The 72,089-nt window shown below is 36.2% G+C and overlaps 6 protein-coding genes across 9 annotated transcripts; all 6 read left to right on the forward strand.

The window, feature by feature from the left end:
- The first annotated feature begins 7,574 nt into the window (after positions 1 to 7,574).
- Positions 7,575 to 8,267, forward strand: LOC104905161 (uncharacterized). The gene has a single exon (XM_010693611.1). The coding sequence runs from the start codon at positions 7,575 to 7,577 to the stop codon at positions 8,265 to 8,267; it is 693 nt and encodes a 230-aa protein (XP_010691913.1).
- A 1,533-nt stretch (positions 8,268 to 9,800) lies between these two features.
- LOC104905118 (uncharacterized) lies at positions 9,801 to 13,900 on the forward strand. 3 transcript variants are annotated; one of them, XR_008970339.1, is made up of 5 exons: positions 9,801 to 10,163; positions 10,235 to 10,342; positions 10,468 to 10,538; positions 11,005 to 11,151; positions 13,479 to 13,900. XR_008970339.1 is itself a non-coding variant. In XM_010693566.4 (5 exons), the coding sequence occupies exons 2-5, from the start codon at positions 10,301 to 10,303 to the stop codon at positions 13,527 to 13,529; spliced, it is 228 nt and encodes a 75-aa protein (XP_010691868.2). In that variant the 5' UTR covers positions 9,804 to 10,163; positions 10,235 to 10,300; the 3' UTR covers positions 13,530 to 13,900. The 3 variants fall into 3 exon arrangements, 2 of the variants coding, with proteins under 2 accessions (XP_010691868.2, XP_010691867.2); XM_010693566.4 differs by having other exon boundaries at positions 9,804 to 10,163; positions 11,088 to 11,151; XM_010693565.4 differs by lacking the exon at positions 11,005 to 11,151 and having other exon boundaries at positions 9,818 to 10,163.
- An 18,250-nt stretch (positions 13,901 to 32,150) lies between these two features.
- Positions 32,151 to 34,375, forward strand: LOC109133518 (uncharacterized). Of its 2 annotated transcripts, XM_010693568.4 has the most exons (4): positions 32,152 to 32,792; positions 32,932 to 32,994; positions 33,214 to 33,288; positions 33,426 to 34,375. In XM_010693568.4, exons 1-4 carry the CDS (start codon positions 32,418 to 32,420, stop codon positions 33,882 to 33,884), a joined length of 972 nt encoding a protein of 323 aa, XP_010691870.1. In that variant the 5' UTR covers positions 32,152 to 32,417; the 3' UTR covers positions 33,885 to 34,375. The 2 variants fall into 2 exon arrangements, with proteins under 2 accessions (XP_019107669.1, XP_010691870.1); XM_019252124.3 differs by lacking the exon at positions 32,932 to 32,994 and having other exon boundaries at positions 32,151 to 32,792.
- Positions 34,376 to 52,122: 17,747 nt separating this feature from the next.
- Positions 52,123 to 53,980, forward strand: LOC104905119 (hypothetical protein). The gene is made up of 4 exons (XM_010693567.4): positions 52,123 to 52,627; positions 52,765 to 52,827; positions 52,966 to 53,040; positions 53,163 to 53,980. The coding sequence occupies exons 1-4, from the start codon at positions 52,250 to 52,252 to the stop codon at positions 53,757 to 53,759; spliced, it is 1,113 nt and encodes a 370-aa protein (XP_010691869.1). The 5' UTR covers positions 52,123 to 52,249; the 3' UTR covers positions 53,760 to 53,980.
- Positions 53,981 to 66,167: 12,187 nt separating this feature from the next.
- On the forward strand, positions 66,168 to 67,968 carry LOC125494349 (protein FAR1-RELATED SEQUENCE 5-like). Its single transcript, XM_048637920.2, has 2 exons — positions 66,168 to 67,024; positions 67,692 to 67,968. The coding sequence occupies exons 1-2, from the start codon at positions 66,327 to 66,329 to the stop codon at positions 67,966 to 67,968; spliced, it is 975 nt and encodes a 324-aa protein (XP_048493877.2). The 5' UTR covers positions 66,168 to 66,326.
- A 524-nt stretch (positions 67,969 to 68,492) lies between these two features.
- LOC130589591 (protein FAR1-RELATED SEQUENCE 9-like) lies at positions 68,493 to 69,128 on the forward strand. Its single transcript, XM_057390910.1, has one exon. It carries the CDS (start codon positions 68,493 to 68,495, stop codon positions 69,126 to 69,128), a length of 636 nt encoding a protein of 211 aa, XP_057246893.1.
- Positions 69,129 to 72,089: the final 2,961 nt, after the last annotated feature.

Consider the following 72,089-nt stretch of genomic DNA (forward strand, 5'->3'; position numbering starts at 1 on the left):
AAACTCAACCAATGGCAAGTATTTTCCCAACTTCCTCTGAAAATCCAGAATACAATGTCTCACATATCTTCAGAGTCTGAATGGTCCTTTCTGTTTGACCGTCTGTGGCTGGATGGAAAGCGGTGCTAAAATCCAGTCTCGTACCAAGTGCCTTTTGTAATTCCTTCCAAAACTTTGCTTGGAATCTCGAATCACGATCTGACACAATAGAACTTGGTACTCCATGCAATCTGACAATTGTGCTCATATATAACTCAGCTAGCTTATCCAAACTCCAATTATTTCTAATGGCTAAGAAATGTGCGGATTTTGTCAGTCTATCCACAATGACCCATATAGAGTTCATTCCTCGAAATGATGGTGGCAACCCATGATAAAATCCATAGAAATTGAATCCCATTTCCATGCAGGAACATCTAATGGTTGCAACAATCCTGCAGTGTCTCTGATGTTCGATCTTTATCCTTTGACAAGTCAGACATCTTGACACAAATCTGCAACTTCTTGCTTCATATTGCTCCACCAAAGGTCTGCTTTAAATCCTTGTACAATTGTTTCCTCCAGGTGAACAGAAAAAGGACTGTTGTGAGCTTCTTCCAGAATTCTCTTTTTCAATGCCTCCTTATCTGGAACACATTTTACCCTGGAATCTCAACGTGCCATCATCTTGGATCACAAATCCCGGTGATTTTCCCTTCTTCACATCACTCTTTATCTTTTGCAACTCCAAGTCTCCATCTTGCGCCTCTTTTGTTTCTTCCAACAAAGTCGGCCTTAACTCCAATGCGTACAACTGTGCTTCTATTTTTGGTTGCATGATCTCCACTTTCATCTTCATCAAATCATCATTGATTTCTTTCGGCAAGGTTAAGGTTGTGTTTAGGTAGGATTTGCGGCTTAGAGCATCAGCTACGACATTAGCTTTGCCTGGGTGATATAGGATCTCGACATCATAATCCTTTAGGAGTTCAAGCCATCTACGTTGCCTCAAGTTCAATTCCTTTTGGGTGAAAATGTATTTAAGGCTTTTGTGGTCGGTGAAGATCTTACACGGAACACCATAGAGATAGTGTCTCCATATTTTGAGAGCAAACACAACTGCGGCTAGTTCAAGGTCATGGGTTGGGTAGTTTTGTTCATGAGGCTTGAGTTGACGGGAAGCATATGCTATAACTTTATCATTCTGCATCAACACACAACCTAATCCATGCTTAGAGGCATCGCTATACACAACAAATCCATCAGTTCCAGAAGGGAGAGTAAGAACAGGAGCAGTAGTGAGACGCTTCTTCAACTCTTGAAAAGCTGCTTCACATTCATCACTCCATACAAACTTAACCGTCTTCTTTACCAATCGAGTTATAGGCATGGCTATCTTGGAGAAATCTTGGACAAATCTTCTATAATATCCAGCTAAACCCATAAAACTCCGAACTTCAGGAACATTAGTGGGTCTAGGCCATTCCATGATAGCTCTTATCTTTTGTGGATCAACCGAGACTCCAGTATCTGAAATGATGTGCCCTAGAAAGGCAACTTCTTTCAACCAGAACTCACATTTCTTCAACTTTGCATACAACTTCCTTCCTCTGAACACTTCTAACACCTTCCTCAAATGTTCTTCATGCTCGATCAAGTTTCTTGAAAACACCAAGATATCATCGATGAATACAACCACAAACTTATCGAGGTATGATTTAAATACTCGGTTCATCAGATCCATGAAGACAGCAGGGGCATTGGTTAACCCAAATGGCATTACTGTGAATTCATAATGACCATATCGGGTCCTGAAAGCGGTTTTTGAAATATCTTCTGGCTTTATGCGGAGTTGATGATATCCATCTTAAATCAATCTTGGAGAAGATAGTTGCACCTCGAAGTTGGTCGAAAAGATCATCAATACGAGGCAATGGATATTTATTCTTGATGGTGATCTTGTTCAACTCTCGATAATCAATGCATAACCTCATGCTTCCATCTTTCTTCTTGACAAATAGAACTGGTGCACCCCATGGCGACACACTAGGTCGAATATACCCCTTCTCGAGTAATTCATCTAGTTGCTTTTTCAGTTCTTGTAACTCAGCAGGTGCCATTCGATAAGGTGCCTTGGAGATAGGAGCAGATCCAGGAACGAGGTCAATGCTGAAATCTATCTCTCTTTCTGGTGGCATGCCAGGTATCTCTTCCGGAAATACATCAGGGTACTCACAAACTATGGGAATATCGGATAACAAGGGTTCAGGTTTGGTTAGGTCTACCACACTGCATAGGTAACCATAATGACCCTTTGAAAGTAACTTAAGGCTTTCTAAGGATGAGATGATTTCAGGTTTGGGTTGGACTTTTCTTCTTCGATAAGAAACCTTACACCCATCTGGCTTCATGAGGGTTATTTCATGGTTAAGGCAATTTATGTCCGCTTTGTACTTCGACAACCAATTCATTCCCAATATCACATCAAAGTCGGTTAATTCAAATTGAATGAGGTCTACTTGAAATTCACATCCTCCTATGAGAATAGGACAATTTCTATACATGACATCACATAAGATGGATTCACCATTAGGGATGGTGACAGACACTGGCAGAAAATTCAGAGCATGGTTTTGCATTCAAGCTTCTAGAAAATGCAGTAGATATAAACGAATGGGAAGCTCCAGAATCAAAAAGGACATAAGCAGGTACAGAGTTGACAGGAAAAGTACCAGTAATAACGGTGTCATCAGCCTCAGCTTCTTCTTTCTGCATCATGAACACTCGTCCGGCTTGTGGAGGTCCACGTGGAGGGTTTTTGTTGGCATTATTACTTGCATTCCTACCATAACCATAGTTCTGAGAATTGTTCCTTTGCACTGGCCCACGATTATTAGTGTTTTCGTTCTTCCTTTCCAAAGTGGGCAATTCTTAATCATATGGCCCATCTTACCACACCATAGCACTGATCGGTTCCTGCTCGACATTCTCTGGCTAGATGGCCCCATCTGTTGCACCTGGTGCAATGAGCAACTGTCCTGCTGACCATTATGTTTCTTGAGAACCTGTGTTCTGCTTCTTGAAAACATTGCTTATTGGAACTTCTTGACCTTTACCTTTTCTTTTTCCATTCTCATAAACATCCTTTCGCAGCTTCATTTTCCTTTCAACATTGATAGCTCGATCATATAGCTCTTGATAGGACTTACTCATGTTTGCAGCAAGCCTTTCTTGAAGGTCCAGATTCAAACCTCCTTCAAATCGATTCATCCTTTGACGATCCGTAGACACCAGATCAGGAGCAAATCGAGCTAACTCATTGAATTTCACAGCATATTCCAGAACTGACATACCCCTTTGCCTCAGATGGATAAACTCAGATTCCATCTGGAGTTGCAGAGACTGAGGGTAAAACTGGTTTCTCATAGCCTCCTTTAAACCTTCCCATCCAAATCCAGGTTGATTCTGCATCTCTCTAGCAGTCTTCCACCACAGATCAGCTTGCCCTTTTAAGTAGAATACAGCAAAGTTAACTTTCCACTTGTCTGGACACTGGGTGGCATCAAAGAGTTTCTCCATGCCATTCAACCATTCCTCGAACTCGGTGGGGTCAGGTTTTCCATCATAAGTAGGCGGCTTGTGAGCAGAAAACCTTTTGAACATATTGGAGCATTCTTCCTGCTCCGTCTTGGCCCTTGGTCGGTTTCCTTGCAAGAATTCCATCATCAGCTTCATTATATCCACCTGATTTCCGTTAGCATTTTCAGTCGTTTCTTCGAAAACAGGGTCACTTCGCAAGGTATCTAGCCTTTGCCTCATTTCTTCAAGTGTGACTAGGCCCATGGGGTTCCACTTCCTCCATTAGTAGGTCCATTCCACTTGTTGCCATGTTCTAAACATCACATATTCCATGTGCATAACATGTTAAGCAGGCATGACTATCATCGTAAAAATAATAAAAATATTCCCTTCCCCGATCCTAACACTCACACTCATTTTCATTTTAAAACACTTATTAACTACACCATTTTGTTTCCATATTATTATATTATATAAACCCTATACTCATGGTGATGACTCTCATTTTACTAGATTACTTTATCATTTATTTACTAATTTAAGTAAAACCTTTGAGATTTTACTTGAGGCATCGAGAACCGTTGCTCTGATACCAACCTGTAACGCCCCGACCTCTAATCATCGTGGTTAAGTTAATTAATCGATTATTAGCAGCGGAACCTAGATAGTCGGCGCGTTACCGCCGTACTTTCCATAAGGAAAATACAAGGCGACATAAATCATAAACTTAAACATCTTATAACATTAAGCATAATATAGATCCAACATTAGTCTTGATTAATAGAATTAGTTACTAATCAGAGTTTTGACATAAACTTAAATTAAAAACCAGAGAGTCTATATAATCTAGATATTAATAAATCCTCACTGCTACGCCATCCCGTTATCACCATCGGTACCTAAAACATAAAACAAAACGTCGTGAGCCGAGCCCAGTAACATACTACCCTAACATCGTAAATTCATTTCACATCATTTTAGTTAAAAACAGGAAGGAGAGAATAAGTAAAACATTTCACAAGTATATCATAGTAGGTTACATTATCTTCTTTATCATGTTCATCATCATATATCTTTTACTTGGGTAACTTGGCAAAATCGCATATCACATATCACATATAGGGACGTCTCCCTAAACAAATGATGACACTCTCGGTGTCCAAATATTGCCAGAAAGGCAGTCACAAATGGATGACACTCTCGGTGTCCAAATATTGCCAGAAAGGCGCACAAATGGATGACACTCTCGGTGTCCAAATATTGCCAGAAAGGCGGTCACATCATAGGTGACATTTTCTATGCCCACATACTTGCCAAGAACCATCTTTCACTTTACTTTATCAATGTTTCAAATATCATAGTTACATTACATCATTATAATCATAGTCACGAAACATCATTAAACCATAGCATTATTATACTCATATTTCGTAACATCGAAGTCGTTTCATTTCATCGAAAATCATCATATTCGTAAAACCTTTCATATCCCACAATCCATAAATCAACAACATAGTACGAAATACCATAAAACATCATTCGAAAGGGGTTGTGGGTGTTAGCAGTAGACGTTACCTGGATTCCTGCTTAATAACCTTGTTAGCCGGGGGAGGCTTGTAATATCCTTTATCTTCCTTAATCTATTCAAGAATAATTTTATTAATAAACGTTTCGTTATTTAGCTTTTAAGCCTAAATATTAGTTAGCGCTTATTAAGGTCATAACGGTTATTTATAACGTTGTAAGGGTCTCCTTAAAATCATTATTTCTTAATTGTTAATAACCTTTTAATTAAGGTGACTTTTTAACAACTAATTAATGAAATGACTCATTTAGCTATATTTTTAGAAATTATCGAAACATTAAAATTATAATACTACAAATTATATAACCTTTCGAAAACGTAACATTATTCTAGTTCATAGTTAATAATTAATTAGTCGTCCAATAATTAGTTAAGTTTAAAGTTATAATAGATCCACTAATATTATTTTAATGTTATTTAGTCATTTTAAACTAACAAGTCAAGTAACTAATTATTATAAGTGAACTTAAGGATTAGTGAAGTACTCATAACTTAAACTTAATTAAAAACAACAAGCGTGATGAATTATTTTTAATTAGTTTTAAACAACCCAACTAGTTTAGAAATCATGAATTATAATCCAATAATAGATTTTAGTAAATAAGTTAGGTGGTTTAGTAAAACTAACTAAATCAGTCCACTAAAGCTCAATATATTAAAGCAACAAGATTAACGTAAATGATTTAACTAAAATCAGTCCACTAAAGCTCAATATATTAAAGCAACAAGATTAACTTAAATGATTTAACTAAGTAAATCAGATTATAAGCCCAACATTATACTTAACGTGGTTAATTAAACTAACATAGCTTAATGAAATACTAAATCAGTTTTAGTTTAACTCAATTTGGCCCATCTAATATAAGTAGTTTAGCTAAAACAATAAAAGTCAGATTTGAGCCCAAATTATGTACATGCAATACTTGATTTGAGTTGTTTTAACTGGTATAAATCAGTTTCCTTTAGGCCCAACTTAAATTATAACACTAGGTAGTAATTTGGGCTTGCATCAACTTAAACTAAAGAAATCAGAAATTTAAAAGAAGAATGTCATCACCTCTGCTACTAGGAGCAGGGAGGACGAATCGCGACTGAGGTGGACGCTGGCTTTGGTGGTCGACGGCAAGCAGCAGCGACGTCTCCGGCGATGGTCTCCGGTGGTTCAGCGCGCGCGGGTCGTCGGTGGTTCAGCCCGGTACTGCAGCGCACGAAGAAGAAGAGGGGCGAGAGGGACAGCGCGAGGAGAGAGAGAACGTGAGTGCTGGCGCGGGTCTCCGGCAAGCTGCACGGTGGTCGGCGAACGACAGCAGGGTGAAGGCGCGACTGAGCGCGGCGCAGGTGGCGCGTGCGGTGGCCGGCGGTGGTCGGTTGTGGGGGGTCGAAACAGAGGAGAAAGAGGGAAGAAATTCTTTGTGATTTCTTGTGGTTTTAAGTTTGTAATTGAAACTCATTTCTTCTGTGTATTTATGGACAGATTTTTGGAACAAAGGTTGAAGGTGGTAGGATGGTGATTGGTGGTTTTTGTTAATAGGAAGCTAGGAGAGGGGACAAGTAGGAGATAGGGGGAGATAGTAGGTGATTAATGGTGGTTCAATTAAGGGAAATTAGTGTAGGGGGAAAGAGGTGGGTGGTGGGTGTTGACCGTGGGTTTGGGGGTTTCTTTTTTTTTATTTATTTATTTATTTATTAATTTGCTTAAACTTGGTTGGTTTCCTTTGTTGTAATAAAAGTGACTAACTTAGGTGTTATTAGTAATCTTACTCTTCAATTACAATATTTTATAGAATTAGTTAGTTTGTTTAAAAGCTCAAAAATAAAATAGTTCATAATTAGACTTACTTAACTAAAACAATTATTAAGTGAACGATTTAACTTTCTTAATTATTTATTTAAATATATTTAAAGTTTTGGGATATTACACCGCTATGCATACTTATCATACTGATAATGATATTGTTGATGTTGAGATTGTTGTTGTGAAAGAATATAAGCATAACCATAAAAGCTTATTTTGATTTCTTGAAGCAAAAAGCGAAAAATAGCCTGGATTGAAGCTGAAGATGAGAACACAAAGCTTTTCCATTAGAGTATTAAAAGTAGAAATATTTATAAAAAGGTGTATTGCTTCCATGACATGAATGGGGTATGGCATGATAAACTAGCTGAGGTTTCAGGTGCTCTTGAATTCTATACATCACTATTGGGGTTTACTCACCCTTATAGAATTACGGTAATTAAGCAAATTGTGCAAGCAGGTCCAGTGGTGACTGATACTCATAGAGCTATTTTGAAAGCCCCTTATACTCAAGAAGAAATATAAGATGCCCTTTTTTTAATTTCTGGTATAAAGGCACCAAGGCATGATGGCTTTGGATCTTTTTTCTATAAAGATACATGGGATATAGTATGAAATGATGTCATTGGAGTTGTGATGGAATTTTTGCAAAATGGGAAATTATTAAAAGAGTTGAACCACACAGTTGTCACTCTTATTCCTAAGACTAAATGTCCAAAGAATGTGAGTGAGTTCAGACCTACTTCATGCTGTAATACTCTCTACAAGTGTATTACCAAGGTGATTTATGGGTGGTTGAGGCAAATTCTGCCTGATTTGATCCTAGAGAACCAGGGAGGCTTTGTTCAGGGGAGGTATAAAGTGAATAACATCATGATTGTGCAAGATATTGTGAAACACTATGGAAGAAAAAGTTTGAAGCCTAGTTGTCTTATGAAGATAGATTTGCAAAAAGCCTATGACATTGTGGATTGGATCTTTCTTAAGGAAATGCTAGAATGTCAACGCTTTCCTAGGAAATTTGTAGAGATCATTATGAGGTGTGTTACCATACCTACCTATATTTTTATTGATGCTCAATGGGACAATGCATGGCTTTTTTTTAACTCTAAGAGAGGTTTAAGACAAGGAGATCCTATGTCTCTCCCCCTGTTTGTTATCTGCATGGAGTATCTATCTAGAATACTACAGCAAGTGAGTGGGCTTCCTCAATTCCACTTCCATCCAAGATACAAAGATATCAAGCTCAATCACATTTGTTTTGCAGATGATCTTATCCTCTGCTACAAAGGTGATTATGCTTCTATCTATCTTATGCTTCAAGTTTAAGTTGTTTTCCAACTCTTCTGGCTTAGTTGCAAACAAGCAAAAGTCTTCAATATATTGCCATGGTATGCAAGAGGAGGATGTGCATAGAATAGTGATAGCTTCTGGGTTCACTAGAAGTTCTTTACCCTTCAAATACTTAGGGATCCCTATTTGTTCTAAAAGAATATCTACAGGTTAGTGTGGTGTGCTTGTTGATGAGATGGTAGCTAGATCAAAGTTTAGAGCTCTAGGACCATGTCTTATGCTGCAAGAGTTCAGCTCATCAACTCTGTCCTTCTCAGTCTGCATATGTATTGGGCTGAAATTTACATACTTCCTAAAAGTGTGTTGCGGGAGATTGTGAAGATTTGTAGGTCATTTTTATGGAGTGGTTAGGGCTATAGTTCTAAGCCTAGTAACATAGCTTGGAATAAACTTTGTTGTGAAAAGAAGGCTGGAGGGCTTGGTTTTAGGGATGTCTTTTTGTGGAATATTGCCAATATGGGGAAGTATGTGTGGGATGCAGCAACTAAGCAAGACAATGTGTGGATTAAATGGGTTAATCTGTATATATTCATGAAGAAGATTGGTGGAATACCACCCAAGGGTTGTTGATAGTTGGTATTGGAAGCAAGTTTGTGCTACAAAAGAAAAGTTGAAGCAAGTTTGTGCTACAAAAGAAAAGTTGAAGTAAGTGTATACTCAAGCTGAGTTCTATGCTATGAGCCATTATTCTATGAAGCAAGTTTATGAGAAGCTTGCTGGTGTCAGACCCCAAGTGCATTGGAGTAATTTGATGTGGAATAGACCTAACAGACCAAGACACATATTCATTTGTTGGCTAGCCATTCAACACATATTACATGTAAGATCTTACATTGGCTACAATTGGAGTCAATAATTCTGCAGATTGCTTGTTATGTGGACAAGATATTGAGGATCATGATCAGTTGTTTTTCAAATGTGATTACAGCAGAAGATGTCTCACAAAAGTGAAGAATGGTTGGGCATTTATTCCAAATCTTTCAGTTTAAAGTAACTTTTTAGAGGCATCCATCATAGAAGAAGCTCAAATTTTAGAAAGCAGATCTATAATGTTGCTTTGACAAGAACTGTTTGTCTCATTTGGAAGTGCAACAATAAAAGCTACTGGAAGAACTCCATTCCTACAATTACATGTAATATAACTAAGCTGAAACATGATGTTAAAAGCAGGATTATTGTTGTTATGCCTAAGAAAATGAGCAGTAGTGACATCAGTTGGTTTAGAACCTTGTAATTGTTAGAGCTTGGTAGAAGATGTTATTGTAATGGGTGATTCTCCTTTGAGGAAGGGTCCAACCTAGTTGGTTCGTTCCTCTTAGGTTACGCTTTGGTTGTAGTTTTGACCAAAATAGACAACACAGGCCCAACACAAAAATAAAAACAAAGCAAATGAGTCGGGCTTTGAGCAAGACAGCCAAGACCGGACAGTTTAACAACCGACCCAACTCAGTGCCATCTTTACTCTCTTTCTTTTTGTTTTTTGAGAAGTGCCATCTTGGATAATTGGATTCTTTGGCTCCATTCTCGTGGAAGAGGCAAGTTTTAAAATACTTTACCATTGAGCACATAAGTAATAAGAGAACCCCTTATTTACTCATTCAATAGCTCCCTCTAATTGTAGGTTAGAAATGCCTTCAGAAGACGCAAAACCAGTGAAGAAGGAAGAAATTGAAGACGACGACGATGATGAGAAGCCAATTTCTCAAGTACGCAACAACATAAACAAGAAAAAACCCGATTTCTCCTTCTTCTGCAACCCCAAAACAAAAATCAAAAGTGAAGAAAGAAGAATCAAGTGACGATGATTTTTCTTCAAAAAAACCCACCAAATCCACTCCTAAACCAACTAAACCCAAAAAGGAGGACAACAAGGTTTGTATTTCTTCTTCCCAAAAAAAATTTCTGGGTTGTTGTAATTTTAATTATTTTTTTTGGATTTGTAGCAAAAAATTAAGAAGATAAAAAAAGAGGAGAAGGTAAAGGTTGAAGCGAAGAAGAGAGAGAAAAAGATGTACGATTTTCCTGGCCAGAAACGCGACCCTCCTGAACAAGTATGCTATACATTCTAAATTTTAAATTCATTTTAATTTTTGCTAATTATTTAGTTTGCTTAAAGTTTAATAATACAATGTGAGTAATTTTTGACTTGTAAGTTGAGATTAATGTTGCTTTGCAGAGAGATCCTTTGAGAATTTTCTATGAAACATTGTATCAGCAAAAGCCCACCAGTGAATTGGCTGCAGTTTGGTGAGAATTTTTATTATTTTTAATTAAGAAACTTTTGTGTGTGTTTTTTCCTTTTTTTGTTGGTTAGAAGTTGAACAATATTCATGTTTATTTTGGAGTAAATGTGACATAGAAAGGAAAAAAGTACATTGGATTGAATCTCTTTCATATAGAACAAGTGTTCCCTTGCTGAATCAATTAAGATTTATGGGTGGTTTGTTTGCTTAATTACTTTGCGAGTTTGCGGAAATCGTATAAAAAATGTGGGTACATTCCATTGGTTTGTTTGTAGTAGAAGATTGTATATTTAGTTTAGGATGACTTAATGGGGTTTATGCAAGAAATCTGTATATTTAGATGCTATGATTGTTTTTCTGTTTTGTTTGTTGAAACCTCTCGTAATATGCATGCACAAAATGCTGACTTTTGATGATATTTGTATGGATTTTTTGCTAATGTATTTAGGATTAAACCAATCTCTGATCAGGTGAAGGTTAGGACATAGTATATGGCACATTGTGGTATGCTTATGCGTTTAACCTTTAATGACCATCCTTTCCTTTTTCTGAGGATGCTGCTGCTGCTTGAGGTCAAAAAGCTTGATAATGATTCCATACCTACAATGTTAATAGAGGTGTGCTACTCTGTAAATTATATAGTATGATTGAGCTTTGAGGGCTGATATTGATGTCACAATTTTATTTCTAGTGCTCGACGAAATTGTAGCTCTGAGTGTGCATTGAAACAGTAGGCTTATTTTGTGGTACACTAGCCTTTACTGAAACAGATTGTTGTTTTGTTCTTTTAAGTAATTATATGTCCTCCAAAAAAAAATTCCCCCATCTAGAGTTATATGCTTTAACTTTCCAATTTAACAATGTCCTTGACTTAAATTATTGTCCTTTACCGATTATTTAATTACATCTGGTGTTTATGCAGTTAAATCTTGTCCCATATTTGGATTTAGATGTACTGCGTTTGTTCAGTGGGTATTGTGGTTGAATATATCGAATCTGTCTTAGGCTCTTGGCTGCACAATACATAGTATGTATTTTGTTTTTCGTCTTTTGTTGTGTCAGCTTGCATGGTAGCTTCTGCTCATGTTGAGAAGTTTTCTACATAAAACCTAATCATCGTCTGATTATGTACTGGTACATGGGTAGTTCTCTTGCCTGCTGATCAGGTCTGCACCTTCTGCTCTGACATGTAGCCAAAACAATTCTTCCTATCTTATATCCCTTTCTTTAATTCCATTTCCATATACCATGGGCACATGTAGCTATAGTTTATTGTGGGAACCTTGTGATTTTTAATTGATTGAGTAATGGCCATGTTAGAGCTGCTGCTGGACTGAAGCAAAACTTGTGCTTCTTCAATATTATAAGGGATACCGAAGTAAATCATGCTTCAAGGTCGAGAGAGTTAGAATCTTCTTTTTTGTCTCTTCTTCAAGTGGAATCTTTCCTCCTCTTTAATGTTGCATTGGTTCCTCCCCTGATTCCAAACAAGAAAATCAAAAGAGAATGGAGGGAGTATATGATTTTGAGTTAACTTTTTTTGCATGAAACTATATATAATTTCAACTGTGTAAATGTGTGCCTCGGTTTGGGTAGGCCTGTCAGGGTAAGTCCGGGGATCGTCAAACCCCTTTCAGCTGTTGATGTACCAGGCTCTTTTAACTAAGCCGACTTCTTTGAAGCGGCCAGGATAGCCTAAAATTTCCCCCTACTTTTCACATATGGCTTCGTGCCAAGTCTCCAAGATCCTGCATCACTTTAGTTTTAAGACATCCATTTATTTTGGGATTCAGTGAGGCTGTATATTATTTAAGAACCGATAGATTGGCTATGGAAGATACAAATGTCTATAGTCAGAATAGAAATAAATGAAATTTGATGGGTTATGAGGTGAAAGTCTCATGTATGGCTCTAACAAATGGCAGTTATGGACTTATGGTAATATATCCATAATTTCTATTAAAACTGATCTCTATCTTTTGTGGAGTTGGCATAGCATGTTGAACTTGGATTTGAAATCAATATTTAATTACCTACTGTGGCCAATTGGCCATTGTTTACAAGAATATAATGTTGTATCGGGACATGTTCGGCAAAGTTAGCTGTTTTCATGTATACTGTTCTACTAGCTGTTGGTTTTCCTTTCTAGTAGTTGAAATCAGTGGGGGGTATTGTTGGACAAATCATGCATAAATTTTATGCTTCATGATACCTCATTGTTCAACAAATCCTGGACTCTGTTAGAGAGGAAAGGTTGTTTTAGTGCTTTGTTGATTTCTGTCCAAGACTTGGAACTTGGAAGTATCTGCTAATGATGCCAGGTGATTGCTACTGAATAAACTTGGTGCTGTCACTGATTAGTGGCCTTGGTTATTTTATAATCTGATATCTAGTCAACTTTTCCCCATTTTTGTTAGAGTCTAAACATTACTAAGATGATTCTACCTTCCGCTTCATGGATTGAGGAGCCTGGAGTTCATCATAATTAGTAATCCTTGTGTCCCCTTTTTTTTGCTCCATTGGGCTAAGTTACTTTTTTAATTTTTGCTCGGGTGAAGTTGATAGGAGACAAAGTTGGTAGGACCTTAGTGAATGTGAATGCAATGCGGACTCTCATAGTTATTTCTAGGATGGATCTATCTTTTAGGGATGTCACTGTACATGGGGCATCCAAAGAGCGATGGAGGGAGTATGTAATTAAGACTCGAGTTCAATCACCATATCCAAATGCTAGGCTTGGCCGGTTGTTTCGTGCTAAGTAGCTTTTACTGGCTTCTTTACGTGACACAACTTCTCAATTACAATAAAGTTTATCTGAATTCTGATTACTATAGTGAATACAAATGTTATGTTGATGTCTAAAAAGCTATTACTGTAAATTTGCTTTCTGATGTCTGCAAAGTCTATATGAACTTCTCACCTTAGTGTGTACATATATTTGCAGGATGATGGAATCTGGTTTGCTTCCATTAAAAGAGGCGAAGCAGGTCTATGAGAACAAAATGAAGAAGAAGAACCAGAAAATTACTTCCCCGGTAAAACATGTTAAGACAGTAAAGGAGACTAAATCCGTGACTGTTAAGAAAAAAGTAGTTGCTTCCACCCCAAAATCATCGAGTACTAAGAAAACAGAAACCTCCACTGTGAAAAAACAATCGAGGAAACGTAAAGCTGAAAGTTCTGAAGAAAATTCAAGCTCAGAGGAAGACTCTGAAGAAGATTATGCATTATCAAATAGGAAGGTTGCTAAGAAAGCCAGAGTCAATTAACTCATTAAATTAGTTTTATGAGGTTAAGAGATGAAACATTTGATACTTACCCTGATTTGTACTGATTTGTTTATGAGAAATGTTGCTTGACAATGCACTTCCCTTTCTCACATCTCTAGATCGAGTCCGGATCCTCTAGAGTTATAGTAAAACTCTACAAGGTAGAGTTCAATCTGAGCCATGCATTTAAAAATCAAGGGCTCATATTGGTGGAAGGAAAATATTTAGGGGTGGATTTTGATGAGATAAAATAGGGGGAATTTGGAAAGATAATATATGAGCCATTGATTTTTTATTCAACGGTTGATATTGCTCAAACTCTACCTTGTAGAGTTATTTTACAACTCTAGAGGATCCAAAGACCTCTAGATCAATATTAGGTCTGACCTCTATCTTGGGTGTTGTCACCTTGCCTTTTTAAACACATTAAGTTTGAAATTGCTCTAATCTGTTATTCGACACCCTTTTTCTTTCCTTCTGAAAAAGAATGGATTTTCTAACATGCGTCCATGGGAATACAAATGTATAATGACAATAACTAGATTTCATTTTTATAAAAACTTTAAAATTAATAGCAGATGAATACCTATCTATACTCTTTCCCATTATTTAGAGCAATTTCCTAGAATCGTGTTTAAAATAAAGACATTCTCATTTTGGTACTCAACAAAAGATAATTTTATGATGTATTCTTTGCATAGGTGTAGATTTTAGTTCATATAATTGATTTTCTGAAATGATGTCAAGATAAAAAGAATTTCCCATTTGTAGTGTTCACAAAGGATTATTATGTAATCTGGTTTTCGTATATTGATGAGTCGCAGTATACAATACCAATCTTTTTTAAAACAATTTCAATTTAGTAAAACTAGCAGTTGGTTAAGAAAATAACAAAAATAAATGATATTTTCTTTAGAAACCATTCTAAGGACTCGTTTGGTTACCATTGGGACTTAATTCTCATGGGAAGTCTTATTTCATGGGAAGTAAATTCCCTTGTCTATTCCTTAGGAAGTGACTCTAGGTGTTTGGTTGAGCACAAAAATTTGCAATTGACACATGAATTTCTAATCACCAAGGGGGGTTGGTGATTAATTTCCTACACTTCATAAGAATTTCCATTTCCATGAAAATTATATTTCCCAAGAATTTCTTATTTCTTGCATACCAAACAACCACCCGTTTTTGTACTTCCTAGGAATTTCAAAGTCCAGTGGAATTTGAGGTGAACCAAACGACCTCTTAGTACACCATTAAACGTGATCCTTTAAACAAATCATGGCACCAATCTTCAAATTTTGATTCCTTAACCATGATTGATAAAAAGATCATGGCATCTTAATCGTGAAATGGAAGCATGGGATGATTCATTTCACGACCAATCGTGGTATGGGGACTATAGACACTAAAAATTTATTAGTATTTTACATTAAGATAAGTTAATTATTATTGAGCTAAAATAAATATAATTAGCCCAATTTAATTAATTTAGCTTACCTAAATAAAATATTTGGGCCAGTCCATATCACTAATCCAAATAAGACTGTCAAATGGCAAAGATAAAAAAGACTTCCAAGTCATAAACAGGCCCAAACTCATAAACTACCAAGTCCATGAAGGGATCTCTATTACCTATAAATAGACATCACATCTCTCAGTTGAGGCGACCGAAAAATCATTATTCTCAAGAGCTCATAAAATTATTTTAGAATTCTCTCTACAAATAGTCAATAAGCACATCAAATCTGTGCTGACTGTTCAGATACACTCAAACGCATTCTATTGAGATTCAAGCTTTTGTTAGCCCTTATTCGAATACGGTGGGACCATCTCTACCGCTCATCTCTGTTTTGTCATCAACAACAAATCTGAGAAATAGCCTCAAGCAAGAACATCTCTCAATCTCCTGAAAACTCTGCCGACACCCTGCAAAAATCTATAACGTTAGGTGACTTTATGGAAGAGATGTGTCTTGGTTTTCACAACAAAATAATGAAGAAAGATGTTGTCACTGCTTCTGTTATGGTGACCTCAGTTAAAGCAGTTTAGGAACAATTTGCTGAAATGAACATCTTACTCCAAAGAGTGATGAAGGACGGAGAGGAAAAGGATGCTCATATCAGACTCCAATACGAGCAAATTGCTGCCCTCAATGGAAACTTAGTGGAATCCCAGGCGACGCATCATCAAGCCAAGGTGGTGATGAAATCCAAGACAAGAGTGGTGACAACCCTCACCGTCCACCAACAACTCGACAACTCGAATTGTTGATAGCTCGTGCTGTCAAGAATCAACTTGGGGAAATTTCTCAAGGAAGTCGTCACTATGTAAAGCCTTATACTATGAGAATTGATAAGCTGCAAATGCCTTTTGGCTATAAGCCCGCAAAGCTTCAACAATTCGATGGGAAAGGAAATCCTAAGCAACACATTGCTCACTTTGTGGAAACATGCAACAATGCTGGTACGACAAACTATTTCCTCGTCAAATAAATTTGTACGTTCCCTAAAGGAAATGGCCTTTAATTGGTACACAAATCTACCCTCACAATCCATCGATAGCTAGGATCAAATAATGGAGGAAGAGTTTGTAAACAGGTTCTATAGCACTCGACATATTGTCAGCATGGTTGAGTTGACTAAGACTCACCAATGGAATGATGAGCCCATGATTGACTACACTAATCGTTGGCGTGCTTTGAGCTTGCAGTGTAAAGATCATTTGTCAGAAAACTTTTACAATCGAAATGTGCATCCAAGGTATGCATTGGGATTTGACCTACATCTTGCAAGGGATCAAACCCAAAACATTTCAAGAACTAGCTAGCAAGTAAAGCGCACGACATGAGATTACAATTGCTTGTCATGAAAATGAAATAGACTCATCTAGCGTATGCGTATCAATAGATGATCTGTCGACGCCATGATCGTGAAAATTATTCTGAGTGAAAGTTCTAGGGGCCGGAGCATGCATGGAAACAAAACCTCATAGATACAAACAAAAGAAATTCTCCTAAGTAAGAGGATAGAATTAAGAAATTCAAACTCTTAAGCAAGAGTATGAACTGCATGTTGAACAAAATAAAAGAAAACTCCTAAACAAGAGTATAAACGGCACACAAAAGAAAACTATCTCCCAAGCAAGAGTCTAAACTGCAAGCAAACAAAAGAGAAACTCCCAAGCAAGAGTATAAACCACACATAAAAAAAGAACAGACTCCTAAGCAAGAGTCTAAACTGCAAGCAAACAAAAACTAAACTCGTAAGCAAGAGTCTACAGCACACCAAAAAACATGCTAACTCTTAAGCAAGAGTATAAACTGCATACCAAACAACAAAAAGAACTAACTCCTTTGCAAGAGTAAACTGCATATCAACAATGACAACTCCTAAGCAAGACGATAAACTATATGACAGGCTAAAGTCGTATCACCTTATCAAAAGTAAATCCGAAGTCCTCTAACAAATAGTAGTCAGGGAAGTAGGGTCGAATCCACAGAGAAACAGTGTTCTTTTCCTAATTGTCAGTCAAATCTAGAGTATAGGAACGAGTGTTTGTGAGTAATTATACTAAACTAAACTATAACTATATCAAGAATTATCAATAATAAAAAGTCTAGGGCATAGGTTCACCAATGATCAATATTTCGGGATGAAACACAAAAATCAACAATTAATAATGCAGTTAAACAGATTGATTCGCTCTCTCAAGTCTAAATCAAGCATAGAACGATATTAACAGGCTCTCGCAATTTATTAACACCAATTCTACCTATTGAAACTAGCCTTAATATCAAGTTTATACCTCTCGGCGCATAACCTAATATTGCAACACTATAACAATCAAATCTGGCCAAATTGGATTGAATAGACATAAAAACATTCAATAGGAATCAACATGCATAATAAAAATCAATACTTTAATAAACATCCCTTCCTAATTGATCATGGATCCCCTAAACCCTAGAAATAGACTACTCAATCATAATTGGGGAAAACATATTCATAATTAAATAAGCAAACATGAATTAATAATAAAGGATTGAATAGGAATAAAAGAGAAGAGAAATAATACCAATTGTAGAACCAATCTTGCAAAAATCAAAGCTTCTATTGAAAATTCAATGTAATTGGGAAAAAGCAAAACTAGCGTTCTTCAATAATTGAGAGAAAAAGAGTTCTAATCTTTAATGAATTAACGATGGAAAAACAAAATAGAAAATAAGATAGGAAATAATAATATTCCCTTGAGTCTTTATACCTTTCTATTTCCTAAAACAACTAGAAAAATAGAGTCTAATTCGTCAAAAGATAAAGCCTTATTCGACTAGGAAACCCGGAATAATCCGCGGCCGCGGATTTTCGGGCTGCAAAACAGCGTCAACTTGCAAAGACCATATCCCCAAACTAGAAGTCGTATCGGGGCGTGTAATATACCGTTGGAAAGCTCTTCAAGTCTAGTTTCCAACCCCACTGGAATCACTTAATTCCGATCTCTGGATAATAAGTTATGATCAAAAGAGTGCACATGACTCAATTTCCATACTTCTTTTAATACGTTTCCGCTATGTTTGAGTTGCAATCCGACTTGAAGATGCCCTTTGGACTTCTCATTTGACTTAGCTCCTTCCTAGATGCTTCTCATGCTTAAGTTGTCCAATAATACTCCAATTGTGTTCTCAATACCTGAAAACTATCAAAAACACCGAAAACACACACAGAGTAATATCTTCTCAACTTAAGTAATTATGCAATTATGGACTAAGAATGCAACTAAATGATCCTAAAATGCAACCTAAATGCATCATGAAATGCCTATATTAATATGACTCATCAAACTCCCCCAAGCTAAACTGTTGCTTGTCCTCAAGCAATAAACAATAGACACGGGAAGAAAATGATAACCTACAATATGGGACTAAAACAGGGTCAAGCACACAATCCAAAACACGGAGATATCAATCCTACATGAACCAAGCATCGAGTATCAATGAAACAAAGCCGCATAGCACGTCATGTGACCAATCAACTCACAATCTTACCACAACCCTTTCCCCCAAGCTGGACTTAACAAACTTGACAGACCTCACTATAGGTATGTGAACTAATACTCTCTTGTGTTTAGGGCGAAAATCAATGACACTCAACGATCTCAACCTATATATATCAACTCAGAAGAAGCATACTCTTTAACTTTGACCTTTTGACTCACTTTCAACACGAAAAATGTAACACACAAAGATCAAGAGGACTTTCAAGGGTTGTAATGAGGCTAGGGTTAAGGGTATGGATCATATTTTGGGAAATGTGGTGGAAAAGCCAAGAAGGGGAGCAAATATCAATGAAAACGGCCTAACAAGGCATTCATCACAACTTCATATAACACCATCATTACCACAATATCACCACAATATCTTTCATGCATAGTAACCCATATATAACCTTTTCACTTTTCTTTCAAAATATGTTCACTTTCTTTGTTCTTTCATTTCTTTTTCTTCACTCTTTTTCATATTGCCAAAATCTCTTTGCACCACATTCAAATTCGATGATAAAGCTCATTAATAACACTTTCCTTCAACATAACCATGCATTAACTACATCCATGTAATACAGTATGACCAAAACTAACACTTGCTCCCCAAGCTAGGCTTGGGACAATAATCAAATGAGGTTAAGGGTTGTAATATGGGTGAAAGTAGCAAGCAAGGGTCAAGAAAGCTCAGCGGGGCTAGAGACGGGAAATATGTGAACAAAAAGAACTCTGGAGCTAAAATCATGAAATGAACGCCTCAATCATATCAAATAGTGTACACAATCAAGTATCAAGGACGTACCAGGTCAAAATCAAGATCAATACATCAACTGAGGAACTAATCACTCATGAAAGAACATAACTGACACAGATTCGTCAGTTTATTAGGCACAGAAGCTCACATGGGTCAATTTTGTCTGCACAGTAAAGTTAAAGCCAGCCAGAGAGATCAAACAGTCTTACCACAGCCAATCAATCGTATCACAATTATGCTATGAAGAATCATGAAACCACTGTACAACAAAGCTGTAGAGCTGTAGTAGAGATATCCACAAAATTCTCGAAGGTGTGCCAACAATAGTCCCATAGATGAAAACTATAATGAAATGAGCTATCTAAAATGCAACTATGATGCAACTAAGAAAGCAGTACATTTTTTTGGTTACACGTAAAATCCTATTCCTAATGAACAGGCAAAAGCGTGTAACAACTACAAAGCAATAAAAACTACACTAGAAAGCATAAAGGATAGAATATCCCTCCCCCAAGCTAAATACAGCACAGTGTCTCACTGTGTAAAAAGAAGGAAAGGAAAAAAGAAAGCTCACGCAACGGGAGCTTCGTCCATCGAGGATGGCTCAGGAGTAGTGTCGACGCCAGAAGCGATGGGGCCAGAAGCTCTAGCGGCCGACGTAGATCACGGACCTCGGCACGAAGGTCCTCCATATGACGCTCCACAGTCTCGAGACGAGATAATATCGTCGTCTGAAATGATGCAAAAGAACTCATGAAGCGACTGAAACGGGCTTCCATGCTCTCAGGAGACATAGTAGTGCTGGACGAGGGGTCCTCAGAGACTGGAGGGGGGGTCTTCAAGTGTGGGAGAGATGACAGTGCTGGGGCTGATAATGCAACACACTGCGAGGCACGGGAATGTCCCCTGAACCTTGCCGCCTACCTCTATAGTTTCAGAGATAGCACGGGGATTCGACAACCAAACACTAGAATCCTGAGGATGATCATTTGGTAGAATATCGTAGATGATGCGCTTTTCTGTGGAATGACAAGGCTTAACGAACCATAGATACCTGTTCTTAGCTTGGTGGACGAGCCATCCATATCGATCCATAGCGTGGTGTTAAGGAGGTTGGTGGAGGAAGAAGTCACTTTAGAGGCTAAATCGATGCCTCTATCCAGAGCAAACACAGAAACAAATCCACCCATGGAGATATCACCTTTCTTTACATCCCGCTCCCAAAGAAATCCACCCATAAGAAACTTGGCAAAGTTCAGTTTTCCGTGCACAGTCGGGAGACATAGAAAGAAACCACAGAAGTTTCAAATCTTGGAGAGTGACTTGCCCTGATTCCGCTTTGGGACGGAAAAGTTGAAGTATAAAGCGGTGAAGCAGGCGGAGAGAGGACAACCAATAGATGAGGACTTGCTAGAACCCGATGCCCAATCAGAACGCCCGTTAATCTGCTTCCAAAAGGAGATGGGATCAAATTTATCACAACTGGAGCCATCTTGTAATTGCATGAAGGTAGATGGACCAACATCCCCCCTGTAGGCCAACCAAACAGAATGTTTATCTCATCCCAAGACATGATATGCTCTGTACCCTCAAGGGTGAATACTACATCACCTTTCGATGTTCCCACTGCAAGGGAATCCAGAAATTCAACTACGAGCTCAGGATAAATCCGCTCGTTCAGTCGGAATACTCGGCCCCAATGATGTGTCTGCTCAATGTACTCAAAAGCCCAATCAAAGCCGATCTTAGTCACGGCATTCAGAGAGAGATAGAGGGTTGGGGCGATGGTGCGCTTTTGGAGTGTAGCAAGGCGCGTTTGGGAAGTGGGAGGGTGGGGGGTGAAGGTGGAGGGGGTGGAATGGATGTGGTGGCTTTGAAGTGGTGGATTTAGAAGTTGTGGCTTTAATGCTTTGGATTTTGAAGTTGTGGAAGTCTTTGAAGGTGGTTTGGAGGGGGTTTTCTTTTGTATTTTGCGAGAGTGCTCATTGGGATTGTAGATGGGTTTAGGCTTAGACAAGCTCCGCGGAGGATCTCATGACGCTTTTGAGCACACAACCAAGAACAATCACCACAAAACAATCACAACAACTTCACAAGAATCACCACACAACCAATGTAATGCCATCAATCCAATCTCAACAATTTGGCGCCACCAAGGAACCCAAAATATTGTCAATTGCAATTGGAAATTCAACACAATCGAAACCACAATCAAGATTGATAACAATAAACAACTTGAATAGCAACCAAGTATCAAAATGAGTAGTAAGCACAAACAATAAGTGTTCAAAATTCGGAATGAAAGTGAACAAATCGAAAACTTACTACCACGTGAAGTACACGATTGATGGATGTAGGAGACTTGATTGAGAAAGTCCAAATATGTGTCCAAGATTTCCAATTGAAATTTCAAAGCACCTTCAAGAAGAAACCCCAATTCAATGAGAAAGGTTAGGGTTTGAAGTGTATGTGAATGGGGAAAAAAAGAAAAAGGTAGCTTTGTGGTGGTTTTGTGTCGGGTCGCCGAGGGTGGCTCGTCGGTGGCGGGCGAAAACCGGTCGGACGCCCGGTGAAGTGGTGGTAGAGAAGAGAGGATGGGTGGTGGTCGAAAAGTGGAGAGAGGGTTTGCGTGAGAGTGTGTGGGGGTCGAAAAGTGTAGAGGGCGAGAAGGGCCGTCGCTGGGCCGGCGGGTCGGGAGTGGTCGGAGGGTCGCCGGTCGTCGGAGGTAGGTGAGAGAGGTCGGGGCAGGAGGGGTTGTGGCGAGAGGGTTTTAGGGTGGGGAGTGTGTGGTTTGTTTTTTTTTTTTTATGTTATGGGTTGGGTCGCGAGGGGGGTAGGGGAGTTCGAAGACCTGCGGGCGCGGGGTATTACCCGCGGGCGGACAGAAGTGTTGGGAGAGGGGGGGCTTTTTGGTCTGCGGGCGCGGGATGTCGGGGAGGGCGCGGGCTGGAGGCTAGATGGAAATCCCGCGGGCGCGGGTTGGAAGCCGCGGGCGGACAACAGGTTCTGATGTGGGGGGGATTCTGCTGCGGGCGCGGGATTGCGGGTGGGGGCGCGGGTGCTGTAGGGAGGGCGAAGTCCCGCGGGCGCGGGTTATACCCCGCGGGCGGACAGGAGGGTTTGTGAATTTTGGTTCGGAAGCCCGCGGGCGCGGGGGTTTGGCTGCGGGTGGACAGTAGTTTTGTGAATTTTGGGAAGCTTTTGGCCGCGGGCGCGGGATCAACCCCGCGGGCTAGAGGAGAAATGATGAGAGTGGTCGTGAATTCCCGCGGGTGCATGTTGGAGCTCGTGCTTTCACCTAGGGTCAAAATTAGCACACCAAAACCACTAAACAACACTTGTTAGCATGGTTAGTCTAATAAAAATAAAAAAATGAAGATGGAATTCAAGTGAATTCTTAAAAACTAAAAGAAACTAACTAAACTAAAAATTAAGAAGCGAATTCAAGTGAATTCAAAAACACACAAAAATTAAAAAATAAAAATAAATTGAATTCAACTGAATTTAATATGCAAATATTTTTGTTATTTTCTTTTTGTTTAGATAAATGAAGAGTGAAAGGAAAAAAAAAAGTTAGAGATTCGGGTTGCCTCCCGAATAGCGCTGGTTTATGCAGGTCCCGCACGACCGTTTACCTCTTTTCAATGACTAGTAAAGGTAGGTGTTTGGAGGTAGAGTACCTCAACTAAACCCACAGGAGCGCCTTCATAGTACAACTTCAGACGTTGACCATTCACCTTGAAACTTTCGCCTTTTTCGTTCATAATCTCGACAGAACCGAACATGTTCACTCTGGTAACTGTAAAGGGCCTGACCATCTAGACTTTAACTTTTCAGGAAAGATTTTTAGCCTAGAGTTATAGAGTAAAACCTTATCTCCAATCGTGAACTCCCGAGGAGGATCTTTTTGTCATGCCACTTCTTGGTTTTCTCCTTGTATACTCGTGCACTATCATACGCTATCAACCGAAACTCATCAAGCTCATTGAGTTGTAGAAGACGTTTCTCCCCTGCAAGCTTTTGATCCATATTAAGCTCCTTGATCGCCCAAAAAGCTTTATATTCTAATTCAACAGGGAGGTGGCACGCTTTCCCATGCACAAGCCTATACGGTGAAGTACCAATAGGCGTCTTGAATGCAGTTTTGTACGCCCAGAGTGTGTCATCTAATTTCGTGCTCCAATCCTTCCGAGACTACTACTTTCTCAAGAATGGACTTAATTTCGCGGTTTGAAACCTCAACTTGCCCACTTGTTTGAGGATGGTATGCTAATCCAGTACGATGGTAGACTCCATATTTCTTCAAAAGGGTGTCTAAATGTCGTTCATGAAAATGGGAGCCTCCATCACTAATCACAGCTCGTGGGACCCAAACCTCGGAAATATGATCTTCTTGAACAAAGCTATGACTACCTTAGAATCATTAGTAGGAGATGCCACGGCTTCAACCCACTTAGAGACATAATCCACAGCAACCAATATGTAGCAATTTCCATTGGAGGAGGGGAACGGTCCCATAAAGTCAATACCCCAAACATCGAAGATTTCAACTTCTAGAATACCGGTTTGGGGCATCTCATGCCTTCTCGAAATATTGCCGGTCCTCTGGCAAGCGTCACATGACATGATGAAAGACTGTGCATCCTTGAACATTGTCGGCCAAAAGAAACCCGACTCATGGAGCCTTGCAACAGTCCTGGAAGGGCCATGATGCCCTCCATAAGGTGAGTTATGGCAGCGATTCAGGACTCCATTGACCTCCCATTCAAGTACACATTTTCGAAAAAGACCATCCGAACATTTCACGAAACAAGTGAGGATCATCCCAAAAGTAGAATTTAACATCATGGAGGAACCTTTTCTTCTGTTGGTAGGACATATCAGGAGGTATCACACCGCCTACCAAGTAATTGGCGTAGTCGGCAAACCAAGGAATCTGTGCTGTGACTGCATATAAATGATCGTCAGGAAAAGAATCATCTATAGGAGTTGAGTTCGTGCCATCTTCAGGCCTGATCCTTGACAGGTGGTCTGCTACTACGTTCTCTGCGCCCTTCTTATCACGAATTTCTATGTCGAACTCTTGTAGCAAGAGAATCCATCGAATGAGCCTAGGCTTAGCTTCCTTCTTAGAGAGAAGGTACTTCAAAGCAACATGATCAGTGTAGATAATAACTTTAGAGCCAATCTGATAAGATCTGAACTTCTCTAAAGCATAGACAATAGCCAAAAGCTCCTTTTCTGTAGTAGCATAGTTGACTTGAGCCTCGTCCAATGTCTTGCTATCGTAGTAGATTGCATGCAAGACCTTATCCTTACGTTGACTAAGTACTGCTCCAACCGCATAATCACTGGCGTCACACATTATCTCGAAGGGGAGTTCCCAATCGGGAGAGCGGATAATAGGTGCAGTTATTAAAGCTTGCTTGATCCTGTCAAAAGACTCAAGACACTCATCAGTAAAAACAAATGGAGCATCCTTAAGAAGGAGTTGGGTCAGTGGTTTAGCAATTTTCGAAAAATCCTTGATAAAACGGCGATACAATCCCGCATGACCAAGAAAGCTTCGTACCCTTTAACATTAGCTGGTGGGGGTAATTGCTCAATCACTTGGACCTTAGCTCGATCAACTTGGATGCCCCTATCAGAAACAATATGGCCTAAGACAACTCCTTCAGTCACCATGAAATGACACTTTTCCCAGTTTAAAACCAAATGACCCTTCACATCTTTTCAGGACTTTAGTGAGGTTAACTAAGCATGTATCGAACGTGGAACTATACACACTAAAATCATCCATAAAGACTTCCATGATAGACTCGATGAACTCAGAAAAGATACTCATCATGCAGCGTTGAAAGGTGGCAGGGGCATTACATAAACCAAAGGGCATTCTACGATATGCAAAAGTGCCATAAGGGCATGTGAATGTGGTCTTTTCTTGATCATCAGGATGAATGGGAATTTGGAAGAAACCTGAATACCCATCCAAATAGCAAAAGTATTTATGACAAGCCAACCGTTCAAGCATTTGGTCAATAAAAGGTAGGGGAAAGTGGTCCTTCTTAGTGGCCATGTTGAGTCTCCTATAGTCTATACGCCATGTTGGTCAATAAAAGGTATGGGTTGTTCGGCCGATATGCTTGAAAAGCATTAACTTGTTCGAGAGAACTCCGACACTCTTGTGCCCAATGTCCAACTATGCCACAATTATCACACATAATCTCGGAGGTAGTACCCAAAGCAGCAACACTTGCAGGAGAGGAGAGCTGCATATTGTCAAGTTTATTGCTGATGCATTCATCTGTGCAGCTAATAAGGATATAGAATCTATCTCATGCTTTCCACCCTTGTTAGCTAGTCCTCGAGGATTACCATATTGAGAGTTGTGGATAGCCATCTCCTCGATCAAATCATGTGCAGCATCAATTTCTAGTTTCATGAATCTCCCATTTGCTGCAGAGTCAAGGATAAGTCTCGAGTTGTTCCCCAAACCATTGTAGAATCCCTGAACTAGGAACCATTTTTGTAGACCATGATGGGGAATTCTCTCTGAAGATCTTTAAATCTTTCCCATGCCTCATGTAAAGACTCATCAGTCCCTTGGGTGAAGTTTGTAATCTGACTACGCAACCTAGCAGTCTTCTCTGGAGGGTAGTACTTTCTGTAGAAAGCAGAGCCAAGGTATTCCAATCAGTGATCCCAAGAGTGGCTCGATTAATCCCATTGTACCACATCTTTGCCTTGTCTCGAAGTGAAAATGGGAAAAGAATCTCCCGAATCTGATCTTGTGTCACTCCCTGCTGCTTAATGGTAGAGCAATATTGGCAGAAATCTTGATAATGAAGATTGGGTCTTCATTAGGTCCACCACCAAATTGTTTTCTTTCGATCATGTTTAGCAATGCAGGTTTGATCTCGAAATTTACAGCTTCGATTTCAGGCATTTGATTGCTTCTGGGAAGTTCAGCCAAAGAGGGTTGGGAAAAATCAGTAAGCCTCCGAGCCATCTCTGATTCTGGTGGAGCAACAGAGACAATGCTGGTAGAATCAGAGTCAGAATCCAAAGGATTATCTTCCCTTGGATTATCTCGCAACTGTCTGGAAAAGTTCTTCTGTCTATGAAAGGATCTTTCGATTTCAGGATCAAATTGTAGGCAATCTGAACTCAAACTCCTGCGCATAGAAGAACTAAAGAACAAACAATTAAGAGATTTTGTCCCAAAGAACAAGTGTTCTCTGAGACGAGAGTGTATATTCTAGACTCTAAAACAATTAAAGAAAATGGAACAAAACCGTTTCCCCGGCAACGGCGCCAAATTTTGACAGGCTAAAGTCGTATCACCTTATCAAAAGTAATCCTAAGTCCTCTAACAAATAGTAGTCAGGGAAGTAGGGTCGAATCCACAGAGAAACAGTGTTCTTTTCCTAATTGTCAGTCAAATCTAGAGTATAGGAACGAGTGTTTGTAGTAATTATACTAAACTAAACTATAACTACATTAAGAATTATCAATAATAAAAAGTCTAGGGCATAGGTTCACCAATGATCAATATTTCGGGATGAAACACAAAAATCAACAATTAATAATGCAGTTAAACAGATTGATTCGCTCTCTCAAGTCTAAATCAAGCATAGAACGATATTAACAGGCTCTCGCAATTTATTAACACCAATTCTACCTATTGAAACTAGCCTTAATATCAAGTTTATACCTCTCGGCGCATAACCTAATATTGCAACACTATAACAATCAAATCTGGCCAAATTGGATTGAATAGACATAAAAACATTCAATAGGAATCAACATGCATAATAAAAATCAATACTTTAATAAACATCCCTTCCTAATTGATCATGGATCCCCCTAAACCCTAGAAATAGACTACTCAATCATAATTGGGGAAAACATATTCATAATTAAATAAGCAAACATGAATTAATAATAAAGGATTGAATAGGATAAAAAAGAGAAAGAAATAATACCAATTGTAGAACCAATCTTGCAAAAATCAAAGCTTCTATTGAAAATTCAATGTAATTGGGGAAAAAGCAAAACTAGGGTTCTTCAATAATTGAGAGAAAAAGAGTTCTAATCTTTAATGAATTAATATGGAAAAAACAAATAGAAAATAAGATAGGAAATAATAATATTCCCTTGAGTCTTTATACCTTTCTATTTCCTAAAACAACTAGAAAAATAGAGTCTAATTCGTCAAAAGATAAAGCCTTATTCGACTAGGAAACCCGGAATAATCCGCGGCCGCGGATTTTCGGGCTGCAAAACAGCGTCAACTTGCAAAGACCATATCTCCCAAACTAGAAGTCGTATCGGGGCGTGTAATATACCGTTGGAAAGCTCTTCAAGTCTAGTTTCCAACCCCACTGGAATCACTAATTCCGATCTCTGGATAATAAGTTATGATCAAAAGAGTGCACATGACTCAATTTCCATACTTCTTTTAATACGTTTCCGCTATGTTTGAGTTGCAATCCGACTTGAAGATGCCCTTTGGACTTCTCATTTGACTTAGCTCCTTCCTAGATGCTTCTCATGCTTAAGCTTATCCAATAATACTCCAATTGTGTTCTCAATACCTGAAAACTATCAAAAACACCGAAAACACACACTAGAGTAATATCTTCTCAACTTAAGTAACTTATGCAATTATGGACTAAGAATGCAACTAAATGATCCTAAAATGCAACCTAAATGCATCATGAAATGCCTATATTAATATGACTCATCACTATATATGTTACAAAAAGATTGGCTTGATCTTGTACAAGTGATTCGATGATTCTTTTCGCAAGTGCGTAAGCAGCTAGGCAGCTAGGGTAACATAAAAATTACTCGAGTGCAACCACACCAAAAAAAAATCTATTGGCCTACAAGAGTATAAATTGTGAATGGCAAAACAAAAACAAAAACAAAAAAACTCTATCATTGTAATACTCCTGGCCTGCAAGAGTATAAACCGTGAATGACGAAACAAAAAAAAGTACCATTGTAACAGTCCTGGCCCGCAAGAGTATAAAGTGTGAACAACTAAACAATAATGATAAAAAAAAAGGATGTGTCCACCTTATCAAAAATAAGAGCAGAATGGGACAAAGTCTCAATCCATCCACTCAAAGGGTTTGATTACAGACTAAAGCTCGAGAAGGTTTACCCTATGTTGTTTAAGTTGGAAAATCTCATTAGTACTCAAAGATGGAGTTGCTTCCAACTCATCCAGAGTCCACTTTGCAGCCTTTATCTGTTCTTCATAGGATGTTAAACAAGTTTTATTAGCTGTCAATTCATCAAATAGATGGATTTTCCCCTCACGAGTTTTTTGCAATTCAGCTTCGAGATCACTTAACCTTTTCGTGACTGCTGCATCATGCTCCTCTAATAGTTTTTGCTTCTCTTGCTCTTTGACAAAGTTGGACTCGGTTTCTTTTAGCAACTTTGACTCATCATGCATGTCATTCTCCATCTGCTCTGGGCGTTGGGGCCCCGCAACTTCTGCTTCTAAAGCAAGATAAGACTTGACAAAACAAAAATGGGAATGAACTGACGCTTCATTCAACGGACGTGGGTCAACCTTAAGGTTTTGTATGCCTTTATTTCTACATATTTTTCCTCAACCTCAGAAAATAATGATTGTTGCAACATGGTCAGATAGCCTGCTTTAATGCTTCTGATAGCGTTGGTAAAGATGGTGGAAGAATTAGGCCCTGGACGAAAAGTGTTAAAAGATGCAGTAGGAACATGCATGAACACCATTTATAGCGTCATGTTCACAACGTTAGGATGAATATCCAAATCCCTAGAGGCAACTTCAAGAGAATTGCGACCCTGAATTGATCATTTACTGCGAGTTGAAGAAGATAGGAAAATTGGATGAGTCTGCTTCAATTGCTCCCCACTACTCGAATCCTTTATGGTCCTCAATTCATTTCCTTTTCTAGTCAGGGGATGGGTATTGCCCTCTACAAACAGATTACCATTTATAATGTCTTGAATGCTCGCATGCAAGTCAAACGTCACCGTCCTAAAAGGAAGCAATTAAAAAGAAAAGAAATCAGACTTACCAAATGAAGATTGGTCGGAAGAAAAGGAGAACTCGGTATGTTGTCAAAAAAAATCCCCAAAGCTCGATGTATCAACTTCTTGAGCCTAGGAGGTTGACTTCCTCTTTCCATTACGTTTGTGTTTAAAATTAACATCGGACTCTGTGTCACTGGTGTCTGAACTATCAATAGAACCATGAAAATTTGTTGTTCGCTTATTATTGCGGTTGTCAGGGTACCTCTAAGATGTGAACCATCATCTTTTGGTTGACTCAAACGTTTTCTGTCATTATGTCGTTGATCTTGCTTGGACTTTAATGCACCAGTTAAGGCGCTCGAACAAAGAATCTCAACTTTTGTCCTTAAATCTCTAATAGTCACTTTAGACCACCACCTAGCAAAATCATATGTCACCAAGTTTTTCCAGTCTAGTGATTGGCATGATGTAAAAACACGAGACTGTCTTCCTGTAAATGTTTTTTCGTAATTTATAACTAAAAAATTATTATTTTAAACATAAACATTCAAAAAATTTATTATTCAAATAATGACAGTAATTTATAATTCAAATTTGCAATGATCTTATACCAGCTTAGAAAAATCATCGAAAAGAGACATAATGTCACTCTATATTTTATTAACTTAGGAGTTGTTATCTCCAACTTATTAAAATTAGTTCAGTTTAATTGATTTAAGTTCAGCAAAACAAAAAAAGTTAATTTCCGCAAAAACGAAAAGTTACTATTAAGAAAAAAGTAAGTTAAGTGTAGCAAAAATAAGTTTAGTTTAAGGAAAATAAGTACTGAAAAATTATATTTGACCAAAAAAAATAAGCTAATATAAAATAAATTAAATTTATTAATAGTAAAATAGTATTAAGTATACTATAACAAACTCCTAATTATCCACTCAAAGAAAAACAAACTCTTAATTGTGAATAGTGGTACCAAGCCTTAAAATGAGAAATATGCTCTAATATCTATCTCCGCCAAAAAAAAAGGTAGTGTAGTGTAAATTTTCCGTCATCTTACATTTCTCTTTTTTTTTTTACACCCTTTTTACACTTCTTTTCCCAGTCTGTATCAAAACTAACGGGCTTAAAGTAAAAAACCTTAAACCCTAGAGCCATCCCTCTTCAATCTTCCCCATCTCTCAATTACATGACAGGTGTCAATTTCTAACAAACTCTCTAAGATTTCGATTATAAATATACACTCTCCAGTAATATTCTCTCTCCTCCCACAAAATCAAACCAAATCACTCGCCCTTTTTTACCCCAAATTTTGCATCAAATACAACAAAAATCTAATCATTGTTCTTTGTCAACCTTTATAACAAAAGTCTCAAGATATTGTGAATGCTACAAAATTGGTATCTGTGAGTCAAACACTCATTCAAAAAATGAGGGAGAATGGATGAGATAGTTTTTTAGGCTCGCTGGGACTGTTTTGTCAACAACATGATATTCAGGTGCCTTATATGAATGCTTCTTATATAGCTCGTAAGGGTGGAGCTCGTCATCAATACGATCAAGTTACAAGGAACCATTTTTATCGAGTTGAAATATTTCTAAGTACAATATTAGAAGAGCTGAACCGCAAATTTAACGACAATATCTTGGAGCTCTTGACATTGTCGTCATTGTTAAAGTCAAAGGATGGTTTCACAAACTTTGATATCAATAAGATTTGCTTGTCCAAAAGATTTTACGGAGCAATAGAGGTACAATCTCAAGGTTAATTGCAACATTTCATTTGTGAAATGAAAGATAGATAAAAAATATGAGAAATTATTCTACTTTGGAGGAAGTTTGTAAACAATTGGCACAAACAAGGAAGTCAAATGTATATTTTTGTTTGACAAATTAATATGTCTAATATTGACTCTTCCTGTGTCAACAGCTACCGTTGAAAGAACATTCTTAGATGGGAAAATCATGAAGAGAAGTTGACAGATAGCTCAGTTATTTATATCGAAAGGAAGATTTTCAAGAGTTTTAACCCCAAGTCATTATTGATGATTTCAAAATTTTGAAAAACCGTGTAGCCTTACTTTAGTTCTTTTTCCAATAGTAGGAATGTGGGATCACTTGTGGTTTTAACATTTTAACATTTATTTTATTCCAATATTTTAGTATAATCTTTATTTTTACATTGGATTTGAGAGTAATATTCATATGTTTTTATAGTTTTATACTTTCATATATGTTAATATGTTATTGTGGAAGAATTTGGCCCTTAGCAAATTTTCAAGATCCGACACCGGGATCAACAATATATAAATGCAAATTTGGTGATAAATGAATAAATATGCGGTGTTTTCTCGTCAAAAGAAAATTAAAATGAACAAACTCTTAATTATAAAAAGTGATGTCATAATTTCAAATCAGAAAAATTCTCAAATACTATTATACTGTCTATCTCCTCTAAAACAAAGTATAGTAATCTCTATCTCTCATCATCTTACATTTTCTTTTTTTTACACCTTACTTATCCTTTTTTTCGTCTGTACCAATATTAAGGCTCAAAGTAAAAGCTTTAAACCCTAAAACGGCTAAAACCTTCGTCTTCAATCTTCTCCCATCTCTTAATTACATGACACGCGTCAAAGTCCAACAAACTCTCTAAGATTTCGATTATATATACATACTCCCCACAAATATTCTCCCCCCTCCCACAAAATCAAACCAAATCACTCGGCCGTTTTTACCCCAAAATTCTGCATCAAACACAATCACAATTCAGCAGAAACATTAGAAGAAAAATCAAATGACAACAACATCGTCGGAAAATCACACAAATAATACCATGAATAATAATGGTGGATTAGCAGCAGCAAAGAATGAGTTTAATAAAGATGAAATTGAAGTGGGTAATCTTTTACTTGACTTACCATATTTGACTACTAATTCTCTCTCCTCTTACCGGTTTCCTTACCATTGGACCACCAAAAAACTACGCACTGCACTAGTGTCTCCTCCTCCTCCTCCTCCTCCTCCTCCGTCTCACCGGAAACTTGCTACTCCGGTTAAAACTGAAGCTGCTACAAGTCCTAACACTCCTCTCTCTTTCTCCCCTTCACTTAGTGAGTCTGATTCCAAATTCAACCACTCTGCTAAAAGAAAAACCCCATCTCTCAATTTGGTAATTACCTTTCTTTCTTTTTTATTTAATCTGATTTTATTCTCTAAGTTGTTTAATTTACAATTGAATTTCTGGGTTTTTGAGTTTTGTTATAGTGCTGATTTGGGTTTATCTTTTTCTTTTTATCTGCTGAATGTAGAGAAAAGTAGAATTGGAAAAAAGTTTAAGAGAGAGAATGTTTACTCAACAACAACTCAATGAGGTGATTTTTTTTATGTTTTTCTTAGTCAATAGTTATAGAAATTAATTTAAACACCTTTTGAGCCACTCACTCACCCCTTTTATCGGTGTTTAAATGATTTTAAATAATTTTTTTTTTGAGGGGAATTTTAAATAATTTGTTAATTTACTTATTCTATCAGGAATTTGATATTTAGTACATGATATTAATGATTTGCATTGTTTTTCCATTATTATTCAGTCGCTTATCAAGGTGAAGGAGTATATCAACGTCCTAACTACTGAAAATCTCGAGTTATTGACCAGAAAACAGGAGGTAGGACTTTTCTTCCAATTCCATGAATGAATTTTAGTTATCTCAAAGATTATCCTTTTTAATATTTTATTTTATTCGATTTTTTTAACAAAAAGTGGGCCCTAATTTATTTGGGGGGGGTCGAATTTTTTTTACAGCTACTCGGTGAGAAGAGAGAGAAAATTGAGTTGGGTTGTACCACTCAAACACATCGACAAAAACTAAAAATTTCGGTCAATGATCGGGTACATGCGGTTCCATCAACATCTATGGAGTTGCACCATCAACCACCGTTGATTTCTCCTCAACAAAGACACGACGATGTCAGTGATACTGTATATGTGGGTCTTAGTCCCAAGGTAGGAGTGGTCAATGATCCAATGTGCGGGAAAACACCGAATACCACACAGGTGCTTCATTCACCACCGTTGATTATTAATCAACAGCATGGGTTAATCATCAATCAAGTGGATCAAATTCATCATCGCAACCAACAAGGACCAGTTATGATTGATCTTAATATAACACCAGATGAAACGAAAGCTATGGCAGCAGCTGCTGCTAGAAATAATAGATATCGTGTTAATAAGGAGAAGAGGACACGTGTCAAAAGTTGAGAAGAACGATCATGAGATAAATAGACTACTAATACTATAGTGTAGTGCTAATCATATCATTTATTGGAAAGTTTGTGTAATCTAAATCATTTTAGGGGGCGTTTGGTTCATATAATAGTATGGGTTTGGAATCAAGAATGAAACCGAGGTGGTATGGGTTTGGAACTTGATACTTAATACCTTGTGTTTGGTTTGATTTAGGAATGAAAATTCTTCTTTTATTTGATACCTAGAGGTAAGGTATGAGCCATACCCACCTCCCCCCATGGGTTTCTAAACCCCATACCTTATGGGTTTGAGGTATGGGTTTAAAATTTAGAAATAAGTTAAACAAACACTAAGTATGGGTTTTGTTCATTCCAAACCCATACCTCATACCTAAAACTAGTGAACCAAACACCCCCTTAGGGTTTTTCTATAGGATACCATTGTATAATTGATTTTTCTACCGTGCACATTATTAGTATCTAACTAGTATTTCGACTCGAGTATTGATACATGTTTGGGCCCATTTCTCGGACCAGTCCACATATGGCAAAGTTACTAAAATACCCCTACATCTAGGGAAGCAAATCCTCCACCAGAAGGACCTAACTAAAATACCCTCACTTATTGGGGCTCCTATCCTCTATAAATAGGGGTTGTCTCATCAGACAAAGGTACGCAATTCTAGGCTACAAAAAACGAGAGCATCTCTCTCTACATTGATCAATTTCTCTCTCTACCTCAATCATCAACTGACTTGAGCGTCGGAGGGGCGATCCCGGGACCACCCCCGGGGTAGGCTAACCTTGTTTTGCAGGATTCCGATGTATGGATAACGGAGCTCAGACATACCTTCTTGGGGCCCACATCAAGTCTCTTAGCACACATCAGCATTTGTGATCACCCTCAATTTCTTAGCAGAAACAGTTTGGCGCCGTCTGTGGGGAAAGTACAAGAAGTTACTTCGCCACCACTCAACAAGATTCACCTTGTCGCTACTCAGCAAAACTCACCTCATTGCTACTCAGCAATGGCCCCAACCAGGAAGACATGCTCCCAAGCCAACCGTTCTTGGAGAGCTCAAGCATCCCATATGCACCTTTGGTGCTATCCCTCTGTTCGAATGATGAGGATTCCACCCCAATGGAGAATCCACTACGGAGTCGGTCATCTCGCAGCATCAGATCAGATATGAGTAGCTGACCCAATTCCCATAACTGCAACAAATGTCACCTTGATTGCATCCCATCTTCAACAAACTCTCCAGCAAAGTCGGATGGGTATGGTCTCCACTCGTCGTGAGGAGATCATTCGTCCTTCCTGAGATGGTCAGCCTAACCGGTTAGGGCCTAAATAGAGGGAAGGATCGCGTCAACCCTCAAAAGGGTAAAACATGTTATCACTCGGAACGAGTTGTATCGAAGAACACAACCCATGAAGACTGACTTTAGCAAGGTGTGTGGTGACTCAGAACCGTAAAACCTCTCCAGAATAAGAAGTGGCACCCTCGAGTTTATGATGTAGTTCAGCCAGAGGGACATATTCATCAAAAACATCGACTCATCAACGATGTCTACTCATTTAAGGTACCCACTCATCCTTGGGTGCCCACTCGGCGAAAAGAATATGCTCAGCCAGATGTGTCTATTCATCATCAAAGGCACCAACGGTACCTGCTCCTTCGATGTACCCACTCATCCTTGGGTGCTTGCTTAGCCGAGGCATCTACTCGGCCTCAGATACCTGCTCAACTTATGAGAAATTTATCTCAGCTTCAAAGGCACACTGTCAAAAGCCTTGCATCACCCATATCAGCCCAGCAAAACTAAGACTATCAAGTCAATAAAGGCGAGCAAAAGGAGACTCAAAAGGCGAGAATTTCGCCATGACACCTCCACAGTCAGGAGGGGAAATCTCACTAAAATAGCCGAAAATGGCTAAGTACAGCATACCGGAACATTCATGATGTCAAAGAGGTGAGGCTCAAATCGACCCATATCCTCCATATTCGGACCCGCTCGGTCAGTAGGAGACCCCTTCTCCTTTGCCGAGTCACTCATACTTAGCCAAATTCAAGCTAAGTATTTAATTGGCGCCCACTCGGACGACATGTGGCTAACATAAGACTCTCTCCTTTGTCGAGGCGCTCAGCTGACAGGAGACCCTCTCTCCTTCGTCGAGCCGCCCTTATACTTAAACCAAATTTAGGCTAAGTAAATCACTGATACCTGCTCGGACAGGGACCCGGTCGGCCACTAAGTCTTGCACATAACTTGAAGCGAGGCACAATCTCGGCCAAGGGAGCTGCTCGGGCAAACTATACTTTGCAAAAGTTCGAGGGCGTTTCACCCCCCTCTCGGGCCCAGCAGGGTCCCCCAGGAACATGGATCTCTCTCGTTTTCCGCTGGACGATCGCCTTGGGAAGGAATGATGCTACCCTATCCGATCATCCAGCGTGGGGCTAATTGCTTGAACGCCTCAGCTGGTCAAATGAATACACTTGATGGAGGTGCGATGATGTTCGTCATCTCCTGAACAAAAACTTCTCCAACGGCACTCAAATATGGAGAAGCCTCCCCTGACTAACTTAGTCGAAAAACGGCTAAGTATCAATAATTGGACCTACTCGAGATCTGAGTAGCATCAGAAGACCTCCTCGGGAAGCATGGATCTCCCTAGCTAACTTTCCCGAGTCGAGAATCTCCATCATGGGCACTCCTCAGTCAGAAAAGGAGCGTCCTACTAACTTAGCCGAGAAACGGCTAAGTATTAACAATTGAACCTACTCGAGATCTGAGTAGCGTTAGAAGACCTCCTCGGGAAGCATGGAGCTAACAAAGCCCTCCCGGGTCGGGAAGCTCGTTCATTGTCACCTTAGTCATAAGAGGAGTGTCCTAACCAACTTAGTCGAAATATAGCCAAGTATCAACGACTGGACCTACTCGGGAGTCGAGTAGCGTCGCAAGACCTCCTCGGACAAACATGGGGCTCATTAGCCTCTCGAGTCGAGCATATCTCGCGGTACCTCCTCGGCTAGATCAGGAGTACCCTACCACTTAGCGAAAATAGCTAAGTGCAAACAAATTCACCTCCTCGGCCAAACATGGGGCTCATTATCCTCCCGAGTCGAGCGTGCAAACAAATTCACCTCCTCGGACAAACATGAGGCTCATTAGCCTCCCGAGTCGAGCATATCTCGCGGTACCTCCTCGGCTAGATCAGGAGTACCCTACCACTTAGCGAAAATAGCTAAGTGCAAACAAATTCACCTCCTCGGCTAAACATGGGGCTCATTAGCCTCCCGAGTCGAACGTGCAAACAAATTCACCTCCTCGGACAAACATGGGGCTCATTAGCCTCCCGAGTCGAGCATATCTCGCGGTACCTCCTCGGCTAGACCAGGAGTACCCTACCACTTAGCGAAAATAGCTAAGTGCAAACAAATTCACCTCCTCGGCCAAACATGGGGCTCATTAGCCTCCTGAGTCGAGCGTGCAAACAAATTCACCTCCTCGGATAAACAAGGGGATCATTAGCCTCCCGACTCGAGCATATCTCGCGGTACCTCCTCGGCTAGGCCAGGAGTACCCTATCACTTAGCGAAAATAACTAAGTGCAAACAAATCGAGTCGCTCAGCCACTAGGAGACCCTCTCTCCTTTGACGAGTCACTCTCATACTTAGCCAAATTAAAGCTAAGTACTTCATGGTACCCACTCGGACAGCATAGGGCTCATTAGCTCCTCATCCGAGTGGCGTCCGACCAGCTCGGCTTACTGGAAACCCGCTCGGCAACTAGGAGACCCTCTCTCCCTTGACGAGTCACTCTCATACTTAGCCAAATTAAAGCTAAGTACTTCACGGTACCCACTCGGACGGCATGGGGCTCATTAGCTCCTCATCTGAGTAGCGTCCGACCAGCTCGGCTTATTGGAGACCCTCTCTCCCTTGACGAGTCACTCAAATACTTAGCGAAATTCAAAGTAAGTACTTCATTGGCACCTACTCGGACAGCATGAGGCTCATTAGCTCCTCATTTGAGTAGCGTCCGATCCGCTCGGCCACTAGAAGATCCCCTCTCCTTTGACGAGTCACTCTCATACTTAGCCAAATTAAGGCTAAGTACTTCATTCGCACCCACTCGGAAAGCATGAAGCTCATTAGCCCCTCATCCGAGTGGCGTCCAATCTACCTGGTCGGCCAAGTCTTAAGGACACCATGAAGCGAAGCCTCGAATGAACCGGTCGGCCATCAGCTCGGCCAACCAAGCACCTGGTCGGCCAACCAAGCACCTGGTCGGCCATCCAAGCACCTGGTCGGCCGGGAGGGTCGCTCCATCAGCTCGGCCAACCAAGCACCTGGTCGGCCAACCAAGCACCTGGTCGGCCGGGAGGGTCGCTCCATCAGCTCGGCCCACCAAGCACCTGGTCGGCTAACCAAGCACCTGGTCGGCCATGAGGGTCGCTCCATCAGCTCGGCTAACCAAGCACCTGGTCGGCCATCCAAGCACCTGGTCGGCCAGGAGGGTCGCTCCATCAGCTCGGCCAACCAAGCACCTGGTCGGCCAACCAAGCACCTGGTCGGCCATCCAAGCACCTGGTCGGCCAGGAGGGTCGCTCCATCAGCTCGGCCAACCAAGCACCTGGTCGGCCATCCAAGCACATGGTCGGCCAGGAGGGTCGCTCCATCAGCTCGGCCAACCAAGCACCTGGTCGGCCATCCAAGCACCTGGTCGGCCAGAAGGGTCGCTCCAACTGGTCGGCCAACCAAGCAACTGGTCGGCCAACCAAGCACCTGGTCGGCCAACCAAGCACCTGGTCGGCCAGGAGGGTCGCTCCATCAGCACCTGGCCAACCCCCGTGCTTGGTTAATCCTAGCGCCAGAAGATTTCCTCCGCTACGATCCGGCATGAAAATTCTTGGGTCCCGCTTAACATCGGAAAAAAATACAATCACCTTATTCCGCCAATCAACCGAACTAAAATGGCGATTTCTACTCCGATCACTTGGCGTGGGGCTAATTGTTTGGGCCCATTTCTCGGACCAGCCCACATATGGCAAAGTTACTAAAATACCCCTACATCTAGGGAAGCAAATCCTCCACCAGCTGGAACTGACTAAAATACCCTCACTTATTAGGGGCTCCTATCCTCTATAAATAGGGGTTGTCTCATCAGACAAAGGTACGCAATTCTAGGCTACAAAAAACGAGAGCATCTCGCTCTACATTGATCCATTTCTCTCTCTACTTCAATCATCAACTGACTTGAGCGTCGGAGGGGCGATCCCGGGACCACCCCCGGGGTAGGCTAACCTTGTTTTGCAGGATTCCGATGTATGGATAACGGAGCTCAGACATACCTTCTTGGGGCCTACATCAAGTCTCTTAGCACACATCAGCATTTGTGATCACCCTCAATTTCTTAGCAGAAACAATACACATTTTTTTCCCATCTCATTAGAATATACTTCTTCCGTCCTCCATTAGCTTACCCCTTTCTTTTTCACAGAGTTTTAGGAGACATAATATTGTGGATCATAGAAAAAAAGAGAAACTATTATTTTATATTAAAGTTGAATGTATATGTGATGAAAAGTTTGTAGTCCCATTCCAAAAATAGCAAAAAAAGAAAGGGGTAAACTAATAAGGGACACCCTTAAAAGAAATACGGGTAAACTAATAGAGGACGGAGGGAGTATTAAGGAAAACTCAATATTTAAAAGGTACAAATATAATAATGTTGACACTTAAAGCTAGGGGTGAAAGTTATTCGGATAAAATCCAAAATCCAATCCAATCCAATCCGAATTAGTAATTCGGATCGGATTCGAACTGTGTTCGGATTGGATTCGGATTGAGATTTTTTGAAAATTTTGATTTTCGGATCGGATTGGATTGAGGGTAATTGGATCCAAAAATCCAATATAACCGAATAGTAATATGCCTTGTATTATGTATCTGGATTGGGCTTAAGTGCTTAACTGATTTTTTATTATAAAAAAACTACTCCATAGCCCAATACACATAGCACTTCAATCCTTCCCCTAAAACACTAACTGCACTTAATTCCTCATTTCCTAGATCTACTAGGCTGCTGTTGTGCTTAATTTATTTCATCGAAAAACTAGAGTTTTAAAAAAATCGGATTTTCGGATCGGATCCAATCTAGAGTATGAAATTTCGGATTGGATTGGATCGGATTCAAACCCTAATTGGTTTGGATTCGGATTGAAAAATTGGAATCCAAATTTTATTTGGATCGGATTGGATTAGGCCCTAATCCAAACCGCACACCGAACTTTCACCCCTACTTAAAGCATGATTAAAAGTTGGTTGAGATGGTAATTGTGTCATATATAATAGCAAGAGGTTATAGGTTCAAATCTTATTGCAATTTAATTTTACTTTTGTTAATTGACATGACTTATCACTTATGTAGCTTTATGTTTAGTTAAATTAGGTTTTAATTTTACTTTTGTTAATTGACATGACTTATGTACACATTGGACAATTCTAGTGGAGTAACAGATGTGTCAGGTGGTGTGTATACATTATCACATACGCCTTTTAATATATTTGTATTGATTTCCGATGGTGCTACTGTAAGCAAGGGTTATTAACTCGATCGGTAACCATGTGTCAAACAAAACTTTATGTTTAGTTAACTTAGGGGTCTTTAACTGTCCATTTGGTAGTTGGTTATAAATGGTGGTAATGGAAATGAATTTGTGTGTAAGGGTCTGTTCTCCTCAGCTTATTTTCAGTTCAGTTCAGTTCAATTGAGTCATTTAATTCTCTGATAATAAAACAATGATAATTATTATTTTTACTACTATTATTACTATTACTATCGTAAATATTAATATCATGATCACGTACAATTATCATCTAATTACCAAGCCACAATCAAATTTGTCGAGACGTCGTCATACCAAAACACAACAAGTCGTGTTCATGATATAGTCTCGAGGGGGCAATTTGTAGACACTAAATTTTTTTTAGTGTTTTACATTAAAATTTATTATTGAGTCAAAATAAATATAATTAGCCTATTTTAATTAATTTAGCCCACTCAAATAACATATCTAAATTAAATTAAACAAATATAATTTATTTGTTACTTTGTTTCATGTCTTATTTATTTTGACTCGAAATTTGTGTATATATACAATTATTATTTTATTTAATAACTTATTATTATTAATAAATCATTATTATGAATTTATTATCAATTAAATAATATTATATTTTATTATTATCACTACTATTAGTTATAATTTTGTTCAGCTCAGTTCAGCTGCAATCAGCTCTGTTTAGTTCGGTTCAGTTCAGTTCAGATCAGTTGTTTTATGTCGAAGAGAACATGCCCTATATTTGTGAAGAATATCTTTGTCCATTCCCATAGTAATGCAAATATATCTTTAAGTGTCCACATTCCTTCTTGAATTTTCATTCCCATCCAATATCACCTTGTAGGTGGTAATGAGTGGTAATGAAAACTGCTTCCCCTTGGAGACAAAAAAACAAGTTTAGGGGTGAGATTGCTTGCCCATGGAGAAAAATTACTCCCCCCTATGAATCGGAGATTCTAAGGGTGCTTTCCTAATAAAATTACATTTAAAATTCATTTCCATTACCGCAGTTCATTAACGACTACCAAACGGACCGTAAATGTCTTTTTTGTCCCCTCCAATTTGTTATATTTCAGTTTCTTTCAATGACGTCATTTGTCCTTCGTAAAGTCAACTTACTTCATTATCCCTTCATTTTATTCAATACTCCTCTCTCATGTATGTTTGGTAAAACCTCAAATAAAAATGGAGGCATCTCAAAGCAGCTTGGTCAGCTTAAAAAATGGAAGCCTAATTTGATTGAAGTGCATTAACTGTAATTGTGTGCCTCAAAGAATTGCGAAAATTAGGATTTTATATTCAACCAACAACCCCAACAGGAGGCAGTACTACAAGTATAAGCACTGCAATTTATTCACGTGGGATCGCAAAGATCACCTCATTCGAGAGAATAGAGATTCAGTCATTTGGGAAGCAAATAATGCTTTCAAGTGTTGTGGTTAACTTGAAATAAAAGTTCTTGAAGCTTTGTATATTCGCTTTTTAAAATAGTGGTTATTATACATTAGAGTAATTTTATATATTCTAAGGGTAACTTTTTTCAGTATTAAGATAATATATTTAGGCTAACTTTATATATTTCAAGGGAAACTTTATACCTTATAAGAGTAATTTTACCAAATTTTGGGTAACGTTATTATGTTAAGATTAACTTTCATTTATTAGCTAACTTTGAGTATTATAAGAGTAACTTTGACTAATATTATAGTAACTTTAAGTCTTGATATTCTTCCCCACCTTCTTCTTCAACCTCCATCTTCTTCCTTTTCTCTTTTTCTCTCAACTTTCATAAAAATGCGAAAAATCTAATCATTTCGAATTGCAACTTCATAATTTAGCAAATCACTTAAAGACGTCATCAGCAAAACTGAGCTAGAATTAGCACCAGAAAGTTCGTCTAATCATCACAGTACTATAATATGAAGTCTCCTCTAAAATATCACACAACAACATTTTGTTTCAATTTTCATCATTCAAAAGAAAGTACAAATAACACGAACAAAGAGAATCATTGGTCAAAATAAGGAATTAGTTGAAGGCGAGTGGCAACAAGCTTGGAAATGGCGTCGCAGCGAATAGGATGAAGAAAGGATGCGTCAACATATCATTTTGGGAGAGAGATTCAAGGAATTCGAGCACACAAAGGTTGAATTGTGCGGAAGAGAAATCGTGATTTTTTTAAAGCAAAATTCACTAGTAGAGTAAATGCTTATTGATGCAGTCACTAACTGGCCTATTGCGGCGGTTTTGGTCGCGCAACAATTAAGGGGGCAGCAATAGGTAATTAATATATTGCTGCGGTTTTAAACCGCAGCAATATTTGAACATATTGCTGCGGTTTCTGGGTAAAACCGCAGCAATATTTGAACATATTGCTGCGGTTTCTGGGTAAAACCGCAGCAATATATTTAATTTATATCAGATTTGTAAAGCATATTGTTGCGGTTTCTGGGGAAAACCGCAGCAACATGCTGTAAATAATAATAAAAAATAGGCATATTGCTGCGGTTCCTAGTGAAAACCGCAGCAATATGTATTGCCACAGGCAAAAAAAATTTTTTTTTTTTTTGCATTTTGTCATCAAATTTGAAAAATAAAAATGCTGAAAAAAAATAAAACACAACAAATTCAAAGTAATGATAAACAAAACTTTCTCAAATAATTGCAATACTAGTTTCAAGCACAAATTTCTTATGTAAAAAAATGCAAACATCACTCAATCATTCAAGAAAATAAACAAATAACTAAAGCAACACGATGTATACCAAATAGACCGCATAAACAAAAACTGACTTCAAACATATACATTGTTTTTTACAAATCTGATATAACTAACTAAAGTATACATTTTATACACAACATAAACATTGTTTTATAGACAAAAAATATATTAAATAAAATAAGAAACTGAAAATTAGAAAAAAAATCCTAATTAAAACATAAATCTACAAAGATTTAAAACATAAACGAAAAAAAAACTACTGGATTTCGAAATCCTAAAACACAAATCTACAAACCAAAAAAAAAGAAAACGAAAAACAAAACCAAAAAACAGATTCCGATGGTCAGTGTCTCCTTTCGCAGCGCTCGCATAAACCCCTCGCATCAACCATCGGATTTCGACGAACGACAGACGACGATTGAGTGAAAATTCGTCTCTCGCTGATGGCGACGAACGACGAGGAGAGTGAGCGAATGATTGTTGATGGCGACGAAGAGTGAACGAGTGTTGATGGCCGGTGATGATGGAGATCTGAACAAACGAACGAGGGAGGAAGCAAAGTTGGTAGATTTGTTGCGTCGAGCGAGGGTGGCGACGATGGGTGAGCAGGGAGGGTGAGAGAAAACGAACGGCTGAGAGTGAGATTGTCACTTGGCGAGGATGAGAGGAGAGATAGGAGAGAGAGAGGAAAGAGAAAGGTGCTTGACAGGAGTGAAAGGCGTGAGATAATGAGTGAAAAAAACCCTAATTGACATGCCACGCCTTATATATTTTATTTTAATATTTTTAATGATATTGTTGCGGTTTTTGTCAAGAATCGCAACAATAAATTAAAATATTATTTTTTAATATCATTTTAATATATTGCTGCGATTTTTGTCAAGAACCATAGCAATATGTCTGGTCAAATAGTCAACTTTAATTTTTTCAAAAATTTCCTGTTGACATCATATTGCTGCGGTTTTAGGTCGAAACCGCAACAATATCTTTAATTCATATTTTACATTTTCTTTTTACGTGATATATTGCTGCGTATTGGTAAAGCCGCAGCAATAAGCAATTATTCTACTAGTGATTGGGCCCAAAAACAAGAGATTGGAGACGTTTGATGTTGTAATCGACTTCTTTCCTCCAAGTTTGCTTGTTTCTCTTCTCTCTCTTTTTGTTTCCCCATTTTTGTAGTTGTTTGAAGCTCACTGTAACCCAGAGATAAGAGAGAAATAAAGATGAATGTTGAGCTTCTCGCTTCTGTTGCTATGGTGTTGTTTTTCGTTTTTACCATTGGTTTATTCAACCCACAAGTTTATCCACAAATTTCTCCAGCTCACAAGTTTTCTATGGTTCGAATTCAATCATTAGAAGACATGAATTCTAGGAAATGGTAGATTTTTCCTTTGAATTATGCACACCTATCATAAATTTGCTCATGTACCTATAAATTAAATGGTGAGAGGAGAGAGAAAATGGAGATTCTCCATTGTTTTATGTTCAATTTGTGGTCAAAAGAGAGAATGAGAATGGCAGAAGTTGGGGTCGTCGAAGAGAGAGAATGGTTCTCGTATTCGTGGAGGACCATAATGTCCCAAAATTCGTGGACTTGATCCCAACCGCCGGATATAATTAATGTCATTTAGTGATCCTGATCTTCTATTTTCAGTTCAGCTTTATGTATGTTTTCACAAGATCTTGTTGCTATATATAATAATCTGCCCGTTCCAAAATAGTATGAACACTTTTCTACTTGGTTTCTCCTAAATTAGCTTCAAACCCTCCATTTTTTTATGATCTCACTATTATTGAACTTCCTCCTAAAAATGACAACGAGTCAGTTTTGGAATGAGTCCGTAAGGACCCGAATAAATATTTGCTTCTTGGGATGAGTGGACCGAATCAATAGGATTTGATATTCAACCAACAACCCGAGCATGAGGAAGAACTACAAGTTTAAGCACTGCAATTTATTCACGTGGGTTCGCAAAGATCATCTCATTCAAGAGAATAAAGATTCGGTCATTTGATGTGTTGGGAAGCCAATAAAGATGGCCAATAGTGCGGGCTAATTCAGCCCAATCCACTTCTTGGGATGAGTGGCATGAGCCCGCAAAAAGCCCGATCCAGCCCAGCTCGAACCGTGAAATTGGTGGGTGGATCGTGAGCCAGATTTTTTGAACCCAGCCCATGAAAACCTGCTACTAAAACTGCCCAAGACGGTCCACGAAAGCGGTCCAGCCCAGCCCATGAACCAGACTAATCCAACCCAAGTCATTATTTAACCAAATTGTGCATATTGTAATCAAATTGTATATATTCTAATCAAATTGCATATATTATAATTCAATCAAATTCAAAAATAATGAAATCATTCATTAATATTAATAATTGTATATATTTTAATTAATATTAACGGGTATTTCACCAAATACCCCCGACAAATCGCGAAATTCACAATATACCCTCAATGTTTCAGAAATGCACAATATACCCCGGACTATTCGAAGACATGCACCAGTTACCCTTTTTCTAACTGTCGTCAACTCACCGTTAGCATTATTTACAATTTTACCACCATTAAACCCTAAACCTAATTCTAATCTAATCCTAATCCTAATTCAAATCTAACCCTACCCCTACCCCTAACCCTTCTCCTTACCCTAACCCTAACCCCTTGGTAGCCCCCACCCCTACTCCTCCACCCCACCCTAGCCCCCACCCCTCCCCCTCCCCCAGCGCCACAGCACCGCTCCCCCTCCCCCAGCCGCAGCACTGCTCCCCTCCCCCTCTTCGTTCACCGATGCAGCACCTCCCACCCCTCCCCTCCACCGGTCCCCCTCCACTGGTCCCTCTCCCCCTCCAACTACTGCCAGAAATTTGCGTGTCCCCCTTCGAATTCGAAAACCGCTCCATCGGTCCCCTCCCCCTCTACTGCTGCCGGAAATTCGACTCCCCCCCTCCAACTACTGCCGGAATTCGAGTCCCCCTCTACTGCTGCGGGAAATTCGAGCCCCCCCCCCTCCAACCATAGGCGGATCTAGAGGGGGTACAAGGGTACAACTGTACCCCATTATTTCTGGAAAATAATGAAAACAAATCAATATGTTGAGGTTTGTCTTGTTGGTAGTAAAAGGGAAAATAAAGATCCATGAATTCATGAGGAGGTCTTGAGTTCAAAACCCCCACAAAGTTCTTTTTTTTGCGTTCATTACTCCCCTTTGACTCATGTTTAATTTATCTTCAATACTTCTACTATATACTACTCTCTACGGGCCTATGGCTATTAGTGTGAAACTAAAAATTTATAAATAAGATTACTCTGCAACTACAAATTCATAAGCCCACAAAAAGAAAAGCTCCAGAATAATAATTTTGTCTCTATTCTTTTTCCTTCAAAATTTCCTCATTTATATACTTAAACTATTGTTTTTAAATTGAACAACTTATTTTTAAAGATCTGGTTATTTAAATTGAAACATTGAACACTTAAATAGTTAGCAATTATATCTAAGTTCTTACTTAAACTTAAGGAGATAAGAATTTCCTCATTTATATACTTAAACAACTGTTTTTAAATTGAACAACTTATTTTTAAAGATCTGGTTATTTTAATTGAAACATTGAGCACTTAAATAGTTAGCAATTATATCTAAGTTCTTAATTAAACTTAGGGAGAAAAAAATGTTAATAAAGCTTTATTTTGAAAAAAAAATAAATTAACGAGTCTAAGTACTTACGTATTCATAACCCCATGAGTAAATTCCTAGATACGCTACTACGGCTCCAAATGCTGCCGGAAATTCAAGTCCCCCCTCCCCCTCCAACCGCTGCCGGAAATTCGAGTTCCCGTTCGAATTCAAAATAAAGATGAGGACGAGAGATGGGCTGCGGTGACAGGGGGAAGGGTTGTTGGGGGGCTGCGCTGGGTTAAAGGGGATGGGGATGGGCTGGCGGCGGCGGTGGCAGGGGGAAGGGGTGGGGTCTGCGCTAGGTTAGAGGGGAGGGGGAGGGGTGGGGGTGGACGGTAGGAGGTGGGTTAGGGTTAGGGTTAGGGATTAAATATTAGGGTTAGAGATTAGGCTTAAATTATAGGATTAGGGTTTAATGATGGCAAAATTATAAATAATGCTAACGGTGAGTTAACGACAGTTAGAAAAAAGATATTTGGTGCACTTTTCAAATACTCAGGGATATACGGTGCATTTCTAAAACATTGAGGGTATATTGTGAATTTCGCGATTTGTCGGGGGTATTTGATGAAAAAGTGTAATATTAAAGGTTTTATGTAACAATAATAAGTGATGATATAACTTGGAAACAAAAATTCTCATGCCGGCCCGCTAGCCCGTTAGCCCATGAACTGCTATAACCGCTTCCCGAACCGTGAAAACAGGTAACAGACCGGTGTGGACTAATATTTTTCAGCCCGTGGACCAGCCCACCCAAACCATGAATTTCAGGGTCTGGTCCTGGGCTGTGAAATCTCAGCCCAGCCCACTACGGCCCACGGACCAGCCCACCCAGCATGCACCAGTGGCCATCTCTAGAAGCCAATAATGCTTTCAAGTGTTGTGGTTAGCTTGAAATAAAAGTTGTTGAAGTTTTGTGTATTTGCTTTATAAAATAGTGGTTATTATACATTAGAGCAACTACTTTATATATTTTAAGGGTAACTTTTTTCAGTTTTAAGGTAACATATTAAGGATAACTTTATATATTTCAAGGGAAACTTTATACATTATAAGTTTAATTTTTACCACTTTTTGGATAACTTTATTATATTAAGATTAACATTCATTTCTTAGTAACTTTGAGTATTATAAGACTAACTTTGACTAATTAGTAACTTTAAGTCTTGATATTCTTCCCCACCTTCTTCTTCAACCTGCATCTTCTTCCTTTTCTCTTTCTCTCACAACTTTCACAAAAATGCGAAAAATCTAATCAATTCAAATTGCAGCTCCATAACTTAGTAAATCACTAAAATACGTCATCAACAAAACTGAGCTAGAATTAGCACCAGAATGTTCCTCTAATCATCATCAGTACTATAATATGAAGTCTCCTCTAAATTATCAGACAGTACAACATCATTTTGTTTCAATTTTCATCATTCAAAAGAAAGTACAAATAGCACGAACAAAGAGAGAGAATCACTGGGCAGGCTAAGGAATTAGTTGACGGCGAGTGGCAACAAGCTTGGACATGGCGTCGCGGCGAATAGGATGAAGAAAGGAAGTATCAACATATCATTTTAGGAGAGAGATTCAAGGAATCCGAGTAGACGAAGGTTGAATTGTGCGGAAGAGAAATCGTGATTTTTTAAAGCAAAATTGGGCCCGAAAACAAGAGATTCCAGATGTTTGATGTTGTAATCGACTTCTTTCCTCCAAGTTTGCTTGTTTCTCATCTCTCTCTTCTTGTTTCGCCATTGTTGTAGTTGTTTGAAGCTCATTGTAACTCAGAGATAAGATAAAGATGAATGTTGATCTTCTCGCTTCTATATTGCTATGGTGTTGTTTTTCGTTTTTACCATTGGCTTATTCAACCCACAAGTTTATCCACAAATTTTTTGAGCTCACAAGTTTTCTAGGGTTTGAATTCAAGCATTAGAAGACATGAATTCTAGAGATTTATGTTCAATTCATGGTCAGAAGAGAGAATGAGAATCGCAGAAGTTGGGGTCGTCAAAGAGAGAGAATGGTTCTCGTTGTCGTGGAGGACCATAATGTCCCAGTTTTCGTGGACTTGCTCCCAATCGCCGGATATAATTAATGTCATTCAATGATCTAGATCTTCTATTTTTAGAATTCAACTTTATGTATGTTTTCACAAGATCTTGTCGCTGTATATAATAATCCGCCCGTTCCAAAATAGTATGAATACTTTTCTACTTGGTTTGTCCTAAATTAGCTTCAAACTCTCCATTTTTGTATGATCTCACTATTATTAAACTTCCTCCTAGAGATGACAACGAGTCGGATTTGGGATGAGTTCGTAAGGACCCGAAATAATATTTGCTTTCAGTGACTGGATCTAGGATATGACAAATTGGGATTTAGATCCAATACCTATGGGTTCCAAGGATTTAAGTCTAAACAAGTCCAAAATCAGTAAACTACGTGTTCCAGCAGGTGTTTAAATATTTCAAGGAGAGAGATAATAAAATATAAACCACAAATTTTTGGAAAAGACGGTCTCACGTTAGTCTTAAAGTGAGACCTGCCCAAGTCCAAGAGATATATGTTTTTAACAAAGGATCGCATCTAACAAATTCTCACGATAATATTTTTGGTGAATTAGTTGATATTTCTAGTGAATTAGTTAAGTATTCTAGCACAATAGTTTAGAGTTGGTAATCTACATGTAGACTTACATTATTTTTTAGTTAATATTATCCAGTACATTAGTTAGTGTTGTTTTTATAATTAGTTAAGATATACTCCCTCTGTTTTTTTTTTTTCATTCTCACTTTCCTATGCGCGTATCCCAATGCACCTCTTTGAGCTTAAATATCTTTCATTATATATTAGTAAAAATTATAACGATTGAATATTAATAATCTACTAATTGAGACGAATCAAACAATACCCCACATGACTATGTTTTTTCTTATAAATTGTGAAACAATTAGAAGATTCTCTCTAAGTATGAATAGTGTCAAGATTCTAAGTGAGAAAGATAAAAAAAACAGAGGGAGTATTAAGCATTATTTAGTTTTCAATATAAACGAAGAATTAAACTTTTTTATAAATCTAAAATGGCAAATACAAAAGACAACTTGAACGAAGAAAGAACTTAAAACAATTTAGCGTTTGGAGTAATTGTACCTATTTCAGTTTGGCTATGGGAATTTGTTTTTTTGAGTCATCTCAAGATGACTTTTCTTCCTTGCACTTTTTCTCTTTGTTCTAATATACTCCAGTGCTTAACTAATATACTTTAGCATTAGACTAATTCATCCAGAAGCAATTTAAGGCTAACATAACTAACATATCAAAGCATTTAACTGATCCCGCTGCTGATTTGATTATAGGTGTAAGTGGATTGGACTTTCCCAAATCCAAATCCAAATCCAGTCCAATTTTTTTCGAACTCGAGAAATTGAGTCCAAGTTCGATCCAAATATTTTATGAGTCCAGTCCAGTTTAGTCCGAATTCAGTCCTGTTCAATTATTATATATTTTTTTTATTCAAATTCAATTATGAGAAAACGTTGTGAAATTATTGTTTTACTGGACTGGCCTTATTGGACTCCAAAGGGGTGAGTCGAAATTCAGTCCGAAAACATTTGGACTCGAAAATTTGAGTCCAAGTCCAGTCCAAAATTTTTTTATTCCAGTCTAGTCCGACAAGTTTGGACTCAATTGGATTGTACTTTTGACTTTTCGCAGTCCACTTACCTCTTTAAGGTTGATGCCAGAATGATATCAGCAGGTTTCACGTTAACACTAATATGAACCTTCTTTTTAGAATGGACTTAATATAAGCATTTAAATAACTACAGTAAAATTGATCGGGATGACATTTCTAATTTAGCTCCAAATAGTAATAATTCATAATCGAAATTCAAATTTATTATCAACTCATCATACCTTAAAAAATCAATCGAGAAAAAAAAAAAGTAATATTATCCTAAAAGGGCAAAAAATTATCATTTCACTCCCTGATTTATCAGCCGAATCGAGACCGAACATACCCAGGCTCGGCTCGAGAATGAATGAGTTCGAGCTCGGCTCGGCTCGAAGCTCGTCGAGCCTAAAAAATTTAGGCTCGGCTCGAGCTCGAAACGAACAAAACCAGGTTCGGCTCGGCTCGAAGCTTGGCTCATGAAATTAAAATTTTAAAAATTGAAAGAAAATTTAGCTTAACATTATCCAAGACTTTAGATATAGCTCAATGTTTTGCCAAACTTTTTATAAGTATGAATGTCAAGCTAATTTTCATTAAATAATGCAAGCCCAACAACCATACATTCTACTCCTATCTATACCCCATATATAATACAAGAGGTCCCTTATTACTCTTGCTTTCTCCTCGATGTGGGACTTTTAATATCCCAACAAAGGAACTCACTTAGGCTCTATAGTGAGCAGCGAGAAAAAGAAGAAATGGGTGCTTTAGATTTTTCTATCATGCGCCTTTTATAGTTACATTATGTTTTGTCCTATCTATGCATGCCCATATAATACAAAAGGTCCCTTGTTACTCTTGCTTCCTCCCCAATGTGGGACTTTCAAAATCCCAACAAAGGAACCCACTTAGGCTCTACAACGGGCACCAAGAAGAGATGGGTGTAGTTGTTTTCCATATCATGCACATTTTATATTTGGAGATGTGAAATTTTGCTTTTGTCTCACCGATGTGGGACTTATAAAATTTAACTAAATAATTCACAAACAATGTGCATTATTCCTCATATTCCCGTGATAGAATTATATATAATAAAAGAATTAATTTTATGCTAATCCAAGTTTCTAGGCTTTGCATATTTAATGATTGTCCAACATTATAAAATAAGACAAATCAAACAAGAATTATAATGAATTTAAAGGGTAATAAGATTATATAGGAAAAACAAAGTTGGTGTTTACTTTTTCTATCGATGTGGGACAATACTTTTTTACATAAAGTCTATCTTAAAACATTTTACGAACATGTTTGCGAACTTTCGAGCCGAACTCTACTAGGCTCAGGCTCGGCTCGCTAAGGTCACGAGCCGATCTCGAACTCGAGTCGAAATCTCCCGAGCCGAGCTTTGACCGAGCCGAGCTCGAACAGTTTGCGAGCCACCCTGGCTCATTAACACCCCTAAAAGTAGACTCTCCATTTCACAATTTTAAAAAAAGCCTTAAACCCTAAGACACGTGTCAGTATTACAAAAACTCCCCAGGATTTCAATTATAAACACACCCCGACTACAATCCTCTCTCCTCGCAAAAACAATCAAACAACTCGCCGTTTTCACCCCAAATTCTTCTTCAAATACATTCACAATTTTTCTTTTCATAAAAAAGAAGAAGAAAGTTTTCAACAATGAAAAGATTGTCGAAAAATCAGCAAGATCACACAAATGATACCATGAATAATAATGGTGGATTAGCAGCAGCAAAGAATGAGTTAAATGATGGGTTATTCACTGAAGATGAATTTGATGTGGGTAATACTTTGCTCGACTTGCCATATTTAATTACAAATTATCTCTCCTCTTACCGGTTTCCTTACCATTGGAACACCAAAAAACGACGCTCTGCATTGGTGTCTCCTCCTTCGTTTGACCGGAAACTTACTACTCCGGTTAAAACTGAAGCTGCTACAAGTCCTAATACTCCTCTCTCTTTCTCCCCTTCACCTAATGAGTGCGATTACAAGTTCAAACACTCTGCTAAAAGAAAAACTCAATCTCTCAATTTGGTAACTTTTTCTTCTTTTTTTTTTTTAATTAATCTGATTTTATTCTAAGTTGTTTAATTTGCGATTGAATTTCTGGGTATTGGAGTTTAATCAAATTGTTGATTTGGGTTTATCTGTTTTTGATCTGCTGAATGTAGAGGAAAGAAGAATTGGAAACAACTTTACGAGATAGAATTCTTACTCAAGAACAACTCAAGAAAGTGAGTATTTTTTTATTTTTTTTTTAATAAAAAAACTGATCAATAGAATAATTTAATTATTTTATAATTTGTTCGTTTATCATCAAATTTGTTTCATATATAGTATTAACGATTTGTACTATTGCTATTATTATTCAGTCAATTGGCAAGGTGAAGGGGTATTTGAATGTCCTCAATGCTGAAAATTCTAAATTGATGACCCTAAAACAAGAGGTAACACATTTCTCCGAACTCCATGGATGAATTTTTTGTTATCTCAAAGATTATCCCTGTTATTTTTTTTATTTTTATTTTTTTGAATAAAAGTGGGCCCTAATTTTTTATTTTTTTTACAGCTACTCTGTGAGGTGAGAGTAAAAAATGAGTTGGGGTGTACAGTAATGACACGATGTACCACTCAAATGCAACAACAACAAAAAGAACAAAAACTAACAATTTCAGTCAATGATCGAGTACATGCGGTTCCATCAACATCTTCAGAGTTGCACCATCAACCACCGTTGATTTCTCTTCATCAAATACACGATGTCAGTGATAACGCATACGTGGGTCCCACTACTACTACCACTACCACCCAGTTGCAGCATCATCATCAACAGCTACGATTGGTGAATGATCCAATGTGTGTGAGTTCATCAAATACCACACAGTTTCCTTATCTATCACCGTTGATTATTCATCAACAACATCAACAACATCAACAGTATGCGTTGATCATCAATCAAGCGGATCAAATTCATCATCAAAACCAACAACACCACCAACAACAACAACAACAACGAGAAGAAGTAATGTTTGATCTTAACATACAACCAGATGAAACTAATGGCTCAAAAGCTATGGCAAAAGCGGCTAGAATGAAAAGATATCATAAAATCATGTCTACAAGGAGAAGAGGACACGTTGCAAAAGTTGAGAAGAACGACCCATGATTTTAATCTTAATAATATACTACTTATATATATATTAGGCTAATTTTAAAAATGTTATTCAAATGTTAACAATAATATCATCTCTTTTTTGTGTTAGGGAGTAGAAGTGTACATTTATGAGAGAAGATGATTTAGATAGATAGAGAGAGGAGTCAATTACATATCTTTTGTTAAACTTGTCTTGTTCGGAGATACTTATGAAGTACTTGAGTTGTGAAGGATGTTATTCTTGTTGTTTCAACTTTTAATTGACACGTTTGTTCTTCTAGAACAAGAAATAAAACTAATTTCTTTTATGTTTCATAATAATTTATTACTAGGTTTTAGACCCATGCATTATATACGGAAATTGAATACTAATTTTCGGAACAAAAATTTTGCATTTTTCAAGTTTATCTTTATTAGGAAGACCATCATGACAGGTTTTCTAAAGGAATATTTTGATTTTCGGAGGGACATGAAGCTTCCAAATCCAAGCAAAATCTACCTTCTCAAAATTTGGATTAAAAGCTCCTTGGGCTAAAAGGGAACCAGACTTAACGGAGTATTCTCCATCCGCCGTCAACCCCCCAAATAAGAGAGTCTAGCTGAGGAGATGACGATACAAAAATAGAAGAGGTCCTGGCCACAATATATGAAGGTAATACAGTTTCAAGCTTGGAAAAATCTCACCCCCAACTCATTAATAAACTCACTAATTGTAGCACCTTCTACACCTGGGAGAGGACTAACCACCATAGTAATGGGATATTGGAAGACTCAATTATCCCCCCCAAAATCTAATGTCTTTACCATTCCCAACCTACCATCTTAGACCCTTTTTAAACAAAGGCCTGAGGGACATAAGCTTTCTCCATTACCAAGATGCTATTGGAGAAACATTATGAGAGAGGATATCACTAGATTTACTATACTTCTTTAAACTAGACTAACCTAAAGTTTATATATCTTTATGTTTGAAAATTTTCCAAAGTAACTTCATTTGTAGGGCTACATTATTGACTTCAGCTTTTCTTATACCCAACCCCCCAAATTGTTTCAGAAGACAAATTTTATCCATCCAATCGTATTAGCAGTTTTATTCAAGTGGGCTTTATTCCAGAAGAAATTCCTATAAGACTTGTCTAAATTAGAAAGAATAGTCTTTGGTAAATAAAAACTTTGCATTTGATAATTGGCTTTAGTATCCAAGTTCGCTTGAATAAGAACCGTTCTACCGGCTTGGAAAAGAGAGTTGGCTTTCCACTTAGGTAACTGATTGGTAACCTTATTGCAAACTTTCCCAAAAGTTTCCTTTGCAACTCGAGAATCTATAATTGGAAAACCCAAATACTCTCCTAAATTATTTTTTTCAGCCATACCAAGTAACGAAGCAAAATTAGTTAACTTTAGTCTCATCAGAAACATTCGGAGAACATCGAAAGGCAGATTTATGAAAATTAACAAGTTGGCCAGACATAGAACAATATTTTTTTTATCAAGAATTAGCTTAATAGTAGAACAACTATCATCATAGGCTCGCGCAAAAATTATAGTGTCATCAACAAAGGTAAGGAAAGGGATACGAACACCAAATTTACCTATAGAAACACCAATTAATTTATCTCTTTGAGCATTAGTCGCTGACACTTGCCTAGCAAGAAGTTCAGCACACATAATGAAGAGCTAAGGTGAGAGCGGGTCACCTTGACGGATTCCTCTGGACGGGGTAAATCGATTACCGGGAATGCCATTAACTAAAACCAAAAAGGAGGGAGTTGAGGTGCAACACCGTATCCAGGCAACCCGTTGAGAGCGGAAGCCCAGCTTCTTCAGAGTGACTAAAATATAGTCCCATTCTAATCTATCATAAGCTTTCTCCATATCGAGTTTGATTGCAATCCACCCCTCAGATCCAGATAGATTTTTTACTAAAAGAGTGAAAACCTCATGAGCAATTAGAATAGTGTCTTGAATAAGACGTTATGGAACAAAGGCCCCTTGTAGAGGGTGAATAATTTTTCCTAACACAGATTTTAGTCTATTAGTTAATCATTGGCAGAGTAAAAATTGAGGGAAAGAGTGTCTCACCCCATGCATGCAAAGATGTGCGAAATCCAAGAAAAAACTTATGATTGTCAAAGTTGCATTCACAACAAGAACCAAGAGAGAAAAAATAATTATATAGATATATGTGGAAAAAAAAACATGAATAATTATGTATACAATAAATACTCTATGAATAAAATAATTAGTGAATTGCATAATATCTTTGCAATATCGTTGACAAACTTTCATTTGATTCATGTAATGTCACCATGGTAGGCTATAGGCTCAAAATTATAAATATGTATTTTTATCTTTATACTTCCTCTATTTCCTAAAGATCTTCCTTGTTACTGTTCCTACAGATACCAAGGAGGATCCATTTGTGTGGGGTATGGGGTGGGTAAAGTAGGAGAGAGAAAGGAGTTGAGATAAATAAACAAATAAAAAGGGGTTAAAGTATGAGAGAGAAAGGGAGTAAAATTGAATTAATAATGTAATGGTGGACCATATGATAGGGACATGAGAGGGTAAAAAGGGGAAAAATTCCAAATAAGGAATAAAGTAAATTCCTACGTGGCACGCTATTTCATAAGTTGTAGAATTATATTTCATATGGATCTTATTTCGAAACATATTTCGAGCACTATCAAATGGTACAAAAATTATAATATTTCGAATTACATAGCCAAAGTTATACACAAATTACATAATATAATAATTTAAGTTGTTCATTCAACACGAAACTCTAATTTTCGCTTATCCAAAGCTCTATGTATTTAAATCTATGAATAACTCTATTTTTGTAAAAAAAAGAAAAATAAGATTTATGACATGACAATCCTATGTGGCACGCTCTATACTCCCAAAAAGTTCCTCCTTTATATATATACTAGCCTTTTGTGCACGCGATGCGTGCGAGGATACATCCAAATGAATCATGAATTTATGATGGGTTGGTTTGGGTTATTTTTATTTTGAGCAATAAAACTTGTGCACTGCTTGTCTGATTTAATTTAGGAGGATTTTAAAAAAACAAAATCTTGCTTGTTAACCATGCAGGAACAGTTGGTCCATATACTTATTTGCCAAAAATTTTATATTGGAAGTTTTAGAAAAAAGAACTAAATGTGTCATAAATGAATCAAATTTCATACACATCTTGTTTTCTGATTTTATATGAAAATGAATCAAATTTAAGTTTAATTATATAAAAGCCCTCTTCAACTAATTGTTATTATCTCCATTTTTTCAACTACATAACAGTCGACTAATGTGAAATAACTTTGAAGATTAAAAGAATTATGTACTTATTTGAAAGTTCGCAAATCGCCGATGGACGAATGTGTGATATCACTATCAAAATCTTATGTTTTTCTCAGATTTGTGTTTATAGGTAATTTTTATGAGTATGTAATTGTGAATTGTTATTGAGAACAATGATTTGTAAGTGAATTTTGTGAATGTTTTTGTATGTATTGACGTCCTAGTATATTAGTTTACTCGTAAGTTAATTTTTAGCTTTTGTAAAGTTTCCTGATCATTTGAGTGATATACGTGATTTTTACAACGTGATTTTCTCAATTCTATGAGTGATTTGTAAAGTTTCCTCATATAAGTGATTTATGAGTGATTATTGAAAATTAATTTTCGATGGCTTTGTTTGACCTCCATGTTGGTATTGAGATTTCTTTTGTAATTTAGAAAGGGAAGGGGGCAAAATAGTCAGTTCAAAAGATGACACCGTTGCTCCCCCTTCCCTTATATATATATACTAGCTTTTGGACCCGTGCAAAAATGCACGGGAACTTTTTTGTTTAATAAGCGTGTTTATATACCAACTACAGTAAAAGCATATAAAAGATTCTCCACGTCTACTCGATTTAATATAAGCATATGTACTGCTCGAAACTCAAATGAGTTTAACCTCTATACCATATTAAATTAATAAACTTTGAACGACGTATTGAAATACAGAATAATCCTATACATATTTAACCAAAAACAAAGCATTTTTTATGCACTTTACACAGAAAGACAAAAAATGCTCCTTTATGTTAATTATGAAGTTGTTTTGTAAATACATGACACTCTTAGGTGGTAGAAGACTTATTTATATATGTCATTAGCTGTAATATTAGACATATCATGTTCTTTCTCACAAATCAGTATTATTATACACTTTCTACCCGTGACTTTAGAAATGACCACATGAAATTGGCTATGGCTGAAAACCGAACTTGAAAGATACAAACCCATATGTGATAGGGATATCTTTGACTTTTATGTATAGTAGTCATTGCAAAACACAATCCAAGGGAAATTTTGTCCATTTGACAGAATGAGTGCATACGAGTATAAATACCATATTACTCCCTTTCCTTGACATACTCAGGCCCCCTTTAAATGATTCTCTAGGAAATACCAAATATATATTTTCTACTATATATAGTTGTACAGGATCATTTCCCTTTCCCCATCTAAAAAAGTAACGTGATTGTTTTCTTGTTGCTGGCTCCTTGAGCCACCCCGTGTCCTTGCCATCGCCTGATTGGTTGTTTTTTCCATCTATTTTATTCTCATTTTAGTAGTGTAGTCTCCTTTTATTTGGAGTCCCTTAGCTTGAACATGTCTATGACCTCGAAGATGAATGTTCGATTATCCATGTACGACAATTAAACAAATTTAGTAGAAGAAATATGCTACCCATTGGTAGAAAATATGATTTGTTTTTGTAGAAAATTAAATAATTCATAATTTACGTTTAATAAAAATGCACGTGATGAGATAGCCCGTGCAAAAAAAAAAAATCAAACGGCATGAGATAAATACATCACGTTAATGTCACTATTTATATAATCCATGTTATTTTAAAGTCATTAATTTTACTCAAACAAAATTATGATTTTTCTTTAAAAAAATTATAAGCAAATAACATAAAGAATTATGATTACCATAATTATAGATCATAACTTACTAATAGAAAGTGGTCCTACACGACCTAAATGCACATTAAATTAAACCACACCTCTATTATGCAATTTAGTAAAATCAGAATTTAGCATATACTATTTTTCATATTGTTTTGCCCTACTCAATATAAACCAACCTTAAATATAAACCACCCTCATCCATTTAATTTTATTCCCATAGCCACCCACTAATCATACAATTAACTTCAAATTGAACAAAAATATTAACTTCAATTTATACTTGACATTCACCTATCGCCTATACAAAGGGGTATTATAGACATTTATTTAGTTCCACTATAAAAATCATGATCTGAATATATAGGTGTTAAAGAAATTTAACACACCAAGTTTGGATTTGTCAATATTTAAACTTATAGTATGATTAATACGATTCGATAAGTATTTTAATAAAATAACCAACCCATTTCTTTACATTTGAAAATTTCATGTGATAGAATAGATCTAGTTCGATCTTGGTTATGCATTAGTTCTAGGTGATTATGCTCCACTTATGATGAAACTAATTTTAATTTTGTTATAATCTTAACATATATTTATTGAGATATAAAGAGTTTTCTAACTTTCTTCCTTCTTTAATATATCATTATTGCATAAATGAAATCTCCTAATCATCTACAAACTTTATTTAAGTTATCAAATAGTTACCTATTTTCTTCCCATTGAGATCAGAAAAATTATTTAAATCTGAACCATAATGTTATGATGTTATCAACTGAACTTTCCTTTGATCTTTTTTGTTTTTTTGACTAAAATTATCTTCATAATCTTTTGTGTTCCTTCACCAAGTGATATCTACCATTTTGTTTGATGACTCAATTTTTTAGCTTCATTGAAAAATTCTCTAACTTCATACCATTGGCTTCAAGGAGTTTGTTTTAAATATAGATATATTATAATTGAAAAAAAAAATTAAATACATACTTTATTTAATGGTTGCGTACAAATTTAATAAATTTCAATAGTCATTATTAACATCCATTTCAACCAAAAATCACGATTTTCAAAATTATGAGTAGATAAAGGAAATGTTAACACAATAATCTATTATATTTATAAATGTGATCAATTATAATGAAATTTAAAATAAGTTATCTAAAATAAGTAAAAAAGTATACCTATAAAAACATATAAATATATGAATAAAACAATGTAAAATGATATGCAAAAACATCAAATATCATAGTTTTATAATGTGTATTTCAAGGCCTATCAATTTATAAATATTATGTAGAAATTATTGTAAAAAAGTTATCATTCCAACTCGAACAATAGCCACAAGGTTGTTGCACTCTAAACATCGTGTAAATAAAAAACCCATCTTATCAATGTAATCCCACGATACGCTTAGCAAGCTTTCTATTGATAACTTTTGTAGAACTTTGTCATCCTCACAAATAATATTGAGTGCCTTGCAACTATATTAAAAGAATGATTGTGTGTAGACGTTATTTATAAATAATTTGAAAACATATGAATAATTTGTTGAACATGTATCGTACCTTACTTTGCACCTGAATAAATCGTTGATAGAATAAGCTCCAACACGTGAAATAATATCAACGACAATTTCTTTGGGAAGACGTTCTATTATACATATATTTTGATATTGAGGCTTCATAGTAAGAATTAGTTTAGACTATTTAGCTTTATAAAATTTCAAATCATATAAGTTGTGTAAATAACTTATTTATAAGTACAATAAATTTAGGCATCAAGAATACATTATATATATGTTGCTTTTTATGAAGTATATGTTACTAAACGTACCTATATTACATAATTTTTTTGTACAATAAATTCATTTTCATAAGATTTATTTTCTGAATGTTCATTTTCCTAAATAAAATAATAGATCCTAATATATGCTAAATTTTAAAAATGTGCAATTATAATTATTTTCCTTTTAAAACTTGTTAAAATATATTTTAACCAAAGATATGACTTATTCAAAATAAATTTGAAAAGGCAAGTTTTAGTTGACAGGTTTTTTTACATTTACTTATTTTGAAAAATACAAAAATCGCCTACTAATCAACTCTATTTTTAAACTATTTTAATGCTTGAGTTCAAAAAAAAAATTCGTTTACCAAGAAATAATTATTTTCTCCAAAAAGTAATTTTTTTTTACTACTTCATATAATTTAATGAAAATTGCATTATTGTTGTCGTCTACATGATAACTAAATATAACCGATGGATGTAGTACGAAATTAAAAAAAACTTACATTTGAAAAACAATTGTTTATATATCGATGAGACAATACGGAGACAACATTTAAACAACATATTAATGAAATTTATTACAAACTAAACATCTAATTATAATTATGACATAAATGATAAGAAGAACATAAGTTCTTGATTACATTTGCAAGCATTTACATACTATGCTAGGTTTATCTAAAACTTCATATAGTAATCATAAACTTCCCAAAGGTTATTTTTGGCCTCACATTTTATCTTGTTATCGCATAAAAATAAATCTGATTGTATAGTAATTTTATTTTCTATCCATATAGTCGAAAAATTATAGCGAATTTTCTTCCGACATTCTACATTCCTTTCCAATAGCATCTTAATTAGTGTATTTGGTATCATTTTTAAACCAAGTTTTTTAGAATTCGCATCTTCACTGGATAGAGATATTAGACCCAGTAAATAGGTTGCAACTAAATAGCCTTGATATTAGTATTCACATCTTCCTGCATAGTGAATAAATGTTGAATGTATGGCTGCCATATATTATCAGTTTCAACTTTCAACAATACCTCCATATTTCATTATTTTTTCTCTTCATTATTTGTTTTTATGAACATGTCAAGTACTTTTATAATTTAGTTTGGCTTACTTATTTAAAGATCAGATTCTTCCGTTTTATTAGTACTAATAAGATAAAGAAAATTCTATAATACTAATAAAACGACTTTGTTTTTTTCCACAAGTGAAAAATAAGATTAGAAAATTCTATTATAAAACTCTAGATGATTTGGACTTTGAATTAGATTAGTGAGATGATTTGGATAAGTGCTATTGATTACAGATGATTTGGACTTTGAATTAGATTAGTGAGAGATATATTGGAATTTGCCTGATGATTGAAGATTGTATAAAAGCGTGTTATGAATTTGATTGCTAGTAATGCAAAAGTAAGGAAAATGTTCAATTTGGTTAGGAAGTCATTAGGATGAGTGCTAACGTTTTTTTAGTAAATTTTTCTTTGGTTCATCCCTTCAACTCCAAACATTGTTAAAAAAAAATAATGATATAGAAGAAACTAATGACAAATCGTGTTATAATCACGACAAAAATAAAATGAGGAAAATAAATTCTATACGGAAGCCCTATACTTTTATTTTTTTCTATGTGGTAGCCATTCTTAATTTGTTTTACACATGGTTCCCTTATATTTGTTATTATTACTTCCTAGCATCTGATGCTCATTTACTGTTTGTTGCTGTTGATGTCGTTAATTAGTTTAAGTCAGTTAATGAAGAATTAACAAAATATAAGAATGAACTTTGATTTTATTAATAAAGTTTAAATAATTAACAAAGAATTACAAAATAAGAAAAACAAAAAAAGTCAACATGAACTACAATCTTTCATACATCAGCATCTTCATCATCGCTCATCTTTATCATCATCATCATTCATCTTCATCTTCGTTCATCATCGTCTTCGTTCATCATCATCACCGTTTATGTTCATCTTCGTTCATCATCATCTTCGTTGATTACCCAGAAAACTTCATATTAATACCCCAGAATAAGAAAACCAGAGATTACCTAGAAATTCATATTCATCAGAAATCATCAATGTTTTGTGAAGGAGGTAGAAGAAACTGTAGTTGGGAGATTAGAAGGGTTGGAGAGAGAAGGAAATAGTTGATGAAAGTGGGTTAATGTTTTAATTTTGTTAAAGTAAGATTAAGAGGGCAAAACTAACGGCTGCAACAATAAACTAACTGCAAAGGCTACGGAAATACTAATGAACATAGTTGATGGATACTATGTGTAAATAAAATCAAGAATGGCTACCATGTAGAAAATGAAAAAGTACATGGCTACCATATAGAATTTCCCATAAAATGACAAATAATGTTAAACATTGTTACAAAAAAATAAAATAATGCAATCCCATGCAAAAATGTTAAGCAACCACGTGAGATATGATACACTATTTCATTCACGCAAGCCATGAATAACGAATTGATATTCCCATTTGATGTTGTGACGAATTCACCTTCTACAGAAAATTGGATGTTATTGCAAACCGTGAATGATGATTGACATAATTTTTTTTTCTCAAATGATGTGTGGAAACGTGTTTAGGGTTATGAATTTTGATGTTGCAGTGCAATGCAAATATGAGTAGGGTATTTATAGTGAAAAATAAAGGTTGTTTTTTTACTCGTTTTTTTTTTTAAAAAATTAATAAAATATCATTAAATCACGAATTTCCATATTAAAGCTTGATTGAATCAATCCCTAAAATTACGTCATTCGAATTAGGAATGATTTTGATTTAGGTGATCAACTTGTACATGATTGAAGATTGTAATTGCTTATTTCCATATGGAGTGAATCTCCAAATTTTTCGGTCAAATTTAAACAAATTTAAACATAATTATGGGCATAAACGTTTCCTTAATTATGTAGATCACATATCAATTTAAATCCTTAATTGACGCCAATTACATATGATTTGATTCGAGTGACACGTGGACAGCCTCATTGAGCTTCGAGGAATACTGATCAAAGGAGCATGCCACGTCATGCCACGTGGGCTTGAAATTGCTAATAGAACGACACGTGGCCTCAAGGATTTTACTTTAGATATATATATAGATATATATATATATATATATATATATATATATATATATATATATATATATATATATATATATATATATATTATATATAGAGGCAGGATCCTGTGAGAAAGGAAATTAGGTGAGAAATGAGAAAGAATAACTACCCTTAGATTAGATCCTGTCAAGGGCCAAGATTAAGTAACTAATGTTAACTTTAAACTACCTATTTTCATCCTTTCCATGCAAAACCTAATTTTTTTCTCTCTCCTCTTTTCTCTCTCTTCCAAAAACGTCTTTTGTCAAGAAATTTCATGGAATCCATTACCGCATCGCATGAAGGTTAGTCTATATTCATGAACATGTATGTTTTTTTTTCGAAAATTAGTTAATAATTATCTGCATAATTCGCTGCATAATTCATATTGTATGCTTAATTCACGAAATTCACGAAAATTAGTTAATAATTATCTGCATAATTCACGAAATTCGCTGCATATTTCGCTGCATACTTGATATTGTATGCTAAAGTAATACTTCATGGGAACGATTATCGCTGCATAATTCATATTGTATGCTTAAGAAATTCGCTATGATCATGTGCTGTATATGATATGATGCATTGTGTTTCTAAACGCAACTGCTACTTCATTGTGTCAATTATGATGCATTGTGCTCTAAAATATTAGTTGTATTTTGCTGTATATGATATGATGCATTGTGTCAATTATGATCCATTGTGTCAATGAAGGTGAACATTAGAGTTATAGGTTTATTTGATAAGAGTTAAAATTATAGTTATAGCATCATTAGAGTTATAGGTTTATTTGATAAGAGTTATAGGAATTACTAATTAGAGTTATAGGAAATTCATATTTTGCAGACTAATGATCACCTTCTAATTAGAGATGTATTAGTATTTAATGAGAGTTATACGAATTACTAATTAGAGTTATAGGGGTATTTTGAGTAGTCATAAAAGTTAAAATTATAGTTGTAGCATAATTTGGTATGTACGTCTTAATTAGAGTTATAGGTTTATTTGATAAGAGTTATAGGAATTACTAATTAGAGTTATAGGAAATTCATATTTTGCAAACTAATGTTCACCTTCTAATTAGAGTTGTAGTAGTATTTGATTAGAGTTATACGAATTACTAATTAGAGTTATAGGGGTACTTTTGAGTAGTCATATACGAATTACTAATTAGAGTTACTAATTACTAAGTAGAGTTATAGAAGTATTTGATTAGAGTTATAGAAGTATTTGATTAGAGTTATAACAATTACTAATTAGAGTTATAGAACTATTTAATTAGAGTTATAGAAGTATTTGATTAGAGTTATAGCAGTATTTGATTAGAGTTATAGCAATTACTAATTAGAGTTATTGAAGTATTTGATTAGATTATAGCAGTATTTTATTAGAGTTATAGCAATTACTAATTAGAGTTATAAAAGTATTTGATTAGAGTTATAGAAGTATTTGATTAGAGTTATAGCAATTACTAATTAGAGTTATAGAAGTATTTGATTAGAGTTATAGAAGTATTTGATTAGAGTTATAACAATTATTAATTAGAGTTATAAAAGTATTTGATTAGAGTTATAGAAGTATTTGATTAGAGTTATAGCAATTACTAATTAGAGTTATAGGAGTATTTGATTAGAGTTATAAAAGTATTTGATTAGAGTTATAGCAATTACTAATTAGAGTTATAGGAAATTCATATTTTGCAAACTAATGTTCACCTTCTAATTAGAGTTGTAGTAGTATTTGATTAGAGTTATACGAATTACTAATTAGAGTTATAGGGGTACTTTTGAGTAGTCATATACGAATTACTAATTAGAGTTACTAATTACTAAGTATAGTTATAGAAGTATTTGATTAGAGTTATAGAAGTATTTGATTAGAGTTATAACAATTACTAATTAGAGTTATAGAACTATTTAATTAGAGTTATAGAAGTATTTGATTAGAGTTATAGCAGTATTTGATTAGAGTTATAGCAATTACTAATTAGAGTTATTGAAGTATTTGATTAGAGTTATAGAAGTATTTGATTAGAGTTATAGCAATTACTAATTAGAGTTATAAAAGTATTTGATTAGAGTTATAGCAATTACTAATTAGAGTTATAAAATATTTGATTAGAGTTATAGAAATATTGATTAGAGTTATACAATTATTAATTAGAGTATAAAGTATTTGATTAGAGTTATAGAAGTATTTGATTAGAGTTATAGCAATTACTAATTAGAGTTATAGAAGTATTTGATTAGAGTTATAAAAGTATTTGATTAGAGTTATAGCAATTACTAATTAGAGTTATAAGGAGTATTTTATTAGAGTTATATGAATTACTAATTATGCAAGGGGTTACTTTTTGTAACAATTACTAATAATTATTACAGTTATAGACACTCTTGATTAGAGTTATAGGAATTTATGTGTGCAATACTTTGAATTCTAAATAGTTGACTTACATTTATACCTATTTAATATGCAGAGGCAGGAACTAGTAACTCTATGCAAAGCATAAACATTGCTTATTAAATCTGTCTACACCACCTAAGCAAAGTACGAACATCACCCCATGCGGAGAACATGAGTTCACTCGAGTTGTTCCAGCAGAATTAATTCCTAAAGTTGGGCAGATTTTCGACAGTCTTAAAGATGCAATAGACTTTTATAATATATATGCTGTAGCATGTGGATTTGATACTAGAATGTCTACCGAGACTCGAGCAAAGGATGGCACTATTGTATTCAAATACATTTTGTGTAACAAGCAAGGAGTGAAGGCAGTGGCTGCAGCAAATCACACAACTAATATTGAGTCGGTTGAGCCAATTTCCCCAACTCAAAAGAGGAGGAGAAAACTTACACGGGTTGGTTGCAAAGCCAAGATTGTTTTCCGACTTCATGAGATATCCAAATATCGAGTTTGGTCTTTTCATGAAGGACATAACCACAAGCTACTAAGTCCTGAAGAAGGACAATTCCAAAAGTTGAAAAGAAATTTGACGATGTATCAAAAGAAAATGATAATTGATAACTCTAAACTCAATATTGGAGCAACAAAGACGTACCGAATGTATAAGGAGAAGGTTGGTGGTTATGGAAATGTTGGAGCAACTGTTGGCGACTTCAAAAACTTTGCACGGGATGTTAGAGCATACATTGGAGAACATGATGCTGATATGTTTATAAGCACCTTAAGTAGACAAAAGGAGATGAATAGTGGATTTTTCTTTGACTATGTAGCTAATGCGAAAGAAGGTTTGCATAGAGTGTTTTGGGCCGATGCTTTGTGTAGGAGAAATTACTTTGCTTTTGGAGATGTTGTCTCGTTTGATGCTACGTATGGAACAAACATGTACAACTTGGTATTCTGCCCATTTACAGGGATTGACCATCATAAAAGGTAATCTCTATTCTATATGGGAAGAGGGGTAGGACACCAAAATATTAGAAACCCCATTTTATCCTCATAACATCTCTATTATAACTACTTCCTTTAATAAAAAATAAAAAAGAAAACTACCTAATTAATTTTAAAAATAGAAAAATATTACAAAAAGAAAACCATCAAGAATTCAAATATTCCTAATTTATTAAAAATAATTAATAATTAATTTAATTTTTTTCATCTCCTAAAAAAATAATTTTGTATGTATGTTCGCACGCATCGCGTGCATATAAAAACTAGTTCATATAACTCTTATGACTAGTAAAATATTTTGCAACTCTAATTAGTTATTCATATAACTCTTATGACTAGTAAAATACTCCTGCAACTCTAATTAGTTATTCATGTAACTCTAATCAAATACTCTTGTAACTCTAATTAGTAATTCATATAACTCTAATCAAATACACCTGTAACTCTAATTAGTAATGCATATAACTCTAATCATATACTCATGTAACTATAATTAGTTTTCATATAACTCTAATCAAATACTCTTGTAACTCTAATTATAATGCTATAACTCTAATCATATACTTATGAAACTATAATTTCTCAGTCTAGTCTATCTTTTATGTATCTCCGTCGTATATTTTAAGATTTTTTCCTTTCCTTTTCATAGGTCTGTGATTTTTGGTGCTGCTTTGACATCAAGAGAGAATGACAATTCTTTTGTGTGGGTTTTTGAAAAATTCAAACAAGCTATGGGCAATAAGGAACCAAACTTTATTATCACTGACCAGGATCCTGCAATGAAGAAAGCTTTCCCAAAAGTATTCAATGATGCACAACAAAAATTCTGCATGTGGCATATTATGGGTAAACTTACTGACAAGGTGGGGAAAGGGAAAGACATACAGATTACAAACTCAACTGATACAGAAGGGTTAGAAGAGTGAACCTAATGACATGGTGGGATAGCTGAACGCAATAAAGAAAAAGATTTCCTCAAGAAGATAAATGCTTGTGTTTGGGATAAAGAATTAGAGCCACAAGAGTTTGTTGATAAGTGGAATGAAGTCATACAAGAATTCAATCTACAGCAAAATAAGTGGCTTAATGACATATTCAACATAAAGGAGTCTTGGATCCCAGCATATTTCAAAGAGAAACCAATGGCTGGCTTAATCAGCACAACACAAAGATCAGAGAGCCAGAATAGTTTTTTTGGTAATTTCAATAGTCCATGTGCTACATTGGTTGAGTTCTGGTTGCGTTTCCAAACGGCTGTACAACAACAAAGACATGCTCAAAGCAGTTTGAACAAAGATAACGACACTTCCTACCCTCAACTTATCACCCTTGGCCGATCGAAGCAAGCGTCTCTAAAGTATACACCCATGTAATCTTTTACCTATTTCAAGAAGAAGTTAGTGCAGCATGTTTCACATGTGGTCATGCAAGGTCTGATATTAGGGATGGAATGGAATACATTACTGTCACTGAAGATAGAAAGAAGAAGAATTATGAGGTCACTTTAGATCCAATGACTTTTGATGCCATATGTTCATGTTCACTATTCGAGAGGGTTGGATTGATATGTAGGCATGTTCTTTGGGTTTACAAGGCTAAACATTTGAATAAGTTGCCCGATAAATATATCCTCACTCGATGGACGAAGGAAGCACACAAAAGTCATATTCATGAGTTTGATGAAAATTTTCCTAAAGATTGTGGAAAGGTAGAAATGAAGCAGATAAAATTAGGTGAATTGTGGAATGAAATATATACAACCATTGGTCTCGTTGAAGAAAGGGATGAGGATATTGATGCTCTAATTGAAAATCTAAGAGGCTTCAAGAAATCCATTAAATCGGGTGAGGATAATACGTCAATGACAAAAGACCAAGTCATTCAAGAATTGATAGGATGTAGTGCTCCAAACGAGGTAACTATAAAAGTTCCTGAGAAAGCCAACAACAAGGGTAGGAAGAGGCTCAAATCTGTGAAAGAAAAGACTATTGAGAAGCAACAAAAACCACTAAGAAGGTGTCGTCTATGCAATAAAATGGTCAATCATGATGCAAGGAATTGTCCTTATCGAAGTCAACAAACTTAAGGAATAATAGCTAACACAGATGAAAGTGGTGAAGAACTAATAGCTAATATAGATAGTTGGTGTTTTTTTACATATTAATGTATTATTGTTATTATAATTAGAATAAAAATGAAATAGGATGTTGCAAACTTTATAAATATGAAAGTAAAATCATTCTTACCCTTCTCTTTTATTGTTGTTGTTATAGAAGTATTTGATTAGAGTTATAGAAGTATTTGATTAGAGTTATAGCAATTACTAATTAGAGTTATAAAAGTATTTGATTAGAGTTATAGAAGTATTTGATTAGAGTTATAGCAATTACTAATTAGAGTTATAGAAGTATTTGATTAGAGTTATAGAAGTATTTGATTAGAGTTATATCAATTATTAATTAGAGTTATAAAAGTATTTGATTAGACTATAGAAGTATTTGATTAGAGTTATAGTAATTACTAATTAGATTATAGAAGTATTTGATTAGATTATAGCAATTTTAATTAGAGTTATAAAGTATTTGATTAGAGTTATAGAAGTATTTGATTAGAGTTATATCAATTATTAATTAGAGTTATAAAAGTATTTGATTAGAGTTATAGAAGTATTTGATTAGATTATAGCAATTACTAATTAGAGTTATAGAAGTATTTGATTAGGTTATAGCAATTATTAATTAGAGTTATAAAAGTATTTGATTAGAGTTATAGAAGTATTTGATTAGAGTTATAGCAATTATTAATTAGAGTTATAAAAGTATTTGATTAGAGTTATAGAAGTATTTGATTAGAGTTATAGCAATTATTAATTAGAGTTATAAAAGTATTTGATTAGAGTTATAGAAGTATTTGATTAGAGTTATAGCAATTATATTAGAGTTATAGAAGTATTTGATTAGAGTTATAGCAATTACTAATTAGAGTTATAGAAATATTTGATTAGAGTTATAAAAGTATTTGATTAGAGTTATAGCAATTACTAACCAGAGTTATAAGAGTATTTTATTAGAGTTGATATGCATTACTACTTAGAGTTACAGAAGTATTTAACTAGTCATAAGAATTTTAATTATAGTTATGGCATTACTTGTTACGTACGTTAGTATTTTATTAGGGTTATATAAATTACTAATTAGGGAAACATTGCGAGCGAAATAGCACATGTGATCAGCACATATATAAAAAATAATGCTAGTAAAAGTTGAAATAAGTAAATACTAATATCAGCACATAGTAGTTTTGATTCTAATAAATCCTCCCTAACACTATCTCTCTACAAAAGTGGAAAAAAATACTTGTAAATGTGTGAGAATTATTTAGCTGCAACTTCATGAATTATATGTTTACTCTACACCTTTAAACGAGCTGTTTCTTTCCGTATATTGTCTTGTTCCTTGTAAATCATCCACAACTTGTCTCGAATAGAAGCCTTTATCTCATTGAACTCATGAATCTTTTGGATGATCTCCTTCCTAATATTATTGATATCACACAAAACAAGGGCTGCACAGATTTCAGCTCTCATTGTACGCCTTATCTTGGCGTTGTCAAGCTGAGACTCAAATATTTCTCCATCATAGTTCAACATGTGAACCATTGCAAAAACACCACAATCCAAGGTTGGCTTACTTGTTTGCCATGGAAACTTGACATTAATGATATCATATGAAACTAAATCAGCAGCCAATGGATGCTCAAATCTATCCAAATAATCACTCATGTTATAGCGCTGCAAAAAAAAAAAAAGATAAATAACTATAGAGAAAAATAACGAACCAATAAAGCTTAAAAGTACTAAAAACAAATAAGAACAAAAGACCTATAAATATTGTAAATCTTACTATACTAATGGCAAGCTTCTTGAAGTGAGAATCATCCCAATTTCCGTAGACTCTATTATCCAGATAATCCACTCTTTTTTGTATGAAGTTGATCACAACAATAAAGTAGTGTTCCATGTACAAGAGTGGAACGAATATCTGCGACCCACAAATTGAACAAGTTGAGTTATTAGATAAATAAATATAGAAAAGGACATTATAAAAGAAGTACGAAAGACATACCAAATCAACATTATAAGATCACATTTGACTTTGTTACATGAGATCCAAATATCCCATGAAGAAAATAGCTCACTCAATAATGCAACATCTTCAATTTCGTCATGTTTCTCCGTAATATTTATCAAAGGACCCTAAAAATATCACATAAAACTTGTCAATTAAACTTATAACTCTAATTAGTAATTCCTATAACTCTTATCAAATAAACCTATAACTCTAATTAAGACGTACCTACCAAATAATGCTATAACTATAATTGAAAATGGACCAGTTATATGAATATGATGAATGAAAATTTATCATCATGATCTTGAAATTCAATTTATCCTTTTTGACTAGCCATAAGATTTCAAAAGCATTTTAAAAGGAGAATATTGAAGAGATTACCACATGATTAAGGCCGAAAAATATGCGTCGAGGTGAAGAATCTTCGGTTGACTCCACATAGTTCATCAACAAACTCCAACCCTCAATAACAGTTGTGGTGATCATTTCATTGGTTGCCAAACTTAAAAAATCCTCTCGTGTAACAAAGTGGTTTTCTCCAAAAGACGCAATAATTTGACTGTAAAAAGTATATATAGAAAGTTAACAAAAATAATATAAAATAAAGAAAATAATGAAGTATGATGTAGGTAATAATGTTTACCTCTGTGCCAAAGTTTCATTGTGATCTACCATACAATAATCAACTACATGTTTCCGGAAGGATGGCATGTATGATAATAGTGTTACATTTTGACGCATAAATTTTGAAACCAAAGTGACAGGGACATTTTGAATCCCACAATTATATGTAGAACCAAGACCATCATTGTTGACATTATGGCTATTAGAAGATGTACGCAACCAAGACATTGGAGATCTAACGCAACCATCTTCTCTTTGTTGATTTCGTCCACATGAGAACACGACTTAGCACA

This window comes from Beta vulgaris, chromosome 1 (assembly GCF_026745355.1).
Source record: "Beta vulgaris subsp. vulgaris cultivar EL10 chromosome 1, EL10.2, whole genome shotgun sequence".
In the NCBI taxonomy this organism is placed as follows: Eukaryota; Viridiplantae; Streptophyta; class Magnoliopsida; order Caryophyllales; family Amaranthaceae; genus Beta; species Beta vulgaris.

Bases quoted from the DNA above. Each gene is read 5' to 3' on its own strand.
- LOC104905161 (XM_010693611.1), top strand. From the start codon at position 7,575: ATGGAATTTTTGCAAAATGGGAAATTATTAAAAGAGTTGAACCACACA.
- LOC104905118 (XM_010693565.4), top strand. From the start codon at position 10,301: ATGTACGATTTTCCTGGCCAGAAACGCGACCCTCCTGAACAA. The intron at 10,343-10,467 runs GTATGCTATACA...GTTGCTTTGCAG, and splicing joins AACGCGACCCTCCTGAACAA to AGAGATCCTTTGAGAATTTT. The intron at 10,539-13,478 runs GTGAGAATTTTT...ATATATTTGCAG, and splicing joins AGTGAATTGGCTGCAGTTTG to GATGATGGAATCTGGTTTGC.
- LOC109133518 (XM_010693568.4), top strand. From the start codon at position 32,418: ATGACAACAACATCGTCGGAAAATCACACAAATAATACCATGAATAAT. The intron at 32,793-32,931 runs GTAATTACCTTT...TGCTGAATGTAG, and splicing joins AAACCCCATCTCTCAATTTG to AGAAAAGTAGAATTGGAAAA. The intron at 32,995-33,213 runs GTGATTTTTTTT...ATTATTATTCAG, and splicing joins CTCAACAACAACTCAATGAG to TCGCTTATCAAGGTGAAGGA.
- LOC104905119 (XM_010693567.4), top strand. From the start codon at position 52,250: ATGAAAAGATTGTCGAAAAATCAGCAAGATCACACAAATGATACCATG. The intron at 52,628-52,764 runs GTAACTTTTTCT...TGCTGAATGTAG, and splicing joins AAACTCAATCTCTCAATTTG to AGGAAAGAAGAATTGGAAAC. The intron at 53,041-53,162 runs GTAACACATTTC...TTTTTTTTACAG, and splicing joins TGATGACCCTAAAACAAGAG to CTACTCTGTGAGGTGAGAGT.
- LOC125494349 (XM_048637920.2), top strand. From the start codon at position 66,327: ATGTCTACCGAGACTCGAGCAAAGGATGGCACTATTGTATTCAAATAC. The intron at 67,025-67,691 runs GTAATCTCTATT...TCCTTTTCATAG, and splicing joins GGGATTGACCATCATAAAAG to GTCTGTGATTTTTGGTGCTG.
- LOC130589591 (XM_057390910.1), top strand. From the start codon at position 68,493: ATGGAATACATTACTGTCACTGAAGATAGAAAGAAGAAGAATTATGAG.